Source organism: Mastigoproctus giganteus, chromosome 9 (assembly GCF_048544385.1).
Source record: "Mastigoproctus giganteus isolate SK-2022 chromosome 9, ASM4854438v1, whole genome shotgun sequence".
NCBI classification, from domain to species: Eukaryota; Metazoa; Arthropoda; class Arachnida; order Uropygi; family Thelyphonidae; genus Mastigoproctus; species Mastigoproctus giganteus.
In genome coordinates this window covers 180271329-180332005 of record NC_143583.1, presented here as the reverse complement: position 1 = coordinate 180332005, position 60677 = coordinate 180271329, and the positions used below count along the sequence as shown (strand labels likewise).

At 35.7% G+C, this 60677-nt stretch overlaps 1 protein-coding gene across 2 annotated transcripts; it reads right to left on the bottom strand.

The window, feature by feature from the left end:
• Positions 1–2662: 2662 nt before the first annotated feature.
• Positions 2663–56932, bottom strand: MsrA (methionine sulfoxide reductase A). Of its 2 annotated transcripts, none has more exons than XM_090381982.1 (4): positions 56859–56932; positions 23787–23959; positions 7429–7680; positions 2663–3549 (listed from the first exon to the last, which is right to left on the bottom strand). In XM_090381982.1, the coding sequence occupies exons 3-4, from the start codon at positions 7617–7619 to the stop codon at positions 3324–3326; spliced, it is 417 nt and encodes a 138-aa protein (XP_090238108.1). In that variant the 5' UTR covers positions 7620–7680; positions 23787–23959; positions 56859–56932; the 3' UTR covers positions 2663–3323. The 2 variants fall into 2 exon arrangements, with proteins under 2 accessions (XP_090238108.1, XP_090238106.1); XM_090381980.1 differs by lacking the exon at positions 56859–56932 and adding an exon at positions 56410–56703.
• Positions 56933–60677: the final 3745 nt, after the last annotated feature.

Here is a 60677-nt window from a genome sequence, read left to right as displayed (position 1 = left end):
TATAAAGAACTTCAATATTATTAATATTTCATATTAATGCCTGGATACTATAAAAGAATGAAGAAAAATAAATGAAAAACAAACTACAAAAAAATTTTTAATTATCAAATGAGAACTACTATTCTGTTTCGTAAAAAAAGTGTCTTAAAATAATTATTGCTACATTTCATTTCATTTGCTTTGCTTAGTATTGCACATATTAAAACTTCCCTGAATTCATAAGAACCAAACAGAAAAATAGTTAAGGATGCACTGTATTCTTTTTCTACATCTCATGTCAACAATAAAAATAAAAAAATAAAATAAAAACAGCTTTTACTTCATAAACTGGTTTATTTAAGCATTATAAAAATTCATTATTTTGAAAAATTAGGTCCTCATTGTGAAGAGACTGCTTTCATACAATAAGTACTATTATCAAAGAAAGTATCTATCATTTTCTCCCTGTAAAATACTTTTTACAGGGAAAATGGCTTAGAAACAGTGCATTTTGAGAGATTATTTTAAATTAATGGTTTCGGACTTTAAATGGTTTTTCTCTCTATGGTTAGGCACTTGATATATAAGAATATACATATATACATCAAACACAAAAGTTCTCAACTGCATTTAAAATATAAAAAATTGTGTTATATGTAAGATAATGCAATTTTTGTGCATCTGAATTAGTAAAATGCATAGTATTAATAGAACATCTTGCTGTGCTGTCTTAAGGTAAGACCTTACACAATCTATGTGAGAAGGGAAAAATATAAATGGATAGTGAAGTGTTATGGTTTAGGCATGAACATTGTGCAAAACCTAAAAGAAACAAATGTTGGGTATTATGAACACCTATGAGTATGCAATATTCCAAAAAAATTTAGAGAAAAGAAAACAATGAGAGACTTAAGGACTTCTTTTATAAAGAGGTTACAAAAGCATAAATAGGTTTAGTCACTGGTCATTAAATGTGTTATATTTCCATTATCAGATAAGGAATTACATCAGAAACTATTACTGTTGGAAAAGCACAAATATTCTCAAAGATGCTAAATTGATTTAAGTGGTATTTTTCTTTTCCTTCTCTTTGGAGGAGAAAAGAATCATCAGCAGCAGAATTATGAGCAGATATTTTTGTCACTTTCAAGAAAAATTATAAGAGAACAGTCTGTAACCAAAACAAGTGTATAACTGCAGATGAAACTGAATTATTCAGAAATTGTTTGTCATCTCACATCTGCATAGTGGAGAGATAATCCTATGAAAAATTCAGACTAGTATGACTGAGCATGTTCTGCTGTGTGAATACAAAGCTAAATTTACATACTGTTAAGCATGTGTAACAGTCACAGCAGAAACCATCCACGTTCTTGATAATGTTTCTACTTAGAAGTTAATTTTGCTTAATAAAGCAAAGTTTCATAAAGTAAATAAGGTACTGTTTCTGTTAGATAATACAGATCATGTCCAGAAAAACTCTCCATCCCTATAACTCTTATCTAAATAATTCTTCACAAGTTTCCTTACAGTACTGTAGCTCTTTCACAAACTGTGCTATTAAAAGTTATATGACAGCTTTGTCTGTGTGTTCATTTGTCAGAGATCATGACCTGCCATGGTGTTTGACACTAACTGACAAAGATTCAGGAAGAAAAAGGGAGAAGTTCACTATGATCCAACACAAATGTGAAATTCAACAGACGTGGCCAGACGTTGATATGGATGCAACACTGTAGAGAACTTTATGGAAATTGAAGTTACAGAGGTCATCAATTTTGCAGCCATGTTGTAAGATTACATTGATATAATGAAAAAAAAAAAAAAAAAAAAAAAAAAAAAAGGTATTTCACCCAAAGAATTCCTTTTGGGATGCTGGACAAGTTGATAAAAAGCCTATTATAAATTGTACAACTTGTTGCTTCTTTAATGAGATCATGAATGTATACATTTTATTGCAGATAATAGAGCAAGTCAAACTCATTCTAGATCTTTAAGAAAACATTCTAGAACTTTAAGCTTTAAGAAAACAAGACCTGTGCTCCTTGTCAAGAGCACAGTACTGTTCACTGCAATATTTCATGTATTGTTCTCTGTAACTCTGTTTTAAAACTGTTTATTCCTAATTTGAATTTATAATAATATAGCAAGTAATTTTATAGCACAAATCATGGGTAGACAACTCAACTATTCTATCCAGATCAGCTAACTATATAGACTAACCACTTTTTTCATGGGGAAAAAGTGACCAATCCTATATAGTTAGCTGATACATACAAAATGATGGCTGTCCTGTACACATATATAACAGAATGCAATGTCAACATATATATATATATATATATATATATATATATAAGTGATACATTCAAATGATAAAATTCTACATTCCCTAACTGGCTTGACAGATCTAACATTTGTAGGGCATTCATTACAAATTGTTTGTTAACAACAGTGAAACAAAGATATTGTGGTCAATGTGCTGTCCACTATTTACTTGTGCACAGCACATTTTAATGCAGAAAATATAGCAGAGATGTACTTCAACAAGCTTGAGAGAAAGAGAAAGGAAACAAAAAAAAAAAAAAAAAAAAAACCCCCAAGTCTGGGTAGTGTTGTCATCACTAATTCATTTAAATATAATTTATATTTAAATGAATAAATTAAATATAAATTTTATTTCTATGGCTGAGTGACTTGGCAACTTGGAAATGATGATGGTTGCAAACAACTTATAATGAACAAATATGAGCAGATGTCATCTAACCAGTCTCATAATAATTACTGAAGTGATATATTTCACAGCCTGACTACACAGGCATAATTAAAATATCTGCAAGTCAAAAGGCTTGAAAGATATTGGTTTAAAATAAATTTTGGAGAAAGAGAAAAGAACTGTGCCCTGGAACACTTATATAAGTGTAATCAGATATGCAAGGCATTGAAATGATTTAAAATGCCTTATTTTCTAGAGAAGAATTTGGGAACATCTGTTCCTAACATGGTGTGAGCAGGGATGGGCCAGAATGGAAAATAAAAGATCTATCCACAAAAGTTTGCCCAAAGCTCCATAAGTGATTATGCAACCATGCACACATGGCCAAAAATAAATGTACAAAGACTGTAGCACTATACAAAACAATCAATGGTTTAAATGTTAAAATTCAATTGAGACAGGTATTCCACATTTCAACCCTAAAGAGAGAATCAATCCAACAATTATGCCATGTACAAAGATACATGTTAGGAACAGATGTTCCCTAATAAAAATGTAATTTCATTATACTAGTTAAGAAATACTTTGGCAGGGTTAAGAATAAAATATACATTTTTTAAGTAAAGTATTAACAACTTAATCTCTTGCCATTATTAATTTGTTCCTTAATATAATCTGATTGTTCTTTTGAAATACCAAGGGTTCTCCATTCTTTTTCAAAATCTGCAAGAAGACCATAACCACCAATGTAACCATTTATTCTTGTTGCTAAATGAGAATTAAGTAGTCCATCTGAAAGGCCAAGGCTCTTGCACAAAACAGGATGATTCTGAAGAATGTACTTCTGGTGATAACTTGAAAAAAAAAAAAAATAATAATAAATAATAATAAAATAAAAAAATAAGAAATTTAAGTAATGTATACTATTTTTTTATGAGATGTGAATATTTCTGTTCTCTGTTGTGGAGCTACGATAGCAAATTCCATTCTTAATTTATTTTAACCTAGCTGACAAATCTAAAACCTTTTTCAAAAACTCACTGGCCAATCATATTCAAACTAGTCAAAGTCTGATAATTTATTAGATAATTAAAAATTGCACAAATATGCAGGAATCATGAGGTAAAAAGGAGTGACAGAAATCCCTGGGGTGTAACCATGTGGGTTCATTCAATTAATTTAGTCCTAAAAGGCAATTTCAGCATTTTTTGCTTCTAGCTGATTTGTCTAATAAATATTGTTTTTGAACAATTTTATGAAATTGCTTCAAAAACAATTTCAATTATGTTATGTCAGTTTCAACTTGAGGATCTATGAGATGCAATAGCATACGGTAGGTCCTCATGTTAAAATTGACTTGAAAAATATCAATCCTTTAGTAAACTTTCAATAATATTAGGAAGCACTAGAAACTTTTTTTTTTTTTTTTTTTCTGTGTGAAACCTATTTGTTTCAATTTGGCAAGTTCTTTGCCAAATTGAAGCAAATAGGTTTCATCCAAGAATGATTTACACATTAATGCATCATCCAATAATGCTATTTGTTCTCCAAATAGCATTATTGGATGAAGAATTCGTTCTCCAAATACAGTTTTATTTAAGTTAAGGTTTAAAAAATAATACTTAAAGCTTCTGATAATACAGCTATCTATTGAATTTGAGCGCTGTAATTTTTTTTTTTTTTTTTTTTGTTGGCGCATTGGCTTCTGTGGCCATAGTGCACCTCCCAAGGTTTTTGCAGTACTTTGATCCAAGCCCGAGGCGGGATTCGAACCCGCGACCTTTGGGTTGCCAGGCAGGCACTTTACCCACCTGGCTAGCCCGGTCGGCTTGAGCGCTGTAAAGAAATATGCTTTGTCTTAGAAATTCACAATAGAAAGTTGCCAGCAATCAAACAAATTACACTACAAAAAAAAAAAAAGCAATCAAATCAAACAAATTCAACTTATCAAATTTATTATAAAGTCATTCTTGAATCATTCTGAAGTTGAACACTTGAGAATGATTTGCGATTATTTGAAGTTCACTTCAGCAGAACATACCAGTACATAAATTATCTTAAATTACCCTGATAGTGCAATGCTCAAACTTGCACCATTTTTTTATTTTTTAATGAATATATAAAACATCTTATGGCAAAGTTTTACTGAATAACCAATTTTGACATTCATCACATATTCTCTGCACTTGTCTCTCATTGGTCTTTTGTAACTGTGATTGACAGGAAAGCAGGCTTTACTAATTCACTGACAGGGGAGGACAGTGCTTTTGTCCCTATTTCTAGACTACTGGTAACACAAGTTAAGAGTTAAATGCATAAGTTTTTTCTTTGAAAATAAATATTTAATTATATTAGTTTTTAATAAAATTTAAGTTCTTTTATTGTTTTCTAATTAGAGAGATATTATCACTAGGCCATTACTGTATGCTCTGCATTAGAAGTGAAAACCTGCAGAATAAATAAAGTTTGCTTTAAAAAAAAAAAAAAAAAAAATGGCTAACTGAACAATTATGACAAGTTATTCTTGTGTGTTTACCATAGCCATGTTCGTTACAGAAATTAAGAAAAAAAACTAAGCACTATTAGAATTTTTAAAAAAATTCGAATTTTAAAGCAGTTTTACTCATTTTTTTGAATAGACAAAAAGAGTGTTTTTGCAAAAAGATGAACTCTATAGTACCATCAATTCTAGTACAACAGTGAAATAGAGAAGAGGTCAAATCAAGTCAAAAAAATGGATTCTCCATCATAAGTCTGGATATATATATTTATCCTGGATATGATATATTTATAAATATATTATAAATCACATGTGTGATTTATAAATATATTATAAAACATATTTATATGTTTTATAATATATTTATAAATATATTATAAAATCTACAAAACATTATAGGATCTACAAAACATTCTAGCTGGCCAAAAAATTAGCCAAATCAAAAAAGAACTTGCACAACAATAAATCTAAAAAGCAACATAATAAACTAGGTGATTAATTTCTTGGGAGAAAGAAAACAACTGATTATAATAACAGATTACACTGCAATCCCTATACATTTTTAGAGGCAAAAACAATCCATTTTATTAAACCTGGATGGAAAGAAATCTTTAGAAGATTAGACTGGTCGCAGAAAGGAGTCAATGTGAATGGAGAGTACCTAAACCATTTACGATTTGCAGACGACATTGTGGTCATAAGCCATGATCCTAAAGAATTAGAGGAAAATCTTAATCAGTTATGCAGAGTTAGTAAGGATTTTGGACTAAAGATGAACATGGCTAAAACAAAAGTAATGATGAACAAGTATGCCACAGAAAGGGATATAATGATTGAAGGAGCAGTAATTGAAAAGGTGAAGTCATACTTATTTGGGACAAGTCATTAGCTGTAATAATGATAAATGGATGGAAGTCAAGAGAAGAATAAATTTTGGATGGATAGCATTCAGGAAATATAGTCACATACTGAGGAGCAATATCCCAATTTGTCTGAAACGTAAAATAATGAACCAATGTATACTCCCCACCATGACTTATGGAAGTGAAACTTGGGCACTCACCAAAATAATGGAAGAGAAGCTGAGAACTACACAGCGAAAAATGGAATGAATTATATTGGGAATCATACTGTTAGATAAGAAGAGAAACATATGGATTAGGCAGCAAACTCAAGTAAAGGACATTCTTATCAAAACTGAAGAACTAAAATGGTCATGGGCAGGACACACAGCTCGAAGACATGATGACAGATGGGCTAACAAAAATAACAGAATGGTACCCAAGAGGAGCTAAGAGAAAACCTGGAAGACAACAACGGAGATGGACAGATGAAATTCATGAGTTTGTGGGTAGTAAATGGATGGCCATTGCACAAAACAGAAGGAACTGGAAAGTTGCTGAAGAGGCCTTCATCCTGTCGTGGATTGAAAATGGCTGATGATGATGACACTCTGGGTAATGTAAAATCAAAAATATCTGGGGGTAATTTTGCACAGTCAGAAATGAAGTTCTCTGAGTAGTGCAGATAGGCTGCTAAGGCAGCTCGTGGAATTTTGATTGTGTTTATGATAAACAGAAACTTTTCTACAGGGATAAGAAAGTAATTATCCCATTGTATAAAGCAATGGTTATGCTGCATCTTGAGTAGTGCATACATGCCTGGAGCCCTCATATTAAAGGCTGTAGATCTAATGTAATGGGTGCAAAGAAGGAAACAAGACCGGAGAAGGGAACGAAAGGGTGAGCTCATCATGACAGGCTTCAGTTCTGTAAATTGTGGCATCTGACAACTAGGCACATGCGAGGTGATCTGATTAAAGTGTTTACAGCTTTCAATGGATTAAGCAAGCTGAATGCTGATGGCATTCTTTCTCTTGTACAGACTACACGAGTGGGCATAAATTCAAACTGAGGAAGGATGGTTGCAGGATAGATGTTTGCCTTCAGCCAGCAGGTGGATGATCGTTGGAACAAACTCCATCTGTTGTAGAAGTAGGCAGTTCGAATAAATTCAAGGAAGAATGAACTAGAAAAATTATTGATGGGTATGGACAGGTGATGTGGGAGTTTTTTTTTGCCAATGCTATGTAAGCTTGCTTCCTTGTATCACATGCCACTAATAATAATAATAAAATACACACATCTGTTACAACATTGATAGGTCATGATTCGTTTGATTGCATTTTGTCCTCCCCTCACTAAAAATAAAAAGCCCATATAAAAACACTTACTTCTCAGCATCATAGAATTTACCCACAGGCAAAATTTTTGTTACAACAGGTGCTGAACAGTGTTTCTGAAACTCTTCTTTCGATTTTTCTGCCAGATGTTTTTGTTCTTCATCATGGTAAAATATAGCTGACATGTACTGTCTCTTGCGACACACAGTTGGATCATGATTCATCCAAAAAAGCTCTAACATATCCTCAAAGGTGCAAACATTTGGGTCATATTCTACATCCACAGTTTCAGAATGATCTCCACTTGAAATGAAAAATTATAATTTACTTAGAACATATATAGGCAAAGAATAATAATATTTAATCAATAATTATATTTATTCAATATAGTACTTCACATATCACAAAGGAAAAGAAACAAAGAAATTCATTATTGATGCTCACTGATTATTTTACAGGTGACAATAGTCACTGTGGAATGACAAACAGTACCTCAGAATTATCAATATACGTTCAGATGGTCTGGATCTTTAATTTATTTCCTCATGTTTCTAAACCCGCTGAAGTCTATGCTCAGTAGGGTATTATTATTCTGAAAATCATCCTCTCTAACAGGAAGAAAGTAACAGAATTTAATAGTTCTACGAAATGTGCTTTTAATGGAGAAGTCCTGTTATGGTATATGGAAGCATGCCTGATGGAAGTGGTTGCCTGATTGAGCAACACTGTCTACCACAATGTTCAATTCTGGATAGCAAAAATGAGCATCACAATTGCAGTTAACTATCTGGCCTTTACAGAGTTGTATTCTATCACAAAAGCTATGAATGCAGAGAGTTGGGGGAGACCACTGTGTCACTTGATCTGCAATGCTATATACTATGTTCACAGTTGGAAGAAATTGCTCAGTAACAGAATTCTTCTTTAGTAAAAAGGACAACACTTAAAACTGAGGACCATAAAAAAAAAAAAAAAAAAACTGAGAGACTGTATGTGGATCCTACATGAACTTAGAATGACTGCTCAGACAGTTTTTGATAAAAACTGCAAGGTGACCCCCTAAAACCAAGGTTTGAAATATCTTTTAAGCTTCAGAATCTAAGCAGTGTCAATTGCCCTTTACATATCAAATAAAACTGACACCAAATGCTTGCACTTTAGAAAGCACCATAAATAGATGTCTCCGTCGGATTAAATGGTTGAGTAACAACCTGCTCCTTTGGAAACAACACTATATCCTGGAACAGTGCCGGCGCAAGGCAGGTTCAGTGCATTCCCCAGAACCATTTTTTGGGTTCCCAATATTAGCTCCGGATCTGGATGGAGCTGACACTTTTTTGAGAGCTGAAATTGTTGCTCAATGGAGCGCATGCTTTGTGAGTGATAGGATATAGTAAGGTCATCTGCATATGAATAGGTGTCAACATTAACCGGAATATTTTCTGTTGCATTATTTAGCCTAACTGCAAAGAGCGCTGCATTTAGAACTGATCCTTGTGGGACCCCTTCTTCTTGAACAACTGTACGGGATAGTGAATTGCAGTAATGCACTTGAAAGGTCCTGTTTTCTAGAAAACTCTGATTAGTGGTAGCTGACCCCGGAGTCCTGTGGCATAGAGATTTTGAAGTATGCCATACTGCCAGGTGGTATCAAAGGCTTTTTCGATATCCAGGCAGATCATGACCAGATGTTCTTTATGGATAAAAGCATTGCGTATGTTCGATTCTGCCTTGATCATAAGGTCTAGAGCTGCCCGATTTTTCTGAAATCCATACTGATTCTTATTCATCACTGAATGAAATTCTAAATACCATACTGAACGAGCATGAATCATTTTTTCTAGTGTCTTACCAAGGCAACTGCTGAGAGATATTGGGCGATAGTTTCGTGGATCGTTTCCGGGTTTAGCAAAGGCTAGAGAACTATTGAGTGGCGCCAAGAAAGAGGGTAGTAGCCATCTGAGAATATCTGGTTGAAGTATATTAGTAATGAATTCAAAGCTTGTTTGTTTAAATGTTTAAGCATTATATAATATATCCTATCAGGCCCTGGTGCACTATCACTTGACCTATTTAGAGAGCTCTCTAGTTCAAATAGTATAAAAGACAGATTATATGGAGGAGATGCCCTTGTATTGAAGTTCAGGTTATGCTTTTCTGCGTTAGCTTTTAGCTGTTTAAAAGTAGACTGATATGCTGATGTTGCAGAGATTTGAGAAAAGCAATCTGCCAGGGCATTTGCAATTTCTATTGGAGAGGAGAAGTCTTTACCTTTCCAACTTATAACGGGCATTGATTCAGGGAACGATTTACCATTCAGCCTTTTGATTTTATTCCAGATTTTTCTACTGTCTGTATTTTTAGTAATAGTGGAAGCGAACAGGATCCAAGAGTCTTTTTTTCGCTTTTTTCTGCACATAATGTGCCTTAGCTTTAAATTTCTTAAAATTAATCAGGTTTTCAGTTGTTGGGTACTTGCAAAATCAATTCCATGCTTTATTCTTTTCTTTTTTGGCATCATTATTCCACCAGATAGCGGCATGTCTGTGAGGACCAGCTGTGATGTTTGGTATAGCACAGGTTGCAGCTGTTATTATCTGTGCATTAATGTGGTTGATAACTTCATCTATGGACTGGCTTTTGATGACTTGATTATCAAAGGAAATTGAATCGGTGGACTTGTTCCAATCTGCTTTTGATTATTTCCATTTTATGCGGCTGGCTATACGTGTGGTTCTGTTTGTTTGCAATTTGCAAATAATTGGGTAATGGTCACTGTTCGGTGGGTTACTTGAAACTAACCACTGAATGATTGGGAATAGTTTTGAGGAACATATTGATAAGTCAATGGCAGTAGATACTCTGGTGGGAAAGTGAATAAGTGTCAGCACCAGTGTTTAATAACACGAGATTCTGGCTGTCAAGAACTGTTTCAATGAGTTTTCCTCGTTTGTCTATCTGGGGAGATCCCCACAGTGTGGTGCCCATTGAAATCTCCTAGTAGAATGAAAAGAGATGGAACCTGCTTTATAAGGTCCTCCAATTCTTTCGCAGTGAATTCTTTGTTTGGGGAAAGGTATACAGAGATTATGGTTAAAATAAAGTTTAAAACAATACATACCACTACAGCCTCTAATGTGGTCTGCAGCGTGATCTGTTTTGAAGGAACTTTGCTCTCAACTAGTATGACTACGCCCTCCTCTGGTTGAGTTAGTATTGCTTCTGTCTTGTTGATAGATACTATAATTTTTAATCACTGGAGTCACCTGCGGGGTTAGATTGGTTTCTTGCAAGAAGAGGTCATAAATATCAAATATACTGCTTCGTAGACCTCTCTACAGTTCCACCATATAATATTCTGCATAATTTAGTTTTGGAGATTGTGTATGGTTCTGTCTGCTTTTTATATCTAGCCTGCTTGTGTCGTTCTAGTTTCAACTTTTATTTTTTTGGGAAGTTAGGGCACCCAATGTAGTAGTGGCATGTGATGCACGAAAGTAAGTGTATGAGCTTATGCAGCATCAAAAAAAAAAAAAAAACACGCACACCATTCCCTCCAAATGCCTGTCCAGTTCCTTCTTAAATTTATTTAACCTATCAACTTCCACAACGACAGATGGACGTTTGCTCCAGCAATTAACCACCCGCTGGCTAAAGGCAAATTTCCGCACATCTATTCTACATCTGTCTTTTCTTAATTTGAATTTATGCCCCCTTAGGTTCGTAATCTGAACAAGTGGAAGGATCCCATCAGAATTCAGCGTGCTCAACCCATTCAAGGCCTTATACACCTCAATCAGATCACCGCACAGGTGCCTAGTCTCCAGCCACTGCAATCTGCATAACTTAAGCCTCTCTTGGTAAGAGGATCCCTTCATTCCCCTCACCAATCTTGTTGCCCTTCTCTGTACACGCTCAAGCAAATCTACATCCTTCCTAAAATAAGGCTTCCAAACCTGTATGCAGTACTCAAGGCGTGGCCTGACCATTGCTTTATACAGAGGGACAATCACCTCCTTTTCCCTGCTATCAAAATTCCTATATATCATTGACAAAACTCCATGACCTGCCCTGGCAGCCTGTCTGCATTGCTCAGAAAACTTCATATCTGACTACATATTACTCAGGTCTTTTTCATTTTCTACCACCTTAAGTGTAGTATCACACAGTTCGTACATTTCTCTGGGGTTATTTCTACCCATATGCAGTACAGGCATACCTCGGTTAACGTTACCTCTGATAACGAAGCTTCGATATAACGAAGTCCGCAATTTCAAGCCCCATTTAACAAAAAAAAAAAAAATATTCCAGTTTAATCACCTGAAATCTAAACAAACTGAAGAAATTACGGAAACTTTTGGGGCTTCTCGTGGTTGGTTCGAGAAATTTAAAATACGGGCCAGGATTCATAGTGTAAAATTAACAGGAGAAGCTGCAAATAAGTTTCCAGAAAAACTAAAGGAAATAATTGAACGTGAAAATTTTCCACCAAATTTGGTGTTCAGTGTTGACGAAAGCGGTTTGTTCTGGAAACGGCTACCAACAAAAAGCTTCATTTCTATTGAAGAAAAATCAGCTGCTGGGTTCAAAGCAGCCAAAGACCGTTTAACGTTACTCTTTGGATCAAATCGTCTGGCGATTATAAATTAAAATTGTTATTAGTTTACCATTCAGAAAATCCGAGGGCGTTAAAAGGTAACATAAAAATGAATTTACCTGTAATATGGAAAGCAAATAGAAAAGCGTGGGTTACCAAGGAGTTATTTACTGGTTGGTTTGTTAACCACTTTTGTTCTGAAGTAAAACGGTATTGTCAAAAAAAAACAACTTTGAAGAAAAAGCTCTTTTGTTGTTAGACAATGCTCCGGGATATCCTACTGATCTTAACACGTTGGACACATGCATTCCTGTCAAAGTTGTGTTTCTTCCAGCAAACACAACTTCCCTGATTCAACCATTGGATCAGGGAGTAATAGCATCATTTAAAGCTTATTATCTGCGTCGAACATTAAGCAATTTAACTGAACTAGAGGATAAAGTGGAAATGACAGTTAAAACCTTTTGGAAAAACTGTACCATTAAAAACGCAATTGAAAACATTGATAGTTTTTGGAAAGAAGTCACTAAGAAATGCTTAAATGGAGTTTGGCGCAAAATATGGCCAGAAGTTGTACTAGAAGAAGAAAATAACATCCAAGAAATTAGAAATGAAGTTATCCAGATGGCTCAATCAATAGGTTTCGAAAATGTCGATGAAGAGGATGTTAGAAATTTATTGAATGCAGAAGATGATGGTTTTTCAGTGGAAGATTAGAAAACCTTGTTAGCAACGAAGACAAAGATAATGAAGACGAAGTTAAAGAAGTTCCTGCCGAAAAAGTGTTAACAACCGAAGATTTAAAAAGGTGCTTAAATGACATTGAAAACGTTTTAAGTTTTTTTAGTGAAAATGATCCTGATTTAGGAAGAAGTTTTATTGTTAAGCGATCAGTGTTAAATGCAATAACTCCGTATAGGCAATTGTTAAATGAAAGAGAAAAAAAGCATAAGCAATCAACTTTAGACTCATATTTTAAAATGTGATTTCACTTTGTATGTAAGTTGACTGTTTATTTAATAAAACTTTTCTTTGTTCGAAAAAAAAAAGCGTTTCATTTTATTTACGTAGGAACGTATCCCTATTCTGGCCATAGTATTTTTACCTCTGAAAACGAAGTTTCGCTTAACGAAGTAATTTCGTGGAACGCATCCTATTCGTTATTCGAGGTATGCCTGTACTTTGCATTTGTCAAGGTTAAACTTCAGTTGCCACTTCTTAGCCCATCTGCCCAAATTTTCTAGATCCTGTTGCAGTAGCACACTGCCATTACTGTCATTAACAACCCTGCCAACCTTTGTATCATCTACAAACTTTGACACTAAGCCTGATATACCTTCATCAATATCATTAATAAATATACAAAACAACAGTGGACCCAATACTGAACCCTGTGGGACTCCACTAATAACATTACTCCACGAAGAGCAGCACCCATTGATTACCACTCTCTGTCTTCTCCCACTCAACAATCCTTTTATCCATTGTAGCAACTTACCCTTAATACCATTCTGCTCCAATTTGTACAATAGTCTTCCATGCACAACAGTGTCAAAAGCTTTCCTGAAATCCAAATATATGATATCAAAATTATTTTTTGCACCCAGTTCCTTTGTAACCACATCATAATATCCTATCAAATTTGTCAGACAAGACTTTCCCTTAACAAACCCATGCTGTGTCTGAATTATTGCTGCAGTCTTGTCTAGATGATCCTGAAATGCATCTTTAACCAGCGACTCCATTATTTTACCTGAACAGAAGTTAAACTAACTGGTCTGTAATTATTCATGTCACCCTTCGATCCCCCTTTGTAAATTGGGGATACATTCGTACATCTCTAGTCCGTGGGGACCTCCCCTGAGTCCAAGGATGCTCTCATAATTATGGCTAAGGGTTTCCTTAGTTGCTTTGCCACCTCCTTTAATATAACTGGATAGATCCCATCCACCCCAGGTGCCTTTCTTGTTTAACTTCAACAATTTCTCCTCCACTTTGCTCTCAGTTATTACAAAATCATTAAGCACCCTGCTACAATTTGATAACCTTCTGCCATTTTCAAAACTTAATAACTCTTTATGTGTGAATATAGATTCAATTTGTTTGCTATCTGAGCAGGATCATCAACAGTCGAACCATCTATATCAAGTGGACCAATGAGATTCATCCCCCTCCTTTTAGGGTTTATATAAGTAAAGAAATCCTTGCTGATTTTCTTAGCATCCTTTGCCAAAGATTTCTCATAATCTGCCTTCGCCTGCCTAACCTCCTGTGACCTGATTACAGACTAGCTTATATCTGCCATAGGCTTCTGAGTCGCTTGATAATTTATATGCATCCCATGCCTTTTTCTTCTGTCACGAGTCTCATTAGTTCATTTGATAACCATTTAGGCCTAAACCTTGAACAATATTTCTTAATAGGTATGAAACTTTTAGTAGCTTCCACGATTAATTCCTTGAATGCTTCCCACTTAGAATTTACTGTTGGTAACATCGTCAGTTGATCCCACTGTACAGAATTTAAAAACTCTGTCTGAGACCACTGTACTCACCTTTACAGAAGCAAAAACCCTTTCCTTTATCCCTGACGGTAATTATATCTTTAAGTAAATCGCACATCAGTACATTGTGATCACTGCCACCTAATGGTTCCTTTATTTGCAAATTCTTAATATGCGAATGATCACTGCTGATAATCAGATCAAGAGTTACTCCTTCTGGTTGCCTCTTGAACATGCTGCTGTAGAAAACAATCATCTAATAAATCTACAAAAGCCTTGCTAATGTGCAAGTGACCAACCCACAAGTTCCAGTCAATATTTGGGAAGTTAAAATCCCCCATTATAAGACATTCTGATTTACTAGCCCACTATTTCTCTGTACAATTGTTCATTGTACTCATTCGAGTCATTAGGCCTATAACACACTCCTACTCTTTTTGCTTTCGCAGTACTTATGTCACACCAAACTGACTTAACAGTGCACTGTTCATCTGTATCAACTGGATGCACTTCTTTTGATTTTGTTTTTCTTAATTAACAGCATGACACCTCCTCCCTTCCTATCCTATCTATTTCTGTACACATTGTGCTCCCCAAATTCCCTCATGGTAGGGCAGGGCATCTACCCTACACCTTAAGCTCTTATAAATGCCCAGTAGAATGCTAAGTTGATGCCTAATTTCTAGACATTCTCTGCATCTGGCGCACACACACACAAAGACATCCTCCTTGGCTAGATCATGTTCTGTTCCAGAGAGTTCGGCAAACGTTTCACAAGTTGCACATTTTTTTAGGCTGTGATGCATTGGAGAATCTTCCCCCCACAGTCTCCCCTGAGTCACAGCAGTCCTGGCACTTTGTGCCCGTTGCTTTGATGCTCTAGTCTGGGGCATGATATTTTAAATTAATAAGATCAATAAATTTAATTAATTAATTGTTAATACTACGCTATCTAATAGAATCCTAAATGCAGTGATGCGTATTACGCTATATAATTATACATTAGAGCTACCTAGTTACCACAATTAAAAATTTGAATTCCCTACTACTCTATACAAAAACAATGACTGCAAGATTCAAACAAAATAACGGTTTTACGTATATTAAGTATTAATCTACAAAAACTCTTTATCTAAATTAAAAATAACCAGTGTAACTATACCAGCGTAAGACTACATATAAAGTGCAATATAAAATAACAATTAGGTAAATAAAAAAAACAAACACTTATTGCTTTTTCGGAGCCTGTAATTCACAGCTGTAATTTTTAAAGAGAGTCAGCGCCCTCTTTTAAGAAGATGATATGTCCATATCATCTTCTGCATGTAAATCTAAGATTGACTCATCCTGTAGGGTACCAGCATCAATGTCCATATTTCCTGAGTACGGTCGGTCTGCAATATTTGGGGATGATGCTTTCAATTTCACAGTTTCTGGCAGAGTATCAGTTGCAGTTGGTGGGACTGTTAGCGGAGTATTGCTAGCACAAGTCACTTTACATTGTTCTGTAGGTGGCTGCTGTGGGGACGCTAGCACTAATCGAGCCCAATCAGCAGTTGAGATGGATGAAGGTACTGTAACTGCCGTTTGTGTTGCAGCTGACGTAATTTTTGGCTGCCGCAGCATAGGTAATTTTTGGCATACTGAGCATAACTTTCTTCCTAGCAGGTGACCTTTTGTTCAACTTTGTATTTCTGAATCTCTTTTCCTACCCTCCAGAGTTCACATGCTTTTGAGTAAGCTGTATGCTGGCCTTTACAATTTGGGCATTGCAGCGTTTCTGCATTGCAGACAGTTTGTGCATGAGCTTTAGAGCCACAGTTCAGATAGATGGTGTCTCCTCGACATACTGTTTGCGAGTGTCCAAATTTTTGACACTTAAAACATCTGATTGGATTCGGAATGTAGGGACACATTCGGCAATTTTCGGCAATCCAGCTTTGACACATGATGGTAAGGTTGGTGTACTAAATGTGAGGATAATATTCCTAGTGGGAACAAGTTCACCATCTTTTTTTAATCATTATCCACTTTGTTTGAACTACTTTTTGATCTTTTAGTTCTCCCACTATCTCATCTTCAGTGACATTCATCAGGTCCCACTCTGCTCTTACTCCTTTGGAACTACAGTAAACCCTCGCTATTCGCAGGGTTACGTTCCTGAGAAATGTCGCGAATACTGAAAACGCGAATACTGAGTTATGGCTCCCATAGTAATAAAGGGGTTCCGTTCCAAAGTATGAAATATATAAGAAAAACTAGTCTAAAATTTTGTCTATGTATATATTATATGTACCTTCATAATATGACTGTACATGACAGTACATAGTGAAATGCAAGCATATGGCATCGAAATGAAAATAAGAAACAATTTAATATTAAATGTAATATTTATTAGAAATTTCAAACAAACCTTTCAAATCAGCGCCTTTGCTAGCAAAAAAAAAAAACATCCCGCCAGTGCTATCACCAGTTTCGCTAAAGTGTTGATAAAGAAGTTTTGCCTTTTCACGAATGATGAGTGAACTTAACGGAATTTTATTTTGAATTCGGTCTTCTATCCACAGATTTAAAGCTTTTCCATATTTTTTTAATTTAACATCACGAGTTACAGAGCAAATTTTTGAAGCAATTAGCGCGGTTTCACGGACACTACGGCAGATTTTTTCTTCCGATTTCTTGATTGATCGTACTGTTGACTCATTGATTTTATGTTTTGCCACTGAGGAGACACTTTCACCATTAGAAATTTCGTCTAATAACTCAATTTTATTCGCTAGTGTCATCACCTTCTTTGATATTTTCACATTTCTCTTTTTATTCGTAGCCATATTTTTGTAGGGGTTAGAAAGAACTTGACCACAATAAAGTCACTTTCTTCCGTTAACGCACTCGAAAAAGTCTGTTTTACACTGCAAAACGGTAGAGTTATCATTTTTGTAAGCATATCAATTTATAAATTGATAAATTTATTCAATTTATAAACATATAAATTAAAATCAAACGACGAAACCTTCCATGACTAACACATACTGAACAAGGATTAGCGAGAAACATCCACGCTCCCGATTTTTTCACCCCTCTCCCCCACCCACTGAGCGCTGTTTTGACCGGGAAAGATAATTTTAGCCACGCCCATGTTTTTTATGGCGGAAAATATTCACGGCGTTTTAAAATTCACATTTTTTTAGGTTTCATTTTATATTAAATCGGCGATCGCGAATACAGATACCGCGAATAGCGGGGGTTTACTGTATTTAAAGTAGCATGAGGGTTGACCTGTACAGGTATTCCACCAAAAGTTGACAATTTCAGTAGAGCCTGAGAATGCTGGTGCTTAGTTGTTTCGACTAGCAGATCTCCCGATCGGAGTCTTTTCACCATTTTCGGTGAACCAGCCACACTTTCCAAACATTTCTAGATTAGAAATGGTGAAAGTGCACTCACAGGTTTGATAGAAAGAGAATGTAATATGAGGAATGTTGGATATTCCTGCTGATTCTCATTTTTGCGTAGTCTCTTAGATTGTGATATGTCACGTTCGGGTTCATTTAAGTCATGACATAAGCATCTAGGCTAAAGTGCTGAATAGTTGTCATATTCCATGGTTGCTCCTTTTAGCCCCGGAGGGTACTTTTCCTCCAGGTTACCGGCCCCGCCACATGGAGGCAGGAGCAGTGCCACCAGTGACCAAGCAATTAGAGATTAGTGGTTATGTAGGTTAGTTCTATATACAAGAAGGAGAAAGGTACCTTTCCTTTCTTTTTGAAAAGCTTACTTCTTTATTTAGAAGAGCTGAAAATAAATAACTTAGTAAATAAACACTTGAAATTTCTCCGGAATCTTAATTCTAGAGAAGGCTCTTTTAGATTCACTTTGTTCACTCGCTTGGCACTCGGGGCCACCAAATTGTGTAGCACTACACTTAGGGTAATAGAAAATGAAAAGGATCTGGGGTAATTGTGCAGTCAGATATTACGTTCTCTGAGGAATGCATGCAGGCTGCCTGGACAGCTCATGGGGTTTTGTCAATGATATACAGGAATTTTGCTAGCAGGGATAAGGGGGTGATTATCCTATTGTATAAGGCAATGGTCAGACCACATCTTCATTACTGCATACAGGTCTGGAGGTATCATTTTAGGAAGGATGTAGAGCTTTTGGAACAGGTACAGAGAAGGGCAATGACATTAGTGAAAGAACAAAAGGGTATTCTTACCAGGAAATGCTTCAGTTCTGCACTTGAAAGGAGATCTGATTGAGGTGGTTAAGGCTTTGAATGGATTGAGTAAGCTCAATGCTAATGGTATCCTTCCTCTTTTTTTCTGTATATGATTTATTCAAATTGAGGAAAGATAGTTGCAGGGATATTATCATAAATTTGCTTTTAGTCAGTAGGTGGTTAATTGCTAGAATAAACCTCCACCTGGTTTTGTAGAGATGGATGCATGATATGGGAAGTGGTTTTTTTTTTTTTTTATCCTTTTATTTTGGCTGATGTTGCATAAGCTGGCTTTTTTGAATAATTTACCAGTATTAATACTAATACATCAAGGAAAATGAATGAATTTAGTACAGACATGCAGTGCTGAAGTCAAACTACTATGAACATAGATTAAAAAAATATCACTCTGTTCAAGAAAAACTTGAACTTTTGAGAGAAATAAAAAAAAGGCCCTTTCCCAAAACTGAGTGCTGTTCTAAAAGATTCATCATAAATAGTGTTCAATGATATTTCAGATATTTTTGAAGATCATTTGAAGAAGCTCCAGGAAGAAACATCCACACCCATGTTTGAATCCAAAAGTTTGTGAAACTGTTCTAGTGCTTTGTCCTTCAGTCTTGGTAGCTTTGCTAAGAAATGCTTTTCTGAGATCATTATATCATTTACTTTATAGCAGTCTGCCATCTTAACATTCCCCAGCGAATCATATAATTTTTTTTTAGAATTTTTATTACAATAACTTCATGTTTGACTCTGCTATTAAAATTATAATCTTTATTTTTCTAAAATGTTCTGCCTTGTGATATTATTTAAAAGACTGAACCCAGCATGTCAAACTAAGGGGTTCACCTCTGGTGAGTATGGGCTTGGCACACCCAGGGTCCTGACTTGGATATCATCATCATCATCATTCTTCTCTTTCTTGGTGACTCCCTTCTAATTTTCTCTTTCTCTCTCTCTCAGGGTAACTTGGAAATTTTTTTTTTGGCTGGTGCAGCATAGGCCTCAGGCTTCCTTACACTATGTGGCTAGTAATAATAATAACAATAATGACGATCATCCTGGACCTGTGATCTAACCCTAATTTAAGACTGATATATGTAAAGAAGGTATACTGTTTTCTCAAACAAAGATTTGATTGTTTGAGAAAACAGTATACTTTCCATGTCTGAATGATAATGCATTCATTATCATTCAGACATGGAAAGCAATATTCCCACACGTAGATGGCAACATGTATAATATTCAAATTTTCAAAAAAAAATTTTAAATCAATGCAAATATCTAATATACAACACATCCTGCTATAACACACCATCTCACAACGTGTTTCAAATTATGTGCATATTTGTTCAGAATGCAAAACACTACCAGTCAGTAGTGCCAGAGGTGTGTCAAGAGACTTGAACCTTTCTTGGTCTACTGTACGTAAAGCTTTGAATAATTTTATGCTGGTTCCCATACAAGATTCACGTAGTGCAAGAACTAAAGTCTTGTGATCAGCAACAACGGATAGACTTTGCCCTACAACAGTGGTTTCCAAACTTTATGTTACTATGCCCCCTTTTAAAAAAAATCTAATCTTAGCGCCTTCCCCCCCCCCATTTATTTCAAAAAATAATACAGACATTTTTAAATGGTAAAAAATGTATTAATACAAAAAATGAAAAAAAAAAAAACGTAATTGACAGAATAAAAACAAGGTTTTACTATATATATATATATATTCATTTTTAAATTAATTTGTTTTTAATGCAATGGATGTGCTTGTTTATTAGCACAAAATTTATCAAATCTAGGTGTCATTGAGGAGAGTGCTGCTCGTAGCTCTTTTTCTACTACTAAATGGGCTCAATATTTGGATTTTATTGCAGCTAATGCAGAAAATTCCATTTTGCATAAATATGATGTTACGAATGGCAGCAGTACTTGCATTGCTTTGCTTGACAAAGTGTTATATTCTTCACTTCGATTCAACCAAAATTGAACTAGGGTTTCACTCTGAAATTTTTGTTTCAATGAAGTATCGAATGATAATTTTATCAATTTTTCCTTTTCAATATTTGTCAATCCAAATTCATCATCTTGTTCATCGACAAATGGATTCTGTATCCACGCGAACTTTGTAAAATCAAGATCTTCGAAATAATGTGAAAAGTGCATTAGCAAACCATCCAAGTGTTTAGTAAATAGATTTTTGTTTGCTTCAATATTAACTCTGGCACAGAAATCATTTAAAAGTGGAAACAAGTCGAACTTATTTTTTTGTAAATTTGATTTCCATAGCTCCAATTTTTTTATGAATGCTTTCACTTTGTCTTTTTGAATCAGTGAATGCATTTGTGGTCCTTGCATTGATTTATTCAAAACACTCAATTTTTCAAAAATTTCAACCAAATAGGCAAGTTTAACAATAAAGTTATCATTCCTAAATAAATTTGCCTCTTCATTATGATTTTCATCAAGAAAAATTGCAATCTCTTCTTTGAGTTCAAACACCGTTTGAATCACTTTTGCACGAGATAGCCAGCGCACTTCACAATAGTATAGAAGTGAGGTATAACTAGCTTCCATATCTTCATACAGCTTTGCAAACAACCTAACTTTTAAAGGACTGTTTTTTTTTATGTAGTTTATAACTTTCGTAACTTTTGTAAAAATGTTGTTAAGTTCTTCGCTCATATTTTTTGACACAAGAGCTGCTCTGTGAAGCATGCAGTGCGTCCAGATAACTTTGGGTGCTTTCTTTTTAACTAATGTTCGAAGACCTGCCTTGTGTCCTGACATTGACTGTGCTCCATCAGTACAGAGTCCAATGCACTTATTCCACTTTATGTCATTCTCATCAAAAAAAAAGTGTCAATTATATTAAAAATTTCATTGGATGTGGCCTTTCCAGGAATGGGGTTGCAAAATAATATATCTTCCATTATATTAGTTTCTGGAACATATGCAATTAAATGAGCATCTTTAGCTACACCAGTTGCCTCATCTACTTGTATGGCGAATTTCGAAGTACACAGTCGAGAAACTAACTGATTGCAAAGATCTTCAGATATATCATCGATTCTTCTGCCAACTGTATTATCAGCAAGAGGTATTTGTCGCAACTGTTTTTCCAAACATTATTTTAACCATATCAATAGCTGCTGGCAAAACTAGAGTTTCTCCTATTGTGTGTGGTTTTTTACATTTAGCAATTCTGTAAGAAATTTGGTACGAGACTAGCAATGCATTTGATGGAACAGAAACTATTTTTTTTTTGAGCGTTTGCTTTTGTTTATTAAACTCATCTAATTTTCTTTTGAAAAAAATTCTATGGGCTTACCAACTTATTCAGAATGCATAGTTTTAAGGTGCCGTTTTAATTCACCTGGTCTCATACTATCTGCAGCCAGAACTTTCGTACAAAACAAACACATTGGTTTTTCCAAGCCATCTATAATAACACTTGTGAATCCTAATGATAAATAGGATGAATCTTATTTTCTTGTCTTGGGAGTTCTACCTCCTTGTTCCCTGTTGTTTGTATTCCCACTACCTTTACTTGTATCAGCATCAGTATCTTCATTATTAGTGGATTTTCTCTTGTAACCAGTCAGAAATTTATCCATTCATCTAAAAATATTAGGATTAACTTTATATTCTTAAAAAATACAACTTCTAAATTACTAACAATTATTATCAGTAAGTAATCACGCCAAAAACAATAAAAACACAATAGTACACCGCTGAAACCATATTTTCAACCATGCAGCTAATGCTATACTATGCAATCTACCTATGTATATCATACATAGTACGCACTAAATTATATATATTACATTACATCATATCAATCATCAATCCATTTCAGCAAAATATAATTTTTTTTTTCCAAATAAATGTTTATATCAAAGTTAGAGTGAGATAGGTGGCGGTAAATGTTTTAAAAAATAGATTATAAAATTTAATGTTATGTTATGAAAGTTTATTTATATGTACATATTTATTTTATTATTTATATATGATGTTATGAAAATTACATTTCTGTTAAACTTTTCGTGCCTCCTTTTGCACTAATCTGTGCCTTCCCAAGGAGGCACACCTCCCAGTTTGGAAATCACTGCTCTACAATTTCTGGCCCATACGGAACTTGATGATACATGGGCTCGAATGATCTTGTGGTCTGATGAGGCACATTTCACTCTTCATGGGGCTGCAAATGCACAAAACTGCCAGATATGGGGAACTTCTCATCCATCTGCTGTGTATGAAAGACCACTACAAAGTCCATACGTTACAGTATGGTGTGGATTCACAGCACAGTTTATAAATTGGATCATTTTTCATTGAAGCGTCTACACCTCATGGCTCTTAAAGGTGTATGATAACTAGTGCATGGTACTGCACTCTAAGAGATCACATATTCTCACTCTGCAAGAAAGGCAATGCTTGTATACCGTAGTGTTCATGCAAGATTGTGCCCCTCCCCACGTTGGTCGACAAGTGAAGGAACTGCTCCGTTCAACATTTGGAAATGATAGCATCATTTCTAGAGACTCCTCAGTTCTGGCCAGCCCGATCATCAGTGATTTCTGGTGATCGGGCTGGCCAGATCACCAGAAATCACGACAACATCCCCAATGAGATGCTACACAAAACCATGTCGCACACAGGCCTCCATTTTTAGAATATCACCTCAAGTGAAGGAAGGCGCATGGAACAATATCTGTAGATTTCTAAGTTCTGATATTAAAATCTAATCCAAAGTTAAGTATTCCATCCCATTTTTACAGTGCCAATTGATCCCCTGGTGGCAGAAATTTGAACTAATTTATTTTCTTCTACAAATCGCTTCCCCATACCCTAAATGACATACCCACTGATTTTCACAGCATTATCTCTAACCGTTTTGACACTAGGGTTTCCTGAATAAGGAAACTTATTTTATAACCACCTCAGTGGTTATAAAATAACTTCTTTAACTTCAGTTATAAGTACAGCAGATGAAAATATTGCTCAAAAGCACTTAGTCAAAAACAGCTGATTTTAATCAACACAGAAAACAAAACTTACAAATTACCATAAAAATAAATACTTACAGGCGACGATAGGTGGGATTCTCTAATGTTCCTCCTGTATAACCAACACGTGTTCGAATTACTCCTGAAGCACAACCAAACTGTGCTTCAGGAAACCAAAATCATGCCAAAGCAAACGTTGCTTTTTCTGTTTCTACATTTGGTTCCATCATGCTGACTGGATGATATTTCAGCTTAAAAGGAGAAAAAAAAATAATAATAAATATATCACAGATTAACACTCTTCCATACAGGATCACTGCTGGAATCAGAAAAAAATAAATAAATAAAATACATAACTAATTCATTTATAACTGAATTAAAATAAAAATTTTGATATTTGTGTATTAATACAGAATATCACTAACAAGCAGTCTACCTAAGAACAAAACAGCAACAAAACTTACCACTTGAATTAATAATTTTAAGTTCAAAATAGAAGCACATCTTTTGTGAAATATACTTGAAATGAAGTATATTCCTAAATGTCCAGTGTCAGTCAAGTGTATTGTTGCCGCAGGGTTTTAGGCACATTAGCAACTTAGACCATATTGCACTGTTGTATATTATGTCTGTACAAGTGCATGTTCATAAACCAATTTTCATGCTGTGCAGGCCAAAAAAAAACACAGGGGGAAACTATTCCCTATTCATGAGTTCAGCTATTTACAGATGTGACTAAAGAGGATTTTAAAAATTCTCTAGTCATATATGGGAATTGAAACCAGGCCTCTCCGAATAAGTGACAAATGACGGAACTGCTATACTGTCAAGAAGGACCATACTATGTGTAAAGAACAACTAGTAATTAATAAGTTGCACATTTCTGGAAGAGCAAAGAGTAAAAAATTTACGCTGTTAGAGTTTGATGTATAGACCTTCGAAGGTGGTAGATGATTTTCATCAACCGGTGAAATACCACCACTTTGCTTATTAGAGGCTTGAAGTGGTGAAACCCATGTTTAGTCTCTACAGCAAAGTTTCTGGCACCCCCCTCCCCCCATACTTCTCCTTCAACCCATGCACGGTACTAAGTACTATAGGTTTTGATACCTTTCATGTTTGGGGTTTTCATAAAAAAAAAAAAACAAACAGCTCATTCCATAGATGCTCAATCAAGTTGCAATATGGTGGCTGGAAAGGCCAGTGATATACAGTAAGGTCACCTTCACCTTACCATAACAGACCTAAATGATGGGTCTGTTGATTCATGTTGCAATGGCATATCCAGGTATCATTGTAATGGAGGGGCATGGTGCCGGGGGCAGATATCATTGTAAGGGGGGGCACAGCGACTGTGCTTTTGAGTTGTTTTTTTTTTAGAATGCCTCCTACGTTCTTTTTCTTTAATTTCAAATTTTTGGTTAAGGGGGGCATATTCACCTTCTGCTCACCCCTGAATACACCTCTGCAATGACCATATCTTGGTACTACTATCAGCAGGGAAGTGGAACTAAGATTTATCACACCAGGTGAATCTTATCTCCCACCCAACTTCTAAAAGTCCAGTGTCTGTGCTCCTCTGGCCACTGTCCCCATGGTTGTGCTTTTAGCTGAAAGGAGTGGAATCCAGTGAGGTTGTCTACCGTCATGCCCTTCCAATTATTTAAAAAATTCTTCATTTTAGAGGCATGAGACTTTTATTTTCTATTATTAAAACATTCGTAGCTTAAAGAAAAAAATTCTCACTTTGATAGATTTTTTTTCTATTATTATTAGCCATATGGTGCAAGGAAGCCTGAGGCTTGTGGTGCACGAAACAAAAAAAAAAAAAAATTCCCGTGGTACCGTGAGTGAGTGAGAATCAGAAGTAGAAAGGCATCACCAAGAAAGCAAGAAAGAGAAGAATGGTGATATCCAGCTCAGGACCCTGGGTTTGCCAAGCCCATACTCACCAGATGTGAGCCCCTGGGGTTAATAAGTCAATCAATACAAATGTTAATTGTATTTAGCAGGCACAGGCTTGAACCCTGGTCCACTCAAAGATTGTGTGCTACTGTACTCTTTCTCTACGTACTTACTGTACTCTTTCGCTACTGTACTATATCTCTACTAGGCTACTCATTACTCATAGAGATTAACAGAAATTTTATGACCATGATATAACTAGGGTATGACCTCAGCCACAGGTACCAAATAAAGTTAAAGACTTAGAATAGCTAAATTTGTAATTTATTTAAAAAATGACATTTATTATTATGTATATCATTTATTAAAAACTTTTTTTTTTTATAAAAGTATCATCTCATGGATAACAATTTAATAACAATTACATTTTATAATTAATTATAACATAATTATTTTTATGAAAACAAAGGTGCATTTCTGATATTTGATCATAGGTCTCTCTCTCTCTCTCTCTCTCTCTCTCTCTCTCTCTCTCTCTCTCTCTCTCTCTCTCTCTCTGTGTGTGTGTAAGAACATGGAGTAAACTTTCTTGTCTACTACTTGCAGTTCCAGGAATGAGGAGGGGGGGGATTATATATATTTTTGGAGCAAGGTATTCATACTTGTGAGGTCATCTGTGTAAAGATTAGAATAATGCGCGCAAATTAGAATGATGACTTCACGATGTGAAGCCATCATTCTAACTTAGTTGGTTGTTTAACAGAAGCAAACTGCTCTCTCAAAAGATTCATTTTGGAAGATTTTAATTTATCTTTCAATATGCCTGTCAAGGGTGCTCATTTTGTTTTTGACCTGTTATCTTTAAGCATAAATGAAATTTCCTCTTCCCCCTACTAGGTTTAATATGTGCTTTGATAAGTTTTTTCCAGCATTCACATTCAAGATTTGAATACTAATGCTGATTTGAATCAAATCACTTGCCTTTGTTCTGGAGGAGTTTTTCTAGTACCTGGTCACCCTCATCACAAAATAGTGAAAAGACCCCGGTCTCTAGTGGTTTATATGTTGACATCATTTCTCGTGGATGACTAGAATGAATCTCTCTCTCTCTCTCTCTCTCTCTCTCTCTCTCTCTCTCTCTCTCTCTCTCTCTCTCTCTCTCTCTCTCTCTCTCTCTCTCTCAACAGTTGAAAAAGTACACAAAAAGTAACTAAGTGCACTGCAATTCAAATTAAGTTAAAGCATTCAGAGCACAATGATTTTATTGCTTATTAAAATAAAGCAACTAACTGGCCTGTCATTACCAAAGCTTCTTTCAGTACACTTATTTTTTTCCATTATCCATTTGTCTCCTAATCTTATGCCCAATTTACAGGCATAGTAACAGCACTTGCTTAGTTTTAAAAAGCTCTTGTCAAACAATAATTGTGAACATCTCAAGGGTTTCAGTAAGGATTTGAATAACGTGGCTCCTTTATATTCAATTTCATGCTCTGCTGGAAAACTAAATAAATCAATAAACAGGCTTCCTAATTTGTCAAGCTTTGGGTTCTGATTTATAGATATATTTTTTTTTTTTTTTTATACACTTAATGCAGACTGATAACACCACTCTGAATGGGTTTTCGATGTGTGTACCCCCAGGGGCTCACATCTGGTGAGTATGGGTTTGGCACACCCAGGGTCCTGAACTGGATATCATTCTTCTCTTTCTTGGCAATTCCCTTCTATTTCTGACCCCCCCCCTCCCCCCTCCCCCTCTCCCTCTCTCTCTCTCTCTCTCTCAGGGGTAACTCAGAATTTTTTTTTTTTTGGCTGGTGCAGCAAAAGCTTCAGGCTTTTGCTTCTCTTTTCAGACGAAGTCGCCATACTTGAACACAGTATTCCAAATCTGGTCTTACAATTTCCTTACATGACAGGGTATCAAAAAGTTTGTACCCTGACCTAGATAAAACATCAGTAGGAAGATGCTGCTTTTAATATAAGTTGTCTACATATTCAATAACTAACATGTGAAATTTCATTCCCGTAGGTGATTTTACATCAGATGTAGAGCCCAGAATCTGAGGAAGGACACTATGGTTGACAAAGTGGAGTATCGAGCAGTGATCAAGTTCATTCATTTGCAGGGCAAGAAAGTTCAGGAAATTGACGAAGAAATGAAAGTTGTGTATGGGCAGAATTATCCATCCTATGACACTGTAAAAAAAGTGGAAACGGAAGTTCCAGTACGGTCATACAAGTGTCTTTGACGAGCCAAGAGAAGGACGGTCACAACATCCACAGACAGTGAGACGGTTGCAAAGGTTGAGCAGTTGGTGCTGAGTGACAGATGTATGACAATTCATTTCATTGCAAATGCAGTGGGAATTAGTTATGGGTCTGCCCACAGCATTTTACATGACCATTTGCACATGTCTAAGGTCTATGGGTTGCAAGATTACTGATGCCTTTGCAGAAGCCATTACCACCACCAACTTTGTTGCCCAGTGCAGCTTTGAACTACTGCAGCACCCACCCTATTCTACTGACCTAGCACAGTCAGACTCCTTGTTTCGAGAAATGAAGAAACCATTGCGTTGACACCACTTTGATTTGTCTCAGGCAAAAAGTGCGGATTTCTATGATCAAGGCATTAAACAACTGATCCATAGATGGGAGAAATGTGTTACTAAACAAACATGGAGAGGAAACAAGGATTAAAGTTCCTGTGAAGTTTCACCTTTCTAGGGCTATTATTTCAAGGTAAAGGTATAAACGTTTTGATACCTCCTCAATGGGATTATGGCCTCCCTATCTCTATGGGATAACATTTGATAAATCATTAATAGGACACCATGGGCTTTTCTGGCTGCCTGTTTACACTGTTCAGAAAACTTCATATCTGCCTATATTGTAACTCCCAGATCCCTCCTCCATTGTTTTTACTTCAACTCCCGCCAATTTATTTGTTGGGTGCTATTCACCAAATGTATTCAATGCTATTCACCTTGCATTTAGCAGCATTAAAACATAGCTGCCGTTTCTCTGACCATCTTTGAAGTTGGTTCAAGTCATCCTGCAGTAGCACTGCTTGGCACTGATCATTACTGACTCTGCAATCTTTACATATGCAAATTTTGACTTCACACCTATCCCCTTTGCCGATGTCATTTATGAAAATGAGAAACAACAGTGATCCAAGAACCAATCTTTAAGGGATCCCACTCCTGATGTTATACCAATCTGAAGAATGTCCATTAATCACAACTCATTGCCTTCTGCCCTGCAGCCACCCAGCAATCCATCTTAGAATCTTACCAGTAATCCCAACCTGCTCAAGCTTATACAGTAACCTCTCGTGAGGGACCGAGTCAAATGCTTTTCTAAAATCAAAAAAAAAAAAAAAAACTGTTGAAATTTTTCCCTAAATACAGCTCACGAGTAATTGTCAAAATAGCTTATGTTAGTTAAGTATGATTTACCCTTAAAGCCATGTTGTGTATCCTTCAGAATGCTATATCTATGTAAATGTCCCTGGATTCTTAATCACTACCTCTAAGATGTCCCCTACCACTGAAGTCAGACTACCAGTCTGTAGTTACCAACTTCATTCTTAGAACCGCTTTTATGTATTGGCAGTTCTAAGAGTGAATTGCCCTTTGTCAAAAGATGCCTTCATAATTAACCTTAATGGTTCAATACACTCCCTCACACTCACCCCTCAAAACTACAGATCATATGCCATCAACTGCAGGAGCCTTACTTGCAAGTTTTTCTAATAAACAATCATCTATAATTATGACATCACTAATTTCATATGTCTCAGCCTCGCTTGCACAGCCATTTCTCAGTATGAAGGGTCTTTTGTCAGCAAAGACCAATGCAAATACCTATTCAATTCATCCACAACATCAGCCGGGTTATCTAAGACTTTCCTACACCCAGTGCACAAGGGTCTAATTCTGATTAGGTTTCTTTTTTGTTGTATTCACATACATGAAAAATTCTTTGTCTCCATTCTTTGCTCTCTTAGCCAATGATTTCTCATACGCAGCCTTGGCTTCCCTGACCTTATTTGTGGTACAATTACAGATCGACTTGTACCTAATGTGGGCTTCAGTACTTTTCATTGCTCTGTAACTGTCCCATGCTATCTTTTTCTGCTCTAATTGGTCAGCCAGCTACACAGTAATCCATTTTAGCATCCTCCTCCTGCAATATTTTCTTAAATGCATGCATTCATGGCTTCTGTGACTTTTTTCTTCAAAAGCATTCCATAATTCAAATGTATTTGCTATCTCTCGGCAATCTGCCCAGTTCACAGATTCCATATAGCTCCTTAAACTATCAAAGCCCCCTCTTCTGAAGTTAAAACCCATGCCTTTACCTTTAACTACTGCAAACACCTTTCTTCATCTTCCAACTGACAATTGTGTGATCACCACCTACCAATGGTTCCTGTACTTTAAGCCCTGTGGTGTCATCCAATTCATTAGTAATGACAAGGTCAAGAATATTCTCGCTCCTAGTACTTTCTCTAACGTTCTGGTACAAATAATAATCATCTAGTTTATTTAAAAAAGATTTTCCCTGTGGTGAGTTTCCATCCCACTTATTCCAATCAATCTGGGGCAAATTAAAGTCACCCATAAGACATTCACGCTTGCTTGCCCATTCCATCTGCCTGTAAAGACTCTCGTCATATTCTTCACGATCTGATCTGTAGATCACTCCCAATCTCATTGTTCCTTTGCTTCCAATGAACTCGCACCACACAGATTCTATCGTGTAAAACTTGGGTTGAAAAGTGAGTAAAATGTCTTCATGCAAATTTTTGAACAATCAGAACTTATTTCGTTATATTTGTTCAAGTTATGAAGTGCTCAAGCAAAGACAAGATATTACAAAATTTGTAAAGAATGTGTATTGTACTTATTTTGAAGTGAAACTCTGTGACCAAGATAAACAATGGACTTCACAAAGTTTGCCAAACCTGTGTTGAAGCATTGAGATTGGGAAATGGTAAAAAGAAGCCTATGCTATTTGAAATTCTACTGATTTGGTGAGTCTACAAACCACTGTGATAACCGTTCCTTTTGTTTGTAGAAGGATACAATGCAAAGAGTAAGAAGGGCACTGTGTATCATAAAATTCCATCTGCCATTAGACCAGTCCCACATGGAGATAACCTGCTAATTCAATTCCCTCCACTTACATTGGGGAATTCAGCAGCAGAGAGAGTGCTGAGAGTGAAGCTGCTGAAGATAAAACTGAAGTTTACATGCCTGGAGACAGAGTCCAGCCCTCAACCATTTTCACTACACAAACTCAATGATCTGAGAAGAGATTTAAATTTACCAAAGGAAACTGCAGAACTCCTGGGTTCTAGACTTGGGATGTTTTTTTTTTCATGGTACTGATACAGAGAATGAGAAGTAGTCCCATAGTTTTCTGAGGATGATTCCATGGTTTTTTTAAATAATATTACTTAATAAACTATTTAGGAATTACTTACAATCTTACATTGGAGACTTTTTTGACTTGTCAAAGATGAGTCACAAAGGTGTTTGCTCCACAATGGAAATAAATATGGGTCAATTCCAGTAGCTCAATCTGTGAATTTGAAAGAAATATGAGAACTTGAAAAAGTTGTTGACAAATATTAATTATAAAGAAATGGTTGGTTGGTCTGTGCTGACTTTAAAGTGATAGGCATGTTACTTGGACAGCAATCTCGCTACACAAAAATGCCAAGGTTCTTTTTATGTGAATAGAACAGTCAGGCAAGGAGTAAGCACTAGGATGTCAAGGTCTGACCAAAGAAGGACAGTTGGTTGCCTGGTTCAAAGACAATTAAGAGATCCCAAATTCATAAACCACTGGTAGACCCCAAACCTGTCCTCCTCCTTCCACATCAAACTGGGTTTGATGAAATAGTTTGTGAAAGCTTTACCTTGGGAAGGTCCCTTCTTCAACTACCGTTGTACTAAATTCCCATCAATCACCCAGGAGAAGCCAAAACAAGGTTGGAACTCAAAATCTGCAAACTGATGAGGGACCGAACTTTTGAGGGAACTATGATTAAAAGAGAAAAACAGGAATGGATTAGCTTCAGGTTTGTTGCCGAGAACTTTTTGAGAACAAAAAGGATCCAGACTAGAAGAATATAGTTGAAAATTTATTGGAAAACTTCAAGAAGTTGGGCTGCAACATCAGTGTCAAGGTACGTTTTTTACACTCTACATCAACTACTACTCCCCAGAAAATCTAGGAAGTGTAAGTGAAGAACAGGGTGAGAAGTTTCAACATGACATTAAAGACATGGTGATGAAGTATCATGGTAAGTGGAATGTCAACATGATGGTTGACTATTGCTAGGTGCAGAAGAAGGACTGCAAAAATGATCTGCAAGAAAATCAAAGAAACAAAATGAAGAGGGACTGCAAAAAAATTAAAGAAATAAAAATTTGACCCATTGTAATCACTTTTTAAAATGACAGTGGTGAGAGTTTAGTGGACTTTTTACCATACTGCCCTTTTTAATATGTATTTAAATATAAAAGTCTGGTAGAAGTAGCATTTTATAATTTCAGTGCATACATTCTGCCAAATTTAATCAAAATTTGTGAAAAATATAATTTTTCTTTTGTGTTTCTGAAGAAACCTGATAAGATGGAAACAAATTGAAGTCATTTTTGAAATCAGCATTAGAAAATGATTCAGAAACATCCTTTTGTGAAAGAAAACATCAGTGAATTTTTTTCAAAATGCAGAGTAGTATAATACTGACCTCTGTTTATGTTGACTTCTTGGAAGCCATACCAACTGATTCAAATTCCAAAGACATCTTCACCTTGGCTAAAACAGAATTTCATCCAATTTTTATTTGTTAGCCATTAGTAAAAATATCCAAGAATTTTAAGGCCTCTATCTGATCAGATGTTTTATACACTATCTGCCAGCTTTCATTATGTCGCTGTCACTTGTCTCTCTCAATTAACCTCCATGATTTTACAAACATGGAATTTAACTAGTTTACATTTACAGGCAGTTCCCACTAGAGTTTTTTTTTTTTTTTTTTTCCCAAGTATCAACAAAATCAAAAGTATGAACATTAATTGCAAAAAAATGAATGTTAAACATTCATAAATACCACATTTCAAACCACGCTCATAGCTATACAATACAGTGTACCCCCACTTTACAATATTAATCCATTCCAGAAGCACCATCACACTGTCAAAATATGTAAAGTACTACATATGGGAAACAGCAACCCCAGAGCAACGTATCAACTCTGTGGTACTACACTGACAGTGGTAGAGAATGAAAAGGACCTGCTGGTAATTGTGCAAGCATATATGAAGTTCTGAGCAGTGCAGACAGGCTGCAAGAGTAGCTCATGGTGTCTTGTAAATGATATACAGGAATTTTTCTAGCAGGGATAAGGAGGTGATTATTCCCTTATATAAGGCAATGGTCAGGCCACACCTTGAGTACTGTATACAGGTCTGGAGGTGTCATTTCAAAAAGGATGTAGAACTGCTGGAACGAGTATAGAGAAGGGCAACAAGATTAGTAAAGGGTTGCTCTTACAAAGAAAGGCTTAAGTTTTGCAAATTACAGTGTCTGGAGACTAGGCACCGGCAAGGTGATCTGATAGAGGTGTATAAAGCCTTGAATGGTTTGAGCATGCTCAATGCTGATGGGATTCTTCCTCTTGCTCAGAATAATCACCTGAGAGGGCATAAATTCAGATTGAGGAAAGACAGATGTAGGATAGATGTGCAGAAATTTGCCTTTAGCCAGCGGGTAGTTGGTTGGTGAAAGACTTCCATCCCTTGTTGTGGAAGTTGATAGCCTAAATAAATTTAAAGCTCAGCTGGACAGTTATTTTGAATGAACGGAGGGGTGAATGAACGGAGGGGTGAAATGGAAGTGTTTTTTTTTTTTTTTTGGCTGATGCTGCATAAGCTTGCTTTCTTGTATCACATGCCTCTACTAATGCTAATTAATGTTAATAGTAGCAGTAGTAGCATGTGCATATGCAGCATCAGCCAAAAAAAAACACACCATTCCTTCCAAATGCCTGTCCAGTTTCTCCTTAAATTTATTCAACCTATCAACTTCCACAACGACAGATGGAAGTTTGTTCCAGCAATTAACCACCCACTGGCTAAAGGCAAATTTCCACACATCTATTCTACATCTGTATTCTACATCTAATATCGCATTGTTTCTTGGTAATTCGTTCCAAGACCTCACGGAAGTTGATATTTTTGCTATATAACTAAGCTATTTATCTATCTAAAAGGTTATTTTATAATGTAAATTGTATTAATTACCAATTCAAATAATTAAAATGCACTACACTTTCATCATTATCATATGTTCTGTTATAAGAATCAATTTTGAATGCCTTTGTGTATTTTTCTAAAGCACATTTTTGGATTTCACCACCATAAAATAATAAAAACAATTCGCAGTTTCTGGTTTATTTGGATTTTCTGTTAGTAGAGTCAGTTATAAGTGGGTAGTAAACTCGATTTTATTGCATTTGTGAAAATACCGATAGCTGCAATTGTGTGGGTTCTTACGTTATTATGGTGAAATGTGTTTCCCCTTCACTGAAATCTTCAATCATATAAAAAACAAATAAATTTTCAGAATTTTCTCTTCATTCCTTTATTCAAAGATTGATTTTCGCATCACTTTGCGTCTGAAGTAAAACAATATTGTGAAGATAAAAATATTCCTTTTCGGGTGATTCTGATTTTAGATAATGCGCCTGGCCAGTGGTGGGATTCAAATAATTTAACAACCGGTTCGCTGCCCTAATGACCGTTCTAAGTATAAAAAAACTATATACCGAAAGGTAGTTTATTATTTCATGCAGTTAATACTTAAATAAGAACAATAAAAGAGGTCCACAAAACTAGATTATGTTATAAGAAAGAGTTTTAAAATATTAATGAAAAAATATTAAATAATACCTGAAAAAAAAAAAACAATAAAACTGTTATTTCCATATTCCGTCTTGATTGGCGTCCTCACTTGCAATTTTCTTCGCTTTTATCCGAGCATCATTGGCTGAGTGATTTATCCTTAACCCTCTTTTCACTTTAGGAGTAGGATCCCATTCCTTTAGAGGTAGGCCGATTAGAATAATAGTCGTTGTGTTTGATATATTAGAAACAGTTAGGCGACTTCTCTTCTCTGAACATATGTTCATCTTTGAAAAACCCCTTTCCGCTTCTGCTGAACTTACAGCAATTGTTCTGACAACATTTTTAGCTCTTTGAACACTTTCAGGAATTGCATAATTCTGGAAATTTTTTAAAACATTTTCCACGAAATCTCGATAATCATTAATATCAATTTGGTAATTAAAAATGTCATTAAATACGAGCAATTGTTCTTCAGCTGCTTTCCATGGATCTAGTACTTCTTCAATATTCCAATAATCTGGCTACAAAAAATTGAGAAATTGTAATTTATTCCTATCTTGAAATTGGCTACAACTTGCTTTTAAATGTTCACAATCCATTAGTCTTTTTTTCAAATTCATTACGATGTTTTCTAAAAGTCTTCCCCGAGGAAGCCTGACAAATCGATGATTTTCTACAAATTTTATATTTTTTGAAGGTTTCTGAAGTAATTAATTCATCAACTTTTTTTTTTTGTATGGACTCTTTTCCTTTCCAAGCATTTGAAATGCTTTAATAGATCTTATCACGAGTTTTTCAGCCTTTATTATGTCTATATTTCTTGCTTGCAGTGCATTTGAAAGAAGAGAAATTCCGTTTAAAATATCAATCATCAATGTGCCAAATCAGTTATAAAATATATATTTTCAAGATGGGCAGCCATACCTAAGTACTTTTTATTTGAATAAAAATAGTGATGTAGCGCTGGATAAGCGCGCCACACAGCTAGGGTTGACCTTAAACTACAAGCAGCCCATTTGGTCCCAAAACTCTACCAATCTGTATAATTTCAATTCCAAGCTGTTCGGATATTTTGGAAAGTTCAATTTGGTTCTTATTGGATTGATGAAAAATAGTATATATCTTATCAATAAATATTTTAAAATGATTTACTTGCTTTATTTCCTTTATCGAATTATCTAAAACAAGATGGAGGCGATGACTTAAACAGTGCCATATTATTATGTTTGGAAACTCTTTTGCAATCCTAGTGCTCACTCCAGATTTTCTCCAAAGCATAACGCTGGCACCATCGGAGCAAAATCCTATTAAATTTTTTTCTAGGTAGTTTTTAGTATGCCCAACATTATTTAAACTTTCCATAACTGAAGAACATATTGTCTCTGCATCTTGTTTTTTCAATTCAACGAAAATTGTTGGTGATGTAACTGAATCCAAGGCCAATTCTAATACAACAAATTCTGATTTTTGTTTCTTATTCAAAAAATCTGTCAAACTCTGTTGCCTCTTCATCCTTTTAGGGGCTACTGCAAAAAATTTTAAAAATGTTTTATTTTAATATATTATAGAGCAGGAGCAGATATGTGCCTATATATTTGAATATTTTTACTGGTTCTGTCCACGTGTGGTCATATCATAAACTTTTATAAACCAAGCACTATGCTTATATCATTGATAAGCATCAGTCAGAACACACATTTTCTTCATTTTATCGATACTAAACAAAAATTTCTTGCAGAATTAATAAATGGCATAGAATATAAGGCGCCCACCTTAGAGAGAACCCTGATCACAAGTGCCATTTTAACAACCGGTTCACCGAACTCAACAAAAAATTAGGTATCGGTTCTGCCGAACTGGTGCGAACCGGCTGAATCCCACCACTGCACCTGGCCACTCACCATTTCTGCAACATCACCACCCTAATGCTAAAATAAATTTTTTGCCACCAAATGTGACACCACTTTTGCAGCCAATGAACCAGAGAGTTATTTAAACGCATTATTTAAATTATCTTCGGGAGACATTTTACATGCTAATTAATGTAACAGTTTATTTTGGAAAGAATTCCATATTTTAGATGCAATTAAAATAATACTATGAACCTGGAACAAAATTACAGAGAAGAACTTGAAGGGTGCTTGGAATAAACTGTTTCCTCAGTTTACTGATAATTTTGAAGGATTTCAAGAACCAGCAGAGATCCTACAAAATGAAATGGATGCAGATTGCTAACCAATTGCAGGTTGACGTTTCTTCAACTGATGCCACTGATCTGCTTCAAGCACACAATGAAGAGCTCACAAATGAAGACCTTTTTGAAATAGCAAAATGTGAAGAAGATTTAACAGCTGAAACTCATGTTCATTTCTTCACTCTCAAAGGGCTAGACCAGTGGCGTGCAAACTTATTTCACTCGTGACCCCCTTTATTAAATATAAAATTGAGACGACCCCTCAACGTAAACCCCGAGGTAGGATGACCAGAATTTTAGAGAATAAAAATGGCATTTTATAAATTATGTAGTAGAAAATGTTATTCGAGTACAGAGAGAGGAATAAAAAAAAAAAAAAAAAAAAAATGTTTCCTTTTTAATTTACACATTAAAGTAATTGTTTAATATTTTAATTGAATACAGCAAAAACAACAAATCAAATTCTTATTCTTCAATCAAGTTTACAAAACAATAAAAAATGAACGTTTACAAAACAAAACAATTAATGAGAAGGACGAGCCTGGATAACCGATAATATTTGGTCCATATTTGGCGCAATGTTTGAAATTACTAATCTCATGCATTCTTCTGGATCTCAATTTTTTCTTAATTTTGAGAAACCAACCTCACATAAATATGTAGACCCAAAAGATAGCAATGTTTGTATCACAAATTTCAATAATTCTGGATACTCGTCTCGAAGAGAAAGCCAAAATTTTTCACAAGTTGTAGCCTTGAAACGAGCACGTAATGCTTCGTCAGATGACAGGTCGATAAGATCTTCCTTTCGCTCAATGGTGATTTCGGGACATGAAGAAATTTCAAAAGCAAAGGGATCACGAATCCAATAAATTTTTTTCTGGAGATACATTAACCCCAGGGGCTCACCATCTGGTGAGTTTGGGATTGGCAAACTCAGGGTCCTGAGCTGGATATCATCATCCTTCTCTTTCTTGGTGATTCCTCTCCCCCTCTCTCTCAGGGTAACTCGGGAAATTTTTTTGGCTGGTGCATAATAAGCCTCAGGCTTCCTTGCATCATGACTAATAATAATAATAACAACAATATCATTAAATTGTAAAATGTCAATATTATAACAAAAATCAGAAACGCATGGGAACATTTCAGTATTATTAAGCTCAAATTCAGTTTTCTAAAAATTAAGCTTCCCTTTGAAAGTTTCTATTTTATCACTGAGTATTAATACATTTGTTCCCTGTCCTTGAAGACTTAAATTTAAATCATGAAGTTTTTCAAATATATCAGCAGGGAATTAAATTTTCTAAGCCATTTTTTAATTTGTAAACAATTGAGCAAGGTTCTCATTTTTATCCAATAAAAACAATACAACTTGATGTTTGAGGTCAAAAAGACGTCACAACACTTTACCACTGTACAACCACCTCACTTTCATATATAAAAGAAGCACTTCATCCCATTTCATTACAAAGCATTGTGAAAAGTCTGCTATTTAAGCTTCTATTTTTTAATAAAATTGATCACACTTATCGCATCTTTCAAAACTTTGTGCATATCAGTTTGCATTTCCTTTTATACTATTGCTTCCCTATGTACTGTATAATGCAATGATTCAAAACTATATTTGGAGAAATTTCCTTTACTTTGCCTTTTACTTTGGCATTTTGCCTTTGCACTGATGGTACAGCCACACCATCAGTACAAATCGCAAAGCAGTTGTTTCCACATTAGATTATTTGTTTGAAAGAATATATAACATCAAATATCTTCTTGCCCGTTGTTCTTCTTTCCAAAGCTCTGCAAAATAGAAAATTTTCTAAATTATCTCCCTCGTAGCAATATCTCACATATACAATAAGTTGAGCAAGGTTTTAAATATCTATGAATTCATCTAACTGTATTGCAAAAATTGGACTTTCTCTCAATTGATTGTCTGCGATAACTGTAATATGCTGCCAGACTGTGACGTCTCTGGATAGAGGAATGATATTTAAATCGTTGCTATACTTGTCTCCATGCATAATTGAAATCCTTTTTACAGCACAAGAGATTCAGCAATAATAATATTTTGCAATTTCAAAAATTTTTCCTATTAAATATGAAACTTCCAACGATGTTCTTAAAGCTTTACATGGAACTGCCGTATGTTTCTTCATAAAAGATTTCAGACCTTGTATGGCATCGGTGTGCCTTTTGAAAAGGATTCAGTATTTTTAATTATCTCTGGATGTTTCGTATGCAAGTGTCTTTTTCATTTAATAGGTTTCATGCTTTCGTTAGCTAGTTTTTCGTAACATATTACACACAAAAGACGTTGGTCATAAACAACACTAAGTAAAGCTGTACTTCATAAATTCTTCTTGATATTTTCTATCCTGTTTCATTCTTTTTGATTTGGAATATGATGCTTTCTACCAGAGATTGGTGGTTGCACTACACTTGAAATAATGTTTGTGTCAAAATTTTCACATGATACATTTCTTACCCTTTCAGCTTCTGGTGTATCTGTAGCAGCACATTGTCATCACTCCTCGCCCATTTTGTTCTGATTATCCAATTGTCCATGGTAAAATAATATACATTTTTTTCTTCTTAAAAACAACAATAATATAAAAAGTAGCAGAAGAATGAAAAACACATCCAAGTTGACGTGAAAGCACCAAATTCCGAAGCAGAATGAAGCATGCATGCAACAGACTTGTTATTTACTGCCACTGCATATTTGCACCTCTGGCCTTGAGGCAATATCAGAAATTTTTGCTGTAGGAAACACGAATTAAGAGCTAGAGGGATTAAGGTTCAGCAATTGAGTAGTACTGAGAAGTATTAATACACACCGAGAAGTCACACTAGTCAGCTACTTTCTGCGTGTCCACAGCCTGTGAGCAAATTAAGGTGTATAAGCCACAATGACAATAAGTAAGAAAGCCACCTGCATCACAAGTGAAACTACCCTAAAAAATAAACAGTGGCAATAGGGTTCATTCGTATCTCAGACTTTGTTCGTGTAGTAAGGTCTCTACACCTACAGTATTGAAAAAGTAATTTTAACAACAGGTTTCGTAGCGTTTATGTACACAATAACTAATTTTATTTTAAAATTTCCAAGGCCCCTTTAATTTATCCTGCAACCCCTCTGTGGGTTGTAGGCCCATAGTGTGTGCACTACTGGGCTAGATGAAGCTTTTCAATGCAAAAAAAAAAAAAAACGATTTTAGAGCCACAAGATTCAAATTTGGAACGTACAGTACTAGGAAAGTTGCTACAGATTTAAAAAATGCATATGCATGCTATCATGCAATTTATAAAGAAAAGAGAAGTCTATCTTGGAAACACCTCCTGACGAGACAACAATGGGTGTGCATTTATTATCATTATTAGCCATATAGTGCAAGGAAGCCCTAGGCTATGCTGCACCAGCCAGCCAAAAAAAAAAAAAATTCTGAATTGCTGTGTGTGTGCACGAGAGAGAGAGAGAGAGAGAGAGAGAGAGAGAGAGAGAGAGAGAGAGAGAGAGAGAGAGAGAGAGAGAGAGAGAGAAGTAGAAAGGAATCACAAAGAAAGAGAAGAATGATGATATCCAGCTCAGGACCCTGGGTGTGCCAAGCCCACTCACCAGAAGACATAAATAATTTCTTGATTATTATAATTTGCTTGATTTTACAAGCTATGTTTTTATTTCTTTGGATAAATCAATCATTGTTTAAGCATAAACTAATTAGCTAACTAATTTCATTGTTCAGAATGTAATCCTTGATTTTAAAATTATGTCTATGGGAAATAAATTCCCGCTTTACAAGTGCACGCTAGGAACGAATTCACTCATAAGGTGGGAAACTACTTGTATTTGTTTATTTTATTTTTATTCGTTTTTTTTAATTTTTTTATAATTTAATTTTTCCAAGGAAAGTTAACAAGCATCATCATATTGCTGTAAATAAGCCCTTTTACTTAGTTTCATTTTCCTCTTTGCGTAGGAGAATATTCAAAATGATCTTGGAATTATTTTTAAATATGGCACGATTATATAAACGAATACTTGTCAGTTAAGTAGAGATTGTCAATTTGAATATGTACATGTTTGGTGATAAAAGCAGGGCTCAGGAGAATTACTTTTATGTGGCTGTAGTTTTTAATCAATCTTCTTCTCAATAATGGCGGTTCTTTGACATTTATTTCATGTCCAAAGAATTTCTGTTATTGCAATTTTTTTAATATATATATACAAAGGGTACTAGGAAAGTTTTGCAATATGACGCAACAATGAATCACAGGAAGCTGCTTGTTGCTGCATGTTGAGACATGTTCATACGTGCATAGTAGCCGCCGCGCCAAGTCGATGGGCTCAGTTATTCATTAGTAGTGAGAGTGTAAAGTGCTTGCAATGGCATCGTGGTCACGAAATGAGATAAGGACAGTTTTGCGGTATAATTTCGTGCGTGGTTTAACCATAGACCAGTGCTTAGAAGAAATGACTCTTGCACTAGATGATGATTGTCCACATCGTACAACGATATTCAGAGAATATATAGAGAATTCCAAAGGGGAAATTTCACTCTGGAGGATTCTGAGAGGCCGGGAAGGCCACGAACGTCAGTTACGTAGGAAAACGTTACTGCTGTGAGGAAAATGCTTGACGAAAACAGGCGAGTGACCTACCAACAGATAGAGGATACTTTGGGCCTAAATGCACCAGCAATTCGTTCAATTCTGCAAGATCATTTGCACGTGAAGAAACTTTGTTCTCTCTGGGTGCCGCATCAACTGACTGAAGAGCAGATGACACAACGTGTGACTTGGTGCCGGGAGATGTTAAAAAAGTTTGATAAGGGACAATCTCGGTATGTGAACAACATCATGACAGGTGACGAGACTTGGCTGTACTATTACGATCTGCCGACCAAGGCTCAAAACAAAGTTTGGGTCTTTGATGATGACGACACACCCGTAATTGTCAGAATAATCCCGATCTGTAAAGAAGAAAATGATAGCTGTATTTTTCAAATCGAGTGGAATTGTGGAATGTATCGTTTTGGACACGCAGAAGACAGTCACAGCTAAGTGGTATACTGAACAATGCCTGCCTAAAGTCATTGGATCTATGAAGAACCTGCGGCCAAAGTCAAGAATGGACACCTGGTACCTCCATCACGATAATGCTGCAGCTCACCGCGCCAAAGCCTGCACCGAATATTTGACCATGACAGGACTGAAACTTCTGGAGCACCCTCCCTACAGTCCAGACCTTGCTCCCTGCGACTTTGCACTGTTCCCGCATGTGAAAATGAAGCTAAAAGGGAGGCGGTTTTCCCGTGATGAGGACCTTCTACGGGCTTGGGACAACGAGTGTGCTTTACTCCCTAGTGAAACTTGGCAGAACTGGTTTAAAGATTGGTTTCGGAGGATGGAGAGGTGTATTGAATGTAGAGGAAATTACTTTGAAAAAATTAAATAAACAAAGCCTTATTGCAAAACTTTCCTAGTACCCTTTGTATATATATACACACACACACACACACACACACACACACACCCACACACACACCTTCCGTTCAGAGCTGCTTTCAATATCCTTTAGATTGGAACGGTATAAATGGATCAGGTAGTAAGATCAAGCTAAATCCGGTGGCAATACAACATTTAAATGCTAGTGTTTGAGCTATCTATGTCTCCGAAGGATATGCATACGAAATTTATGAACCTCTTTTTCCCAAAGCGTAGTTATAGTTATTTACCTTCACAAAGATGTACTGAACCAATTCTAAATGTTAACCTTGATCATTTTCTTGTAAAATTCTCTGCACGTTATGCAGTATATATAAAATTAGTTTTTGCTTTATGAAATCGAAAGTAAAAATATATTTAATTAGTATCCAAATTGAAATGAAAATAATAATAAATCATGTGCAATTTTTTAAATTGCAATTTGTCAAATGTGTTTGCTGGAAAATAATGGAATTTTGATGTAATAGAACTGAAGAAAACGTACAGCAAGAGAAATTTCAAAAGATGAGAAATGGCATAAATCATATAATTCTTAGTCATTAAAAAAAAATAATTTGAAAAATAATCAGACTTTGTGAGATCTGTGCCATTTAAGGATACAGCTAGGCCTCGCATAACACAAGTTCGATTAACGCGATATTCGGTTAATGCTATTTGAAAAATGATACCACTTTTCACTTTACACGATGCAGATTTCTAGTTAACGCGATCTTTCTTTTTTTTTTATGCGGATAGTTGAAAAAGATTTGAATCGCGCGTTAAGCTTACCGCGAGTCGTACAGTCAATGAACAAACGTTTGCCTGCTGCCCGCCTTGGTGTGTTCCATCAACCATCGGAAGAAGAAGTGTTTGTCTCCTGTTAATAAAGTCAATGATCTTTTATGGAAATAATATGTCATTTCAATTATTATTTTTTTAAATATACTATTCATCCACTTCTAATATCTAGATACTGTTGATGTGAATTTTAGATTGAAGAATTTTAATATGCTGACTGATAAGTTTTTTGAATAATTTTTCTAAGAGGTGTTGATTTTACTGCCAAATTCTATGAATTCTGATCAGATAAATCCACCTTCTTCAATAATGTCACAGTGATTAATATAGCAGCATTTCTTTTCACTATGAATAAATTTAAGTTTATAAATTTAATAAATGAATAGATAAATTTAAGGCTCAGCTGGAGAGGTATTTCAAACGAACGGAGGGGTGAAATGGGAGGTTTTTTTTTTTTTTTTGGCTGATGCTGCATAAGCTTGCTTTCTTGCATCATATGCCTCTACTAATGCTAATGCTAAGTAACTTTGGCACTTGGTCCATTTTTATTCCATCACTGTTATATTTACTTCACACTTTTTATTGCAATAGAGGGTTCATTTATCTTTTATTTTGCTTTATCTGTTAGATAAACCATGAACAGCAGCACCATATCTTTGCACTTCTCAGAAACAATATACTGGTACCTTAACTGTCTGGTAATTTTATAACAGTATAATTAAAATCCTTCTTGCATATATTTGTTTGTTATCTTATTATTCAGCCCACCCATATATTATGACGATTTAAAAAAAAAAAAAGTTGTTTTTTATTGCTTAAAAGGTAGATTTGATTTTAAAGGTGTAATCATTGACTTTTTTTTTTAAGAAAACCCCAAATGCAAAAGATATTAGAACCTATACCTTTTACATTCTAATACCTAAAATGTATGGGTTGTAGGATGAGAAGACAGAAGCCACTTAGCTTTAGTAAAGGCACACAATGCAAGAAAGCAAGCTTATATAGTATCAGCCAAAAAAAAAAAAAAAACAAAATCTTCTAATTTCACCCATCCACTCACTCCAAATGTTTGTCTAGTTCTTCCCTGAATCTATTTAAACTATCAACTTTTACAACGACAGATGGAAGTTTGTTCCAGCAATCAACCACACACTGGCTAAAAGCAAACCTCCCACATTTATCCTACAACTGCCTTTCCTCAATTTGAATTTATGTTCTCTCAGGCAATTATTCTGAGCAATAGGAAGAATCTCATCAACATTGAGCATGCTCAAACCATTCAGGACTTTATACACATCAATCACATCACCTAGCAGGTGCCTAGTCTCCAGACACCGTAATTTGCAAAACTTAATCCTTTCTTCCTAAGAGCAACCCTTTGTTCCATTCACTAATCTTGTTGCCCTTCTCTGCACTTGCTCCATCAGTTCTACATCATTCCTAAAATGAGGCCTCCAGACCTGTATACAGTACTCAAGTTGTGGCCTGACCATTGCCTTATACAAGGGGATAATCACCTCCTTATCCCTGCTAGAAAAATTCCTGTATATCATTGACAAGACACCATGAGCAACGGTTGCAGACCATCTGCACTGCTCAGTAAACTTCATATCTGCCTGCACAATTACCCCCAGGTCCTTTTCATTCTCTACCACTGTCACTGTAGTATCACACAGTTGACATGTTACTCTAGGGTTACTGCTTTCCATATGCAGTACTTTACATTTGTCAATGTTAAATTTCAGTTGTCACCTCTCAAGCCCATCTGCTTAACATTTCTAGATCCTGTTGTAGCAGTGTATTGTCATTAGTGTCATTAGGAACACTGCCAACCTTCGTAACGTCTGCAAACTTGGACATTAAGTTTTACCATCATCAATATCATTAATAAATACAGAAAAGAATGGACCCAACACTGAACCCTGGGGTACTGCACTAATAACATTAGTCCACAAAGAGCAGTGTCCATTGATTACCACTCTGTCTTCTCCCACTCAACCATCCCTTTATCCATAGCAGCAATCTGCTTCCAATGCCGCACTGCTCCAATTTGTGCAGCAGTCTTAGATGTGCAACAGTATCAAAAGCCTTTCTGAGATCCAAATATATGATACCAAAGTTATTCCCTGCATCCAGTTCCTTTGTGACCACATCATGGCATCCAGTCAAATTGTCAGACAAGACTTCCCCATAATAAAACCATGCTGTGTTCGAGCTACAACTGAAGTCGTCTAGATGATCCTGCAGTGTTTCTTTAACCAGTGCCTCCATTAATTTCCCTGGAACAAAAGTTAAACTAACAGGTCTGTAATTACTTGTGTCGCCCTTTGATCCTCCTTTGTGAATTCAGGTCACATTTGCACATCTCCAGTCCATGGTTACCTCCTCTGAGTCCAAGGAAGCTCTCATAATTATAGCTAAGGTTTTGCTTACTTCCTTTGCTGCCTCCTTTAATATAACTGGATAGATCCCATCCACACCAGGTTCCTTTCTTATGTTTATCTTCAAAACAATTTCTCCTCCACTTTGCTCTCAGTTATTACAAAATCATCTAGCTCACTGCCAGAGCTTACTTCACCACTGGCATTCCCACCACCTCCCTGAATAACTCCTCATGTGTGAATGTAGATGCAAAATACTCATTTAGTTTGTTAGTTACCCGAGCATCAACAGTTGAACCATTGATAATACAGTGGACCAATCTGATTCATCCCTTTCCTTCTAAAGTTTACATAAGTAAAGAACTCTTTGCTGTGTTTCTTTGCATCCTTTGCCAAAGATTTCTCGTAATCTGCCTTTGCCTGCCTAACCTCCTTTGTGACTTGGTTACAGACTAGCTTATATCTATCATAGGCTTCCGCGTCACCCATTAATTTATATGTATCCCATGCATTTTTCTTCTCTGCCACATGTCTCATTAGTTTATCTGACATCCGTTTAGGCCTAAACCTTGAACAATATTTCTTAGTTGGTATGAAAATCCTAGTAGCTTCCAAGATTAATACTTTGAATGCTTCCCATTTTGAATTTGCTGTTGGTAACATCATCAGCTGGTCCCACCGTATAGAATTTAAATATCATCTCGGACCATCGTAGTCATCTTTATGAAAGCAAAAACCTTTCCCTTTACCCCTGATGGTACTTGGCTGCCACAGGGCTCGCCCTGCCAGATTTACTCTGGGATTTACTCAAAGAGGAGTTACCTCTTTGAGTAAATCCCACTTCAGCACACTGTGATCACTACCACCTAGTGGTTCCTTTATCTGCAGATTCTTAATGCATGAAGAATCACTACTGATAATCAGATCAAGAGTATTACTCCCTCTAGTTGCCTCCCGAACATGCTGCTGTAGAAAACAATCATCCAATAAATCCACAAAAGCCTTGCTAATGTGTGAGTGACCAAACCATAAATTCCAGTCAATATCTTGTTGACATCAGACTTGAATTTCTGTAGATTGTAATTTTCAGGAAATACATATGAAAGAAGGTTGTTTCAGAAAACAGAAGTAGAAGAGAAGACATGGAAGAGAAAAGATTGGTTCTGCGAGTTTGAGCGAACATGTGCTAACTGGTGTCAGCAAGTGTTTGGACAGGTTTAAAAGAGTGGGGGAAATTACAGATACCAATGCAGAAGAACAGTGTCTGTAATTCCCCACTCTTTTAAACCTGTCCAAACACTTACTGATACCAATCAGCATCTGTTCACCTCTTTTGAATGGAGTCTGGAAGCTCAAGAGAGGATTTGGAGGAGGCACTGTCCCAGGATGTAGGAATAATATATTTTAATATAGTCACAAGGTAAATTGGGTCAAAACTTCTTACTGGGGAAAACTTGTAGCAGCCTCATGCTAGTGTTTATGGCCATATTCTGAGGAGGAAGAGTGAGTGAGTGTGTGTGTGTGTGTGAAGAAGTGGATTACAAATAACTAGAGTAATTATCGATCATTAATTTTTAATTAATTTTAAATATAAATCACATTTAATTATTTTATAAGAAAACAAAATATTTTTTCATTTATTCAACAATACTTAACATAAATGGTGACAGCTTCACAAACCATGAAGATAAAACTTATTTTGTTATAATATACATAAAGTAAGCACCAGTTATAGTGATCACTGGTTATTAGAATCAGCCACTCAATAGAATCAAATTTCGAAGAACCAATCCAAATCAATAAAATGCACTACATTTTCATCATTTACTAAAATCATGTTTTTGGTTATAATAATCAATTTTGAACGCCTCTGTGAGTTTTCTAAAGCATATTTCTGGAGGTCACAACCATAAAACAAAAACAATTTGCAGTTTCCGGGTTATTGGATTTTCTCTTGGTGCAATTCTGTTAGTGCAATAAACGGGTAGCAAACTCAATCTTATTCTTTGCAATAATACCGATAGCTGGAATTCTATGTTTTCATGTTATTATGGTGAAACGTGTTTCCCCCCTTCGCTGAAATCTGCTCTTCATTTCTATATCTAAACTTCATCTCACTTGTGTGTGTATGTTTGTGTGCCATGTTATTGATTGATGCTTCTCTTTTTTACTGTTTTAAATTTTACTACAAAAAAAAAAAAAAAAAAAGTCAGTGAACAGAAAGAGTGAATTTGGGTGTAAAAGATAAGTTACGAATTACAGAAATGTACGATAAATTAAACTTAGGCAATATGTCTCAAAAGGAAGTGGCAGTAAAATTAGGAGTGCCTCAGTCATCTTTATCAAAATTGTTAAAATCATGTCATACATTAAACACTAATGTGATTAGTGAAACCAGAAAAAGGAAGTGTGAAGGGAAATGCCAAACAGTAGGTGAAGCTCTGTTTGTTTGGTTCAAACAGGCCAGCTCATTTAATGAGCCAATCAATCATAGCATTCTTCTTCAAAAAGCTAATGATTTTGCTCAAAAACTACAGAGTTTAATGCGATGGACAAATGGATGACAAGATGGAAGGAGAGGCATGATACTGTTTACAAAAAAACTTCAGAGAAAAACAGGTTCCAATGGTTCTGCAGCTGACAACTGGTTGAAAACCTCTTGGCAAACCATGTTAAGCACCTATAACCCTGAAGACATTTTTAATACAGATGAAATAGGGTTATACTACAGGGCTACCCCAGACCACTGCATGATTTTTAAAAATTCCTCTGCATCTGCATGAAAGAAGATCAAGGACAGGATTACAGTTCTTTTAACATGCAACATGACAGGAACAATCAAGATGAAGCTGTTAGTTATCGGCAAGAGCAAATCGCCTAGATGTTTTAAAGGAGTAAAACAGCTGCCTGTTGAATATGCAAATAATACCAATGCTTGGATGACAACTTCTTTATTTGAAGATTATCTTCATAAATGGGATTTGAAATTGGATAAGAAAAGCAAAAAAAACTGAACTGGTTTTGGACAACTGCCCAGCTCATCCAAAGTTGGCTTTCAAAAACATTGAATTAGTTTTTCTACCTTCAAATACCACATTATTATTATCCATATGGTACAAGGAAGCCTGAGGCTTATGCTGCACCGGCCAAAAAAAAAAAAAAAAATTCTCTATTACCCTGAGAGACAGAGAGAGAGAAGTAGAAAGGGATCACCAAGAAAGAGAAGAATGATGATATCCAGCTTCACTGATTCAACCTCTCGACAAGGGAATAATAAAAACCTTTAAGACCTTTTATAGATCAGATATGAGGTGAAGAATCATCCAGCCTATAGATGAAGGTTTGGGAACATCATTTGATATCACAAAGCAGATAACTGTTCTAGATGCACTTCACATGACAATGAGTGCTTGGAATGAAGTTTCCGAAACCTGCATTAGCAACTGTTTCAAAAAAATGTGGATTAATTATTCATGATGGGCAACTAAGTCACAATACTGATCACGTTGAAAAGCCTGAAGACATGGGTGAACAGGAGTTTAACGACTGGGTGAACACAGACTGTGATCTACAAGTTATTACAGTTTTAACAGATGAAGAAATTGCCCAGTCTGTTACTCATAATTTCGCCAAGGGGAAGAAAATGAAGATGAACCTGAATGAATTCCAGTTACAAAATGGCAAACTCGTGAAGCTATAGCCATTCTGAGGAGCGCATCGGAATAAACTGGTGCAAGTGATCGTGAATATAATATAGACTGTTATACAATATTGAAAAATCTATAAACAGCCTTTGTAATGATAATTTAAAGCAATCTAAAATAAGCAACTATTTTAAATTATAATCATATTACAAAGTGTTATGTTTAATTAATATTAAGCTATGTACGAAAGTATAAATTTATTTTTATTTCGCTAACCTGGGGACAAATTTCTTTTTATTTTGTTCAGAACGCAAAAATCGGAATATTCTTCAGATTTTTAAGTATCATTTAATTGGTAAACCTTTGGTAATAAAGTGTAAATTTGAGCTTTATATCTTTATTTTTATAGCCTCTGGATAATATTTGTCGATTTTCACTTATTAGAATCAAAATTCAATTTGCAAACGTGATCACTATAACCACTGCTTACTGTATATATAACGTAAATCTAATCAAAAATAATGAACACAAATGTAAATCGTACAAATCACATTTAAATAAAGTAGGCATAATAATTCACAGATAAGTAGATACATTATATATAAAATAGAAAAGAAAATATGTTCTGTTACTTTAGTTTAAAAATTTACATCAAAATATTTCTTAGTGATTTATCTTTTATCGCAATTTCAGAACTTTTAAATTTTATCGCAATTTTTACATCTTCATTTTTGATTTTCATTAGTATGTCTTTTTCAGAATTCATGAGGGTAAAACTTCCCAACTTGGTCTGGGTCATGGAATTGTGCAACCGTTTAATATGTACTTTAGTTTGGAAAATGCTCTCTCACATGCAACTTGCATAGAAGACAAAGTTAAAATTATTTTATGTGCATCAAATAAATAATTATATGACATGTTATATAAATTGCATTTATGCAACAACCTGTAGCAACAAATTATGCAATGTTTGCAGGATTTACATTTTGATTCTATTGAAAAATCCTCTTGTTGATATTCTTCTTTGACACTTATTTTCATCATCAAATACAAATTTTACAATAATGTACTCTTCTACTATTGACATTTTTAATATATCATATTTTGAGGCAAAGTCTGTGAACTGATATTGTGATTTTTCAAATGTACTTTAGTTTAAAAATTTACATCAAAATATTTCTTAGTGATTTATCTTTTATCGCAATTTCAGAACTTTTAAATTTTATCGCAATTTTTACATCTTCATTTTTGATTTTCATTAGTATGTCTTTTTCAGAATTCATGAGGGTAAAACTTCCCAACTTGGTCTGGGTCATGGAATTGTGCAACCGTTTAATATGTACTTTAGTTTGGAAAATGCTCTCTCACATGCAACTTGCATAGAAGACAAAGTTAAAATTATTTTATGTGCATCAAATAAATAATTATATGACATGTTATATAAATTGCATTTATGCAACAACCTGTAGCAACAAATTATGCAATGTTTGCAGGATTTACATTTTGATTCTATTGAAAAATCCTCTTGTTGATATTCTTCTTTGACACTTATTTTCATCATCAAATACAAATTTTACAATAATGTACTCTTCTACTATTGACATTTTTAATATATCATATTTTGAGGCAAAGTCTGTGAACTGATATTGTGATTTTTCAAATGTAATATTTGGCAAAAATCTTTTAAGCAGGTTTACTAGCGATTTCAGGCTGTTCGAAGGTAACAATGCAGTTTAAATCATATCAAAATTTTTTGGGTCCAGTGCAGAAATATCTGCAAATAAATGTCCTGCTTCTGTAAATCTGCTTGTCATACAATTTAGCTTGGCCCATAGTGACATTATATACACTGATTTGAAAACTTTGTTTTCTTGAATTCATGGGTGGTCCAATTAACATGAATTAAGAACTAAAGGGATTAACATTCCACAATTCAGTGGTGTCTGTAAAACCTATACAACTGCCTCTCCCACATACTGTACCAAGAAGTCATGCTTGTCATAATGACGCCACAGTCATATTACCTTGTAGGAATATGTATAGTAGTCACTAGCCACAATGGCAACCTCATAGTGCTGCTTTTATCAAACAAACTAACAGTGATGATGCGACAACTGTTCAACTGTTGGCATTCATGTGTACAGACATGTCTTCATACTGCTCCAAGGAAGTGCAGGAAGAGCATAGTGATTAGAGAGGATTAGATTAGGATTCAGGATATTAGAAAATTGCTTTTAAATAATTTAATATATTGTAAAGTTTAATGTAATAAGTTTTTTTTTTTTTTTCCCTGTAACAAGTTGTAAATTTAATTTTTATAATATTATAAATATAATTGTTTTAAAAAGTTACTTTCTGTGATATGTAGTAAATTTTAACAATGGTTGTCATAAGGTCCACCTTGAATGCTTCGTCAGAATGTATCATGACTCATACAGAAATAGCCGATGGCAATTTCCAAGTGAATCATGATTTCATTATTTGCAGAACCTCCGGCATGTATTCCAAGGTTGACTTAGCAGATAATCATAACTCGCCTGCTATTCTTTTCTTTGTGACTGTTGTACGGAGTGTACTGATCTAAATTTAAAATTTGGTGCATTGCTAGAAGAATTTGAGGTCTCCGTAGCCGAGTGGGCAGGAGCGGGAGTGCAGTAGCACACGCTCTTTGAGTAGACCGGGGTTCAAGCCCCTGACTGCTGAATACGGTCGATCTGCCAACCCGCACTGGACCAGCGTGGCAGATTATGGTCCATTTTCCCTCAGCATGAATTGTTGAGGAGGCTTCCATCCTGCAGTGGGTTGATAATGGCTGCACTTTACTTTTTTTTTAGAAGAATTTGAGTCAATGAAAAAACATGTGTTTGCCACTGAGAATAATGTAACTGGGAGCTTGTCGGAGACTCAATACTCTAGTAACCTACCAAGTGATGCACACCCAATTAGGCCTCCAGAGCAGAATAACGAAGTGCAAACTTCTCTGGTTTAGAAGGACTTAGTTCTATTAGGAGACTCCACTGTCAGGGAAACTGGATATATTTTTTGTAATAAGGATAGGTGGACCAAAACCAGGGTATGTCTGCCAGCAGCATTGTAGATACATAGTCTATAACATTGAAGAATGTAGTCTGTCACCAACAGACTGTCAGATTTTAAGGTGGGTAAAGAGAATATTATTATTCAAGCTTATTAAGCATAAATGATCTCATGATTTGTTGGACAAATATAGGACTATGCTGAAGAAATGGTGCAAGTTAGGTCAGAATGTCTGTCTGCAATTCTGGTCAGGCACAATAGGAGGATTATATGCCGAAAGCCTTGTGTGAAAGATGAAGGACTCTGGTCAGAAAAGTGAGTTTTGCTTTAATCCAGCAAAGTGAAAGGCCTTAACTTGGGGAATAGTAACTCCAAAATAACTTATACACTTTTGGTGGAGTTGAACTAAAGTCAGTAGTGCAAGAAAAGGACATGGGAGTTACGATATGGTCAGATATGAAGTTCTCTGAGTATTACAGACAGGTTGCAGGGAAAGCCCATGGTGTCCTAACGATGATTTATCGAACATTTATTAGTAGAGATAAAAAAAAAAAAAAAAGGTAAAATGCAGCCATTATCAACCCACTGCAGGATGGAAGCCTCCTCAACAGGCTATTGTTCTTGACCACACTTGGAATACTGTGTTCAGGTATGGAGACAGTACCTAAAAAAAGACATTGAGCTTCTTGAAAGGGTCCAGAGAAGGTTAACTCGCCTGGTGAGATCAGCAAAAGGGCATCCATATGAGGAAAGAATTTGAATATGTGGGTTGCACAGCATGGAAATTAGGCATCTTAGAAGAAACTTGATGGCAAAAGTAAAATGAATGACGATGAAATTTTCATGGTTATAAATGATTCTAGAACTAGGACTGATAAATTCAAGTTATGGGGGGAAAGACGTTTAGACTGGATTGCAGGAAGTTTTATCTTAGCCAGCCAGTGAGTTATAAATTACTGGAATAAGTTATCTACATGGGTGGTAGAGGCTGACAGTTTGAGAAAATACAAAGGTCAGCTGGATAGTTACCTACGGGAGGAGAGAAACACATAAGTTGTCTATTTCCTTTTCTTTTATTAATTTTATATTATTGTTATTTCACTCTTGTTTTCTTTCTTTTATTTTTTTTGACTGGTGCAGCATAAGTCTTAGGCTTCCTTGCACCACATAGTCATTACTAATACTATACAGGCAAACAAAACATTACCAAATGACTTAATACATATATTACGGTGGATAAAGAAGATCCACATTTTTCTTATTATGATTTTTGTGCATTTAGTTTTCGTATATTAGTCAACAAATAGAATGTATCGAAGATCAGAAAATTGAAAATCACACTGGCTTCCATCAGCATCTGGCCCACCATCTGTCCATCTTCATTGTTGTCTTCCAGGTTTTCTTTTAGCTCCTCTTAGGTATCACTCTGTTATTTTCTTAATCCATCTCATGTCTTTGAGCCCTGCCCAAGACCATTTCAGTTCTTTAGTTTTGATAAGAATGTCCTTTATTTGTGTTTGCTGACTAATCCATGTGTTTTTCTTCTTATCCAACAGTCTGATTCCTAATATAATACATTCCATTCTTCACTGTGTAGTTTTTAGCTTCTCTTCCATTCTTTCGGTTAGTGCTCAAGCTTCACTTCCAATAAGTCATGAGTGCCTCCATAGCCAGGTGGGAAGGAGCAGCAGTGCATAGCATAAGCTTCTTGATTAGACCAGGGTTCGAGCCTGTCACCACCAAATACGGAGGATGCGGAAAGGTCAGGGAATGACCACCGCATATCCCGGAGCAATATGGCCTTAGTTGCTAATGCTCCTAAAAACCAAATAACAAACAAACAATAAGTCATGGTAGGGAGTATACATTGGTTCATCGTTTTACATTTCAGACAAACTGGAATATTGCTGGACTATATTTCCTGAATACTATCCATCCAAAATTTATTCTTCTCTTGACCTCCAGCCATGAATCATTATTACAGCTAATGACTTGTCATAGATAAGTATATGAATCCACCTTTTCAATTACTGCTTCTTCAATAATTATATCACTTTCTGTGGCATACTTGTCATCATTACTTTTTGTTTTAGCCATATTCATCTTTAGTCTAAAATCTTTACTAACTCTGCATAACTGATTAAGATTTTCCTCTAATTCTTTGGGATCATGGCTTATTATCACAATTCAAATAACAGTAAACTTTGCAGTCAAAACCTTTTTAAGAAACAAACAGATGCATAGCTGTACTTATTTTATGATGGTAAAAAACTAAGACAATGCATCCCATTTAGAGATATAAAATGAACTATATTTCATGGAGACTCAAATTTCTTGTACATTTTGAACCTACCAGTCCTCTGTAACTTCATCACCGACTATCTTGTCTCTCTTTTTCACTCAACTCAATTACAAACATTACCTCTGTCATACAAGCTTTGGAATGGGTTTAGTATTATATTAATAGTGGCAAATGATGCAAAAATACAGACACTCCTATGACATTTCATGATACAACTTGTACCACCTCTTCATTGACTGAATTGCTGCCCTTATAAAATATAGCGTATGTGCGTGTATTTCTAAGTGTGTGGATTTGAAGCGTAATAAGATAGGCAATCCATTCACTGAAGAAATGATACAGGAGGGGCCACAAAACACCTGTGAATTATCTATATTCCTTCAAGAAATTAAACATTGATTTTGCTCTACACAGGTTGAAGTACTTAAATTTTTCACTTTTCTTCATTCAAATCATGTCTGTACCAAGCCACTAAACAACAATTTAGTTACCATTTTTAAAAAAAAAACATTTCTTCAAAATATAAACATGTTGCTGAAACCAACATGTTTATTACACAATCAACATAAGTAAAATACTAAGATATTTTCCTATTAGTGTTGAGCAACAATGACTCAATTATCTATGAGTGGCTTTTTTACCAGACACTTAAAAAATACATATACATGAAGTCTTTGAATAGATTACCAAAACAGCTGTTATGAGATAATAAATAAAAAAGAAATCCAAGAGTGCAAAAATGAATTTTTGTGTAGGACAATAGTCCAACACATGATACAAATGATGGGTTATATGCTCGCTTTTGGTAATTTTGAATATATGCACTAGAAAATTTTATAACAAGATTGGGTATAAGGTCTGCCTCTACAGTGTTACAAATAGACAGCCTGTTAATCCCTTTTTTGAGAGATTAAGAGTTAAAAAACTGCCTAGAAAAAGGTTGGGAGTTAGGAGTTACATCAGAGGGTTGTGCATTATAAATTGAACTGCAATTATGATCTATGCTGATTCATATCAGGAGACTGCAAAGGAAAAGAGTTGGGGGGATAGTGTGCTTTTAAGGTTTTTGTTTACAAATATTTAAAAATTTTAATTCTTCTAATTTAACAAAAATCAATCAGCATTTTTATAATATGAAATGTCCTGAGGAGTAGGTCAGTTTGCTTCAACTTAAACAATTTTTGTCTCTTTATAGAATGCATCCTTAAGTTCTTGATCCCAATGAAGCTTAGAGAAAGAAGAGATGGAGAATTTAGACACCATATTAATGATAATGTTAGCTAGCTAGCCATATGGAAAGAAGTTCCATGAAACTAGGCAAGTCCCAAGGAGAGGACTTCATTAACTGATGTGTTAAAAAACTTGGATTTTTTCAACACTATTTCAGGATTGTACAAGGTATTTGGAAAGTCTTCTTATGTCTATGCAAATGCTACTCCAGTGTTCTGTTCTTATGGTAATTTTTTTTTTTCCAGTGCAGCATAAGCCTCAGGCTTCCTTGCACCATATGGCTAATAATAATAAAATATACAGTAGAAATATTTTACTACATACACAATGTGGTGTTCTATAGGCATGTCTAGTCTCTGTCTTTCATGGACCAAGTTGCAGTCACAATTCGTTATTCTTTTTTTTTTTTTTTTTGTAGTCGTTGGCACATAGGCTTCTGTGGCCATAATGCACCTCCCAAGGTTTTTGCAGTACTTTGATCCAAGCCCGAGGCGGGAATCGAACCCGCGACCTTTGGGTTGCCAGGGAGGCACTTTACCCACCCGGCTAATTCGTTATTCTAAGGAATGGTCACTTGTATCACAAATATCTCAACTTTCTGAAATACAAAAACAAAACGTTAATTATAAACAAACTAAAACGTTAAAATAAGTATCATTTACAGTAGTATTTACATATGTGTAAAAGACTTTCAGGAAAGACTGTACATGTAGAATTGGCCGGAAAAAAAAAATAAAAAATAGTTTATTAGCAATGGCTAATAAAGTAAATCTTATGCGAATTAGCTTTTTACTTACCGATGTTCGTGGAAGTAAATAGCTTACGAAACGTCGCACGCCTAAAATAACATTCATTTTCGCACTGAACGTTTAGTTCTCGCCAACGTCAGCGTTGGAAAATTTTGATACTGGTAATATGTTCGACGACTGATAAAAACAATTTTAATTGACGTTAGTGTAAGTTATCGTTTTTCACTCCCAGACCAATCAACCTTCCTTATTCTACAAACTTATATTTACGAACAGAATTACCATTGAAAATGCCCTAATAACACACTTTCGTTACATACAGTATCGACAGACACTGAACGATAACATCGACAACTCTAATTTCAACTTTTTGGGCTGCGTTATATATTCCGCAACTCATTAAAAAAAAAAAAAAAGTTTCAGCTAAAATTCCTGTAGCAACCTAGCGTTAATTTCTATTTCTTTTCAAGTTTTAACTGTAAAAACGTTTTACAAACCTGCTTGCAATTAATTATCTTGGTAAGTTCACAACCGTAATAGGCGTTTTTGACGTAGTAGTGTTAAAGTCCATGCATGTAGGCATGGATATTAAAATATTAAAAATCCCACGCCAGGGCAACGTAAGTGTCTAGGAACCCACGTGTAGAGTTGATTTCGGAGCTACTACCAAAATTTTTTAAGGAATTTTAATATCCAATTATTACAGTTGGATTTTACATTATAACACAATACTGTAGTACCGCCTTAAGTGGTATTACACTTAGGGTGGAAGAAAATGAAAAAGACCTGGGAGTGATTATGCAGTCAGATAAGAAGTTTTCTGTGCAGTGCAGACTGGCTGCCAGAGCAGGTCATGGGGTATTGTCAATGATATACAGGAATTTTTTTTATTAGAAGGGAACAGGAGGTGATTATCCCTTTGTACAAGGCAATGGTCAGGCCACGCCTTGAGTACTGCGTACAGGTCTGGAGGACTTATATTAGGAAGGATATAGAGTTGTTTAGCATACCGAAAACGGCAACAAAATTGGGGTCCTCTTACCAAGAAAGGCTTAAGTTCTGCACATTGCAGCGGCTGGAGACTAGGCACCTGCGAGGTGATCTGATTGAGGTATATGAGGCCTTAAATGGGTTAAGCACGGTGAATTCTGATGGGATTCTTCCGCTTGCTCATATTAAGAACCTGAAAGGGCATAAATTCAAATTGAGGAAAGACAATTGTAGAATAGATGTGCGGAAATTTGCATTTAGCCAGCTGATGGTTCATTGTTGGAACAAACTTCCATCTGTCGTTGTGGAAGTTGATAGCTTAAATAAATTCAAGGAGGAACTGGACAAACTTTTAGAGGGAATGGATGTCTGAAATTGTTTTTTTTTTTTTTTTTTTTTGTCTGATGCTACATAAGCTCATACGCTTGCTTTCATGCATCACATGTGCCTCTATTACTACTACTCCTACTACTGTATATATTTGTACATACAAGCACAGCTATGTTGTCTTCTTCTTGAGGGTCTGTGTTCAATTTGAATATTGGAGACCAACATTTTACAGTCAACCCTGTTTCTTGCTTTGTGAAATAGTTCTCGTGTTCTAAGAACCCCGTTTGATGTTATCAGAGAATGGACGGGGGGGGGGGGGGGTTCATCGAACCACGTTTTTCCTTGTCTTGCGTTTGCTTTTAATCTTCCCTTGCAGAGACGACTCTGCGGGTCATATTGTGGGCTTCTTATAACATACCCGAGGTAGGCAGTCTTTCCCTTTGCAATTGTAGTCAGTAGTGTTCTTGTGGTCCCTGCCCTCTTAAGAACCCACTCATTGATGGCCCGACCTGTCCGTGGAATTTTGATCATTCTTTGAGCGAACACATCTCAAAGGCTTCCAGTTTCCTGATTTCTGCCTTTCGACGACTCAGATCTCGCATTCATATAGGAGAGTGCTCCACGTTTAGCATTTGGTCATTCAATATCTTTTCTGGAAATCCAGTTTCGTGTCACAGAAGACGTTCTTAAGATTCTTAAATACCTCTTTCTTTGGCCATGACAATTCTGCTTCTCATTTCTGTGCCTTGGTAATTGTTATTTGTAAAGATCTTCCTTAGACATTTAAAGCTACGCACTTATTCGAAGGGGAAGTTGCCATAAAACCAAACTATTATATTTAGGCCACCCGAATAATTAAATTCATCTGCCGTGCATTGTGTATTATGTCCGTAAATTGTGTGTGTTCTATGGTGGATTTGCCTGTTTTGCTGGACGAAAAACTTGAATTTCCTGGGGAGGGGCATACCTTGTTATCTACGCCTGTGACCGACTAATTCAGTCACGGAGTGAAAAAAGCCCACTAAAGTTCCTCGAGTCATCAATGGGATTTGAACCCAGGCCTTTTCCACCGGTGTGGAGAGGACAGTAACGATACCGCTGTGCTACCCACGCAGACTGGGGGAGTTTCCATAGCGCATTTTGATACTATGCGAGGTGTTTTTGCTTATGACCATAGTTTTGGTTTTTTTGGCATTAACTCTTAAGCCTATATGTTTGCTGGCTGTTACCATTTTGTTGAGGAATGTTTGTAGCTTTTCCTCTGATGTTACAATAAAGGCAGTATCGTCTGCGTATCGCAAGTTACTGATAACTGAACCATTAACAGTAATTCCTTTAGAATTTTGTATTAGATCTATAATGGCTTCAGCATAAAGGTTGTACAGCACAGGAAACAATACACATCCTTGTCTCACTCTTTTCTGGACTTTTACCCAGTTTGTGTTTCCTCCCTCTACAGTGTTTGGCGCTTCTTTCCCGAGGTATAGTAACTATAGTATCCTTAGTTCCTTGGGACTGATGTTTAGTTTGTTCAAGAGCTGGAAGAGGACATCACGTTTCAAGCAATCGAATGCTTTGTTAAAGTCAATGAAGCAGACAAATAGGTTCTGCTGGCGTTCAGTTGATTTTTCTGCCAGATATTCAGAGCAAATAGTGCTTCTCTTGTGCCAGTAGAACCATTTGGTCTTTTCCAATTTGTTCTTGAATCTTGCCTTCAATTCTGCGTAGAATCATCTTCAAGAGGACTTTCATTAAGCGTCTTATGAGCTTATTGTATGGTGGTCTGCACATTTTGCTGCTCTTGCCTGTTTTTTTGGTATGGGAATAAAGATGGATCTCAGAAAGTCAAGGGGTAGTTTCCTCCATTGAGGTATCATTGAAAATATTGAGGAGCTCTTGTTTTCCTCTTGTTTCGAGGTATTTGAGCATTTCAGCTGGGATGTTATCAGTGCTAGCTGTTTTGTTATTGTTCACTGACTTAATCGCTGGCTCTAGTTCTTCCATTAGAAAGTCTTGATGTTCTCCTTCTGTTTGAATGTTGTCATTTCCTTGTTGTCTATCCTCGTCACAGTAGTTCCCTCAGATATTCTTGCCATCTATCCTTTTTCTGTTGCTTGTCCACAATTTCCATATTGTTTTATCGAGAATGTGGCCTCTTGCGCGGTTTTTCCTGATGTTGCATAGTTTCTTCACTTCTTCGTGAACTAGATGTTCCTTATGCTCAATTTTCAGATATTCAATCCTTTCACATCTCTCCTCCATCGTATGTTTTGTTTTCCTTATTTCCTTTTTAATCAAACTATCTGAGTCATTTATTCTTTATTTTTAAAGTTTTTCCAGCGCTCGATTAGATCTAGTATCTCACGTCATCCATTGCTGTTTCACTTTCCTTTGGGCCCTCCCAAATATTGCCTTTGCAGCAACTGTTATTATCTTCTCGCACTCAGATTCTGAATCTCTATCTAGTAGATCGGAAAAACATCTACGTAGAAATTTAAAATTAAAGAATGACACTACCTCACAAAAAACAGAGATGAAGACGTCGCCAGAACACCGTCTAGTTAAAACACAACCAACCCAGCGTTTCTCCCCGCCTGGTGACACGTTGAGAACCAGTAAATATATTACAGATTTGCGGCATGCGGTTCATAAGAAATGCTTGATCGACATGGAAAAAGAAAGTGATCTGATGGACTTCAAAAAGGGATGGTTGTGGTGAAGTAGGCTCTCCCACCTTGTGCAAGCCGATAGATGAAAAATGTGGAATCGCTACTCGGTAGCACAGTGGTAACGTCACTGTCCTCCCCACACCGAGTGAAAAATGTTCGTGTTCGAATCCTGTCGATGACGCGAGGAATTTTAATGGGCTTTTTTCATTCAGTGGCTGAGTTAGTCGGTGTCAGGGATAGATAGCAAGCTTTTCCTCCCAGAAACTGGGTTTTTTTTTTCGTCCAGCAAAACAGACAAATCGCAATTTACAGATACAAAATACGAGT

Excerpts from the sequence above, each read along its gene's own strand:
- MsrA (XM_090381982.1), bottom strand. The coding sequence starts at position 7,619 with ATGTTAGAGCTTTTTTGGATGAATCATGATCCAACTGTGTGTCGCAAG. Across the intron at positions 3,550-7,428 it reads AAATTCTATGATGCTGAGAA|TTATCACCAGAAGTACATTC; the intron begins GTAAGTGTTTTT and ends TTTTTTTTCAAG.